Here is a 72,089-nt window from a genome sequence, read left to right on the forward strand (position 1 = left end):
AGGTATGCAGAGCCATTGAACGCCACCTATAGAGGCTGTGCAAAGCTCTCCTCTGTAACAGACCCATAGGGCAGCAGCACAATAGGAGGCCTAATCTCTCAAGAGGGCAATCTTGGTGGAAGAGGCTGATCTGCCCCCAATTTTGTGGCAGAGGGACTGTTCCCCCCATGGACCTGCCACCCTAGTTGACCCGGGCGAGAATACGTTGCTCCCCGATTCTTGACATTGGGTATATGAAGTAGTAGCCCAGCGCGTCATTACTTTATGCCCCTTCACTCTGAGCCGAGAGCCACACGTTCCCTTCACCTTTGGCACACAAAGGGTAACAAACCCGTCACGGAAGATTAAGCCGCGTGCAGAAGAGAAACCTCAGCGGATTAGCGATGAAGCAACGGAGCTGCCTTACGGCCACTAGGCGTGGGGCTCCCCTCCGGCCCCCGGCCCCCGGCCCCCAGCTTAAGCATGCGTGTGCTAGCATGAAGCTGCTTTGGGTGATGCTGGAAGGCAGCCCAACGTTTATGAACAGGAATAAAACGATGTTGTATAGATAGCAGCGTCAGTTTGTTATTTGGATTTGTCAATATACGTTAATATATTCACGGGGGCCCTGGGGCCAAATGTGTGCTGAAAAGTCTCCGGGGGGAGCTCGGGCAGCAGCAGGATTTTAAATCGGTAGATCCACATTTATTTTTTAGACCCAGATATGTAAAGTTTAGGACAATTTTAAGTGCTTTTAATAGGAAAACATCTAAATAAGTGTGGAGCCTTCTGGGAAGCCAAAGTTCTAAATATGGGGCAGTTACTATGGAAACCGATGGAATGTTCCTGCTGAAAGCTCCACAAAATGCATGGAATTGGCTTAATTCAGGACAGTTAAAAAATGCATTTTGCAGGACAGCAGAATTTAGGAAGCCCTGCACAATGCATTTTCCATAAATAAATGTCCCATAAACCAGCTTTCTGCTAATTCACTTGAATTTGGAAATGTAGATTTTTGAAATATTTTTTTATACAGTTATGGGAGGGGGGGCTTTATGTTCCCCAATTTCCTGGATCAATCACAATGTTTCCATTCATGTTACTAATCTGTGCATTGTGTTAACCTGTTCACCATCACACACCTGCAAACCCACGTGACTCCTCCCTGTCCCTGAAAGGAGGTCAATAAAGTTTGTTTGAAGAGATCCCAGCCATGTGCAGGACAGGGAGAGTTTCACAGGGGAAGGGCAGATGTGGGTGAGTGACTTGCCACTCTACGTGGGGCAGTAATATTGTGTCTAATGAAACCAAAATAAACGTGCTGTTCCCTATTCCCCCCTAAAACAAATGTACCTTAATATTAGAAACATTGTGTTTAGTAATGCCGGTACACACCCCATGCATGCTGCGTGCCTCTGCATGTATCTGTATACATGTGTGAAAACAAAATAAAGGCGCTTTATATACACAAACATACACACAAGTAGGGCCAATGCCCCTAGCCATATATATTAAATAAAAAATATCTGTATACATATATGAAAACAAAATAAATATATATCTATATATATCTATCATATCTATCTATCTATCTATCTATCTATCTATCTATCTATCTATCTATCTATCTATCATCTATCTAACTGTACACACACACAGGTATTGTAGGGCCAATGCCCCCTAGCCATGTCTTGTTACAATTACAGCTATAAATTGCACATTATATATATATATATATATATATATATATACACATACATACATACATACATACATACACACACTGGTATTGTATGGCCATTACCCCCTAGCCAATTCTGTTTAAGATATATGTAAGTAAAAAAATAAATGTTACAAACCCCATGCTCTAATTTTATGTGCATCTGAATATATCTGCTTGTATACATGTGTGTACCGCTGCTGGGGTACATGGATGCTGACCCACATTACCCGGTCATATATATATGTCATATTCCCTTGGTATATATATATATATATGTCACATTACCTTGTTATATATATATATATATATATATATATATATATATATTTTTAAATGTCATATTACCCGGTCATATATATATGTCATATTACCCGGTCATATATATATGTCATATTACCCGGTCATATATAAATGTCATATTACCCGGTCATATATATATGTCATATTACCCGGTCATATATATATGTCATATTACCCGGTCATATATATATATGTCATATTACCCGGTCATATATATATATATATGTCATATTACCCGGTCATATATAAATGTCATATTTCCCGGTCATGTATAAGTCATATTACCTGGTGGTTATCAGAGAGGATGTGAGAGCTATTCCTGCTTGTTTTGTGTTTGTGTACTTTGGATAAATATTCATCCATGTATCTGCTGTGGCTGTCACATTGGTCTTGGGTTCTGAATGGATCTCAGACTGGATTTTTTCTGCAACTTGTTTGGTATTTGCTAAAATAAACCAGAGCGGCTAGAGGTTAGCCCAGGAGGCTAAGATAAGCCCCATAGGGGTGCTCTTTCATGCCAGTAGAAAATCAACTTGGGGCAACAACACTCTACAGTTCTCCCACCTCATCCCACTCTTTGTTCCAAGGGCTCTTATCAACATCAGCTGTATATGTCAGAATTGTTACATGTTAATAACAACAATGGTTGTTCTATTTAAACTCCTCTGTACCTGGAGGGAACCCCAATGAACACTATTCTTGTAGAATCCTCTGAGTATCCACGGAGGAAGATTAAAAACAAACCCGAGAAAGATGAAATGATTCTTGTTTTCAGAAAACCTTTAAAAATGTAATACGGAGTCTGGTCTTGCCGGCTAATTCGGATCCAGTTAAATGTGATTCCTGGACGCCGTGGTCTTTCATGTATATCACCGTAGACAGCTCGTAGTGACATGGCTTGGTGTTTTGCAGGCACCAACAATGGTAGCCAGAAATAGCCCTTGGGGCATCAATGCTCAGAAAATCACAAAATCAAACTGCACGGACCCCTCAGGTGGTTTCAGCAGGTAAAAAAATCAGCCTGTCCTTCTAACAATGAACCACCAGGGGGCAGCATCTTACAAAAAGTGACAAGCCAATGTCATGAAGCCAATGTCATCTATCCATCACTCAGGGGCATTCTCTGGACCCCCAAAACACCACGCCTGATGATTAGACATTAGTTTTGGGGGCTGTACGTATAGAACCTCCACAGCATAGGCTCAAAAAGAACCTTTAAACACGCTTTTTTTTGCATTTTTAATTTGATATATACAGTATTTCTGATTTTACTTCCTTGTGGATTATAATCGATTATATCGATTATAATGAAACGGGGTTACAATTACTGTTCACATCGTCATTTGCTTACTCAGAACCCCAGCCACGTGTTCACAAACTAACATCATTATATAGCGCCATCATATTCCACAGTGCTGTACAATGAGTAAACGGGACGTAACAGGTAGAGCATCACATAGCATAGTCTGGTACAAAAGATATTCAGGACCCGGCTCAAAGGAGCTTACACTCTAACCACAATCCTTTCATTGATGGGAAATTTAAATGCTTTTGTTATAGATTTTCTGTTATTTATTATGCATTCTATGCACAGCTCTATTTAAAATATTCACTTTTTATAAAAGAGAGAAAAAAGGTTTTTTTTTTTCTATAATTGTTATAAAAATGGGATTATATCCTTCATTTAAACCAAGGAGAAACAGCCAGGAATAGTGTAAAAAAAAAAAAGCTTGGCTGGTACCCCGTCTCTTCTGGCTGTCGGGCTCCTGGCTGGCATGGCCCAAGGGCTTCTGATCCCCGCAGAGATAACTGCTTCGGAGGAGAAACCCATTATCCAAAGCATGTGACTCCTTTCTCAGGATCTCGCAAATGCCCTTGAAACTTAAGTATACAATTCTCTCCCATCTGTGCTCGCGCGTGGAGTCATTATTTTTTGCAATAGAACTCATGTGTTACAAAGTGCATCAGCCCCTTCCCCGAAACATGTATTTCCTTTGCACCCCCTGTTTGCTTATACCCCTTCTACTGCATGCGCGGAGTGCTCCTAATTTCCCTGTTAGGAAATATACTACGAACATATATATATATATATATATATATTCTTAATACCCCCAAATAATGAAGGATTTTGAAATCCTTAGTGTGCCGTATAATTAGGTACGATTGGGCTGAGGAAAGGGGCAAATACACATGGGGGTTCCCCATCTCCCCAAGCATTTGCAAAGGGGTCCATCATGAAAATTTCAATGGACCACACAGCTATCATTCATTAAGGGGTATATGATGGCTGGAGTGTCCCTTTAAGACCACAGTCAGGGCCGGGCTGATGATGAAGCGGCGGCCCTGGCACTTTAAAGCCGGTGGCCGCCGGATGACATTGGTGGATATGCGCGGCCGAATGTTTTATGCTCACGTAGCGCGTGCGGCCAGGCATCTCCGGCCAGTGGCTGCCACAACAGATCTATGGGGCGCTGTCAGCCTAACCACAACTCTCCTGCAAACTCTCCCTTTAGTGAATAAGCCCCTAAAAAGACTGAGCTTCTTCTACAACCATTAGCACGGGCCTGTTGTAGGCTCTACTCCGCTGCCTTTCATTATAGCCCCAGTTGGGAATCGATACAAAGTCTTTGAAATGGTTTATCTCTTGGCATCTCTTGTGTGAGATATTGCATGTGGCATAACATCTCTCTGCCATGGTCTGTTAGCAGCAGTTACCCCTTTATTGCGCTGCTATGGTGACAGATTGTTTCGACCCATCAGTATTCTTTCTTGTGTCATGTGACTATAGGCTGAAATTGTAATTTATATGTATATATAAAATATACAAATCTGAATAGAATTAATCAGGTTATTTCGTATGATTTTTTTTTTTTGGAGGGGGGGATAAATACATGTTTAAAAAATCCAATTTCTAGACAAAAAAACAAGAATAAAAATACCACCTCCGATTACGGGCGCCTGTGAGATTAATGCTCTAATCCATACTCTTAATAACGTTTAATTATTGAGTAGAAATAATTATCTTCCTGTGTATTGTGTTTCTGGAGATGATGGTTAAACGTCAGGGGGGGTTGCAGAGTATCATCGCTGTCGGGTCCCGCTACGGCGGCAGCGCATAGAACAAGGTTTGCTGCCGTGGAATATTTACTGTTATGGGTCATCCTTGGCCCGAGGGGCAATTGTTTGATAAAATCCAATCTCTTGCGCAGCCTTAAGGCAGCGAGAATCAATACGCACAAATGTGCCCCAAAGCTGCATTTTTTAAAATATATTTAACTAGTCCTTTTGTTCTAAAGTCTTTTGTGAGCCTATTCCGCCCCGGAGCTGTTTGATACCTTCTGTGTGATTTTGTTTGTTATGCAGTCACCATAGACTGCTCGGAAGAAAGAAAGAAAAAAAAGAAAAAAAAAACCCAAACCCTGCTATTTTCATATTCTACAAAACTGTAAAATAGTTGTACAGACAACAATAAATGATACATGACTGTGGGAAGCATAAAGGACACCCTTCTGCCTTGTATACGAACGTTAGAAATTGTGCTTTAACCCCTCAAGGACAATTGGCGGTCCCTAAACCCATTGAAAACAATGCATTTTGAGCCTGTACATGTACAGGCTTTGTCATTAAGGGGTTAACAGCCGGGGAGTGGTTTATTCCTGAGAATAATTCTACACCTGGCTTTTTGGGAGGAAATGCACATTTTGGGGAGCTAATTCTTTGTTTTTAACGAGAGAGAGAGAAACGTTTCCTATTGACGTTTGGAATGGATTTGTTACATTGTATAACGACACAGCACCGTATTTCGGGACGTATCTTTAAGCCTTGGCTTTGTACCTGATGTCGCTGCGGAGAATTTCCGTTTGCTACTAACTCATTAAGAAAAGCAAAGAAATAGTCAATTGCCATGGCGATCTGAAACACAAAGGTGCCAACGTGGTCCCAGTGCATTTTCCCTTTGCTACGGGCTTTGGTCAATGAACCCTTCTGGACAGGCTGTGGCGTCAAAAGCCGCAAGATGGAAAGGGTTAACAGCCCTGCAGAGTATCGCTCACAGAAATGCTCTGCAGGGTCCGGGGAGCTGGTAATAAAGTAAACCAAATAGGATTGTCCCTTCTGTTAATGAGCCAATGCTATTATTTCATTGATTCCAATAGCAACATCATATTCCGCAGCGCTGTACAATGAGGAAGCAGAAGGAAAGAAGTACATCAGATAACAATTTGGAAGTTTAGAGGCGATGGGGGCTCTGCTCAAAAGAGCTTACAATCTAGAAATACATAAACCTCCAGCATTTACTCGTTATTACAAAAAAAAGTATCATCACGTTCTTCAACAAAGCTGTGCCTGGAAACTCGGTGATGCAGAAGGCACGCTGTGCTGTGCGGCCATTTATTACCCTTCTTATATGCCCCGCAAGATCGGCCCCTTTCGGCCCCGTCTAGTCTGCCCGTTTTTCCTGCTGTAAAGACTCAAACCTTAATCAGCCGTTGGTCTCGTCTTAGATTCAGGAGACGTATGTCTGTCCCATGTATGTTTAGTCTTTTTTGTCTGTAGAGAGAACGTGACTTAACGTTTGACCGTAATATCCGGCAGATAAACTTTCTTGGTGGATATGACGTGCGCTGAGGTCGACACACATGGTCTTCTAAGATTTCTATTGCCTACACAACAAAGGCAAATGCCCCCAAGCGTGTATTCTTGCCCACGGGGTGAACAATAATCCCCTTTTGTATCAGTGACAAAGTATGGAAGACCCTCCATGACTCCAGCCTGAGGGCTGATGCTCTGATAGCACCAAAAAGATGGCCCTTTAAATAAAAGGGGCTATAGCTTCAAACACTGTCCTCCATGTGTTAAGTCGCGCCTTAGGAAAGGGTTAAGCGCGATATTGTCGTACGATTGCAGAGCGGCGGCTGAAGGAAACACAGAAGAGATAATTATTGTCGGAAAGATGCTGATTCCAGTAACAGCGTTTGGAGCTGAGGGCTTCTCGCGCTCAACGCGTTACCATTACTAAATTATACCTAACCCCCCCGAGGCGCCAGAAAGCCGAAGGCGCTAATTGATAAATCAATAAATCTTTACCGAGTTCTGTAAATAAACTGTCGAGAGGATTCGCCATTCTTTTGTTCCCCTTGAGAATCTTTTATTTATTTATTTTCTTTTTTTTTTTTTAATATCAGTGCCTTTAATTGTGTTTATTATATTTATTATTAAGCATTGACGACGGGCAGAGACCTTCTCTATGAAGCTGTGAACGTGCGAAGGGACCGTTTGTTATTAGAGGGAGCCGACTGCAAAAGGCTTAGCGACCTTCTTTGGGCTCGGCCGCGCTGGACACGTTGTATCCCTTTTATCCGTTTAGTACATTTGGATGGAAGGTTTAGAATTTGGGGTTTAGGGGAAAAAAACAAAAAACGATCGTAAGGCCTTCGGGGCAGAAGTCAGTGAAAGGTTATCTCCAACTGTTTTTTTTTTTTTTTTGCCCCGGGGCAAATTAGCACCGACGTTGATTGGAAGAGCTCCTTTGCCTTAATCTGCACCCTAATTAGTTCCTGGAATCAGGAATCCACACTTCTCAGTCCTGTCTGCTTGGCGTGACACGTGCGGCAGACGCTGTTTAGTGAATGTGACAATCGGACAGGTTCTGATTCAACGTATTAATTAGTTTGTGGGCTGAATCTCCGGTTTAGTGAATAAACCCCTTCCGTAGGGGCAGCAATTATATAGTTTGGAGGCAACAAGGGGACAATGCCGGTGAGAACCCCACCACAATGGGGTCTAGAATTTGAACATTTCATCTCCCTGATATCCCTGTACATCTTTTTGCATCTCATTTTGGGAATGATGTCATGGTTGTCACCATGTGTGCGCCATTAAGAAGCAGCCCCCCCTCCATGAAGACTTTTTGGAGTGGGTCCTAAAGGATCCCGTCCACCATTTTCTTCAGCCAGGGAGGGAAGGAAAGGGCTGCATATCCCCTGAAGCCCCCAGAAGACGAAGATTGGGGAGCCAGTAATCCGCCGTGGCTTTATGGCTTTGGATCAATGGAGCCCCTGACCTTCACCGACATGGGGCGAGTCACGAGTCTCTCGGACTTCTGGAAAAATATTATGGGATTCCTACCCGGATCTCAATGCCTTTACATCGGAACGGGCCACTAACACGTGTCTACTTAAGCCATAGCAAACCCTGGCCGCATCCCGAGCATTCTGCAAAGCCGCAGAGAATTCTAATTCAGCCACGGCGGGGATCAAAAAGTTTATTTTTATGGCTAGTTGGGGGGGGGTATCTCCACAAATGACTGTGTTGTTTGCATATTTTCTCTTCCACCCCCTAACCTTTCCTAAGGACAAATAGATGTCTGCGTTTGGTGCCCCGGGGCAGAAAGCCGGGAATCGGTATTAATCCTCTGTGTGTGAGAAGAATGTGCGAGTCGCCCCGGGGGGGAACTGGCATCTTAGTCAAAGCAAGAATATTTTCCTTTTGTTCAGAATAACCCTTTAGAAATCCATGTTTCGATGGCACGTTGTCTCATTGTTTGGCTTCCCTTTTATTTCCCTTATTATTTTTTTACGCGATTTGCAAAAATCTTTCAGCGTAAATAGGAAAATTGAGAATTTTTTTTTTTTTTTTTGGCAACGATCTCCAAAAAAAAGTAATACGCCAAAAAAGCAGCAATTTACTCCCCCACCCCCCAATAATCTTAAATATACAAATACCACCATAAAACCCAGAAATTTAGATTGAATTTTGGGTATAATTTGCGTGGAGCCTGTAACTTGCATCCTCTTATGTGACATTGTGGTCTGGCTTTAAAGAATAATAATAAATAATGATAAATAATAATACATGTTATCTACCATGTTTCCCCTATTTTTGGGGGTAGACCCTGTGCTGTTTTTAGATCTCGGCCGAATGTTGCTGGATCCTTCTGCTGTTCCTCCTCTATATGAAGCGAGTCGGGGTAGAACGCCTGTTCCGTTACGTTGTGGCACAAGTAACCTCCGCTACATCATTGCGAAGGCATTATAAGATCTCTTCAGGGGAGGCGATTGTATAGGTTTATAGTATTTCTAGAACCTGGGCTATTGACCGAACACCGGCTCAGTAAGAGTCATTTTATTTCTTATTCCCTTAGTTCACTCCGGAGAACATGTCCCGGAGGCTTATTGATGGCGACATTCTCAGCAGCTTTCATTACCGGTAGAACCCGGCAATACGTCATTAGGGTCCAATTCACCCCTCGAAACCACGGTGCCGTATTTACACGGTTATTTTAGATCATGTCCCGGCGACGGACGTTTAACCGTCGAATGGCACCGGCGGTATATATCTCTTCCCGTTCGCGGGCGGGTAAAAATAAATATATATATATAAAAAAAAGCACCTCGTACGCTTATTGCACGCGATGCGCTCCGTGGTGAGTAATTCGCAGCCGAGGTGTGATTTAATAAGCAGTGTTTGCAGGAACGTTTCTTGAAAGATAACACGATTTGCAGTTGACTCAGATGATTCTGCGATTGTCCTGTTAAAGCGTTTTGCCTTGTTTAGAACGTGAAATGATAACTAGATATCAGACTATATTATCTCGCTGCAAAGTAGTGACTTCAGAATGATGTGAGTATGAAATATCCCGCACCTGTCTGCGCAGGTTCTTATTCATTGAAAGAAAATTCTGAGCGAGCTTCCAGCGTAAAATCTCTCTCTGCATTTATCCATGCAATAAGGGATTTTAAAGGTGCTGTTCCACCAAGACGTAACATTACCCTCTAGCACGTAAACCTTAGCAGATCTCCAATTGTATTCCCATTTTTTATATTACCTGAATACATATACAACAAGTTTAGTAGGGTGGGGGTTCTTTAGTGGGAACAAACATAAATCCAATTATTATTTAGGGGAAAACGAACCAATAGTTTATCTAATTGAGTTCTGCTGCATACAAAATGTGGAATCTAAAGCAGTTCCAAAGCGCCCCTCGGAATTGCTCAGCTTAGTATCGGAAGTTTATGATAATCATTTTATAAAGGAGATCATTTTATCGAGTAGTCTGTGAGTAAACCCTACTTGTACCCTCTTAACACAGATGATGGACACTGTCTCTCAAGTTGATGGGAGTTGTAATGGAATAGCAGTAGGCTGATGGTTGTAGGCCAGGTCGTCTCCTCATCTGGTAGGGCCACATTTCTAAGTTTTTGTCTTCCGCAGGCGGTCCGGACATTTCTTTTTTTGCATTCAGCTCGGTGAGTTGGCTTTGCATGGGACCTGCTGATTGTGGCGCTAATGCTTGTGTCACTAAGACAGAGTTATTTTACTGAAATGTAGAGCGGGGTCAGATTCCTTCCAGCACTTGTGCTCCAGGAAAGGCTTCAGGGCCTTGGTGATAAATCTAGATTACTTTTTTTGGACATTCGTCTTTCAGAAGATTAGCGATGACTTCAAAGAGTTCAGCCTGTAAAGCCTCTTTCCCCTTGGCGAAGCCGGCAGCGATGAACTCACGCGACTCGCAGAGCTCCTGTAACTTATATAGCCTCCTTATTTTAAGGACACCTTCTACTTCCAGTCTATAGCTCAACTTTCAAGCAACCTCCAAGTAGTAAATAGTTGACTCAATGAGTTGGCTCCTTTGTGTTCTGTTGAGTAATTTAGGGTTTAGTGAGTAGAGTTAACCTCGGTGAACCGACCTGCCTCAGACATTGTATAGATGAGAATAGTCCTCTCCCTAGTGTTGCTTGCCGGCTTCTAGAAGAGACATGGCGTAGATGCGATACGTATACGTCTCCCGGAGCTTCTGAACAAAAGTCATTTGACAGCTGGTTCGGAGGAAAGCAATTTGTTTAATGCTGGCGCTCAGTGTCTTGCTTCGCTAATCCAGTGAGGGAATTTAAACACGCATGGGATAGACATACGGCCCCTGAAACTAAGACGAGACCAACGACTGATTAGGGTTTGAATCTTTACAGCAGGAGAAGCAGGCAGACTAGATGGGCCAAATGGGGCCGATTTGCCGGCAAATTCAGTTTTATTATAAATAATAAAAAACGAGGTTCTATAGGAGCATTAGTAGTTGGTAGTTGCCATTCATGCCACTGCGGACGCTGAAGACACTAGATTATTCTGTGTGTGCGCTTTTCAGATGTTTCTCCGAACGTTGTGCTTGTTCTTTATAAAGTTACCAAGTCGTCCTTGGCCCTGCCGTTCATTCAATGCCCACTTGTAGAGCGGAGCTTTCCACTGGCGATCTGAGTGACAGTCACAATTCCTTTTGCCGTTTACAAAGAGTGAGAGCTTCGCCCTCTGACCACTAGGTGCCACCATGTTTCAAACATCTACACGAAGCATTCAAATTCTGTGCGAGGACTTGTGAAACGATCACAGCGCCTGGTTTCTTTGTTACATTTCCTCAACCCTTAATGAAGCCGTCGCTTCGATGGTTTATTTTATATCCTCAGAAGCGAGCCAAATGCTTCAATTAATTCAGCTACTGGAATGAACAGTCTGGAAAATAGAGGACTAGACTTTCCATGCCAGCTGCTTGTACTTTACCGACCATCATTTGTTTCTGCCCACGTGGCTTTGTGGAACACTCAGGCAACGCAGCAGTTAACAGTCCACGCAATTAATGGATTTTTTTGGCATTTTTAGGCATTTGTAGAGACCCCCCAAGTAGAGAGGTTCTTGCGCATTGCATCATTCACTTAATAACATATCCTTGTACACCCTTTGAATCTTAGGACTACCTGCCCTCCATGCCTGGCTCTCCTCTCTGATTTGTACAGGCATTTTGTCATTAGGTCATTTCAGTGTGTCCGACTAGAAGAAGCGTGCAAAAACTTTCAGCCACCTTCAAAAATTCTACTGTTTCGCACTACAATCACAGACGTGGGCAATGTTGATGCTAAAAAGGGCAGAAAATTGTAAGTCTGGGTAAATTTGTTTGCCCTGATTGGTTGGCAGGCATCAGATGCCGCCTGTATCTGCAAACAGAACACTGGCTGAGCAATAGATTCCCGTGTGATGACCTTCTTCAGGCTCAACACCAAGGTGGAACTTGGTGGACCTGAGTCTTCTCCTCAAGCTAAATGACTATGTTAGTATGTCAGATCTTTCATACCCCCCGTTCTTGTATAACTAAGAGGGTCTTAGATCTCTGGCAGAAGAATAGGTCCTTACCTGACTTCCAAGCTTCACAATGTTTGCCGTACAATCACTGCCTCCTGTCTCGTTCCTTCGCTACATTGATCAGTCAACCTGTTCACAGTTTGTGATCACGTCGCATAAAAATCCACAGTGCAATTCACAGTGAGACATTCTGACCTGGTTTTAATCCCCCCCCCTCATGTCCTGGTGAAATGGAATTACGGATATTTATAAAGAAAAAAAAAATACCCCTCTCTTCTAATTCAGTTCCGCCGGTACGTGTTAAATTTGGCTCAGCCATTTTTTTAAAGCTAATAAACTGTTTTAATCAAGTCGTTTCTTTTTTCTATGCCTTAAGAGGAAATCAGTGCAGTGCCCCCTACTGGTGAGTGGCAGCTCGGTGCCGCGGTCCTGGCATTGATTGACTGAGACAAACCAATTGCTGACATTAAGCCAGGGGTGATGCTGAAGACTGCCAGTTCATTTTAAATCACATCATTAAAATAACAGAAGTAAATATCAATATAAAACAGGCGTTCATAGTTCTCCTTGTATTTTTTCGACATATGACGGTTTGCTGCTGTTGAATTTGGCTGCGAAAATGTGATATCTTCGTGAAAAAAATTATGGATTTTTTTTTTCTTGTTGTAATGTTATTTTATTTTATCGTCTGACCTATTTTTCATAGTGTACAAAGTCATATAATTTATTATTAATATTTTTATTATGTATGGGGAAAAAAAATAAGAAAAGAAAATTGCTGGTAATGTAAGAACACAATAAGCCGTTTGAGCCGGGCGCTCCTCACCTGTTGTTTCTGTAGGTCAGCATTGTACAGCGATTCAGAATATGATGGCGCTATATAAAACAATTAATAATAATAAGCCCATGAGATTTATTACCCCATGTTGGACAACACCCTCTACTGCGTTGTATCTACTTATACAAGAATCTACTTATTTTAATTATGAAAGTTTTTATTAGAGAAAGTCATTTAAATATGTGGTGGTGTTTTTTTTTTATATTTCCTGTAGATTATTTTGGGTTGTTTTAAAGAAAAAAAAAAAATGAACAGCATATACGACCACTATGTAGATATATAACATAATTATTAGTAACGTAAAGACACAATGCCACATCACCATGGAAACGACCAAAATATGTTGTTGCTGGTTCTAATAGGCTTGAAGTCGACCTTTTTTTTAAATTTTTCACTCTTTTTCTGATTTCTTTTTTTTCTGTCTCCAAGTGTCTGTTCCGAGGCGTTCCTTGAAGTAACCCCCAAAAATATTCCCACTAATACAAAATGTATCCTTAAAAATATAATTCTTAGTGCAGCTGAACGCCCAATCCCTTCCAGGAAATAATGTAAAGTTTTACCTTATTCCTCATTTTTTTCTGGGTATGCCTAATTGTCATGTGACAACAAAGCGGGCATTGATAGGTCACTGCCATGGAAACCATAAACGCATCGTTCTTACGCGATTAAACAGAGTAATAAGACGGCAAGTCGGCTACGGCTCATTTGTTGAACAGGCTGGAGATCTGTCCAAGTGGAACGGCACCTTTAAAGAAGTCAGTGGCTCTGTGCGGTTTGATTTTCGGATTAGTCTTTGTTCTGTAGCTTGTTAGGCTCCGCCAACTGACTCATCTCATCAGGGTCGGTGTTTAAGTGTGCGTTTGCGACGTGGACGGTAAAGATAATTCCTCCAACCCAAAAAGATCCTCTGAAAGATCTTCAGAATTGTGGTATCCTCCCCGGATCACTCTGTATCTGCTTAGCGCTGCAATCTGTGATTTCAGGTTTAATGAGTCACACTTTTTTCGCGTGATTTTCCTCGTTACAACTGTAATTAAAGTGCATAAGGGCCGTGGGTACGCGTATACACCAAACAAACAAACAATCCTAGTGCGTCGCCGCTAAAAAGTGATCGCGGAAACCGCTAGTGAAACAAAAGAGGCGATAACCGAGAAAAAGGAATACATGCTTATTTCCAATAATAATTAATAATAATAATATGATTCCAATTATGTCTTTAAGTAACATTTAAGTAATACATTGTAACAAATAAATGAAGTTTACAGGTTTTGACGTTGACCATTTTAATCATTTTAAGCCCCAATTGCTCCTTAACAATTAATATACTAACATTCCAATAGAAAGCAGTAGAATTCTGGTGATTGCTCTACAATTACTCCCAATAAATAGGATATTTTTGTCATTTTTTTTGGTTAAGCGACAAAATTCCGATACCTAACACAATAAAGAGCAGGAAAGGGGGGTGACGAGGGGGGCCATGGAGCTTCAAGGCCAGTGGCCGGCAAATGATAGGCTGGATATGCGCGGCCACATGTTAAGTCTTTATGTTCACGTGGCTTGGCATGTCCATTAGATCGAGTGAGCGTGGAGCGTTATCGGCCAGCGGCCCACCGGGCATTTGCCTGATAAACACACTCCCTATGGTAACCATAATTCTCTGAAGGGCTTGTATACCCGGCACACACAGGGTTAATATGCGTCTAGTTACGATGGTTTGGTGGCGTTCATGCTCACACAGCATACTCGTCGTGTCATCGCGTGAGCCAGATCTGGTATATTTTATTTTAAAACCAGAGAGAGGAAAAAAAAAAGAAAGAAATGCGCCCATAAAATGAATAAAACATATACGTGTTTTGGGTGTAACTGTGTTTTCCACACACCCGAGGTGTGGGATGTTTTACAAAGCCTTAAGCTTCGCTCTCAGGGTTTAATTAACGAAAAAAAAACCTCGGGTGTGGATAAAATTCTGGTAGGAACTTTTCACCACCCTTAAATTATGCATCATATTTTTTTTTTTTTTTTTTTGCAATTCATGTTTCTAAAGCCATAATTGTTAAACAAACACGCCGTGCCCCAGTAAGCGCTTGTTGCGTTCGGACGGCACTGGCGTGTAAGCCGGATTGCACCGATTGCGGGCCGGGTCCGGAATAGCATTTCGTTATGCTCGGAAATTAGCAATGGGTAAGAACCATGAAACAATACCATAGAGAAGTCTCAGGAGGAAAAGAGACCCCCGTGGAGGACCCAGGGTTAATCATGACAAGTTTAAGAACCTACAGACCCCCTGCATCCTCTGATGTTACCCGCGGATACTTTGTGTTTCCCTTAGAATCCTCTGTAATAAGGGACCCGTGATTTGTATTTTTGTGGTTACGCGTTGAGCTGACATTTTTTTTATCCCAGTTTTGATTTATCTTCTAAATGATGAGTCTCCGTTCCTAAAAGTCTAAGTGAAGTCCGGATGAAACCCCTCGTCTCTTCATCAGCAAATCAATAACAACAACTCCGGCAATCTGTCTTCCTGATCCGTTCCATAGAACGGGGAAACTTTGTATCCACGCTTTCATTGTGTACAATGTTTCAGATAACTGAGGCAACGGAGGGTAATATAACTAAAAAGGGCTTCAGAAAACGGATGGGCTGTAGGGCGCCGGTGATGGTTTAGAACAACTGCCCACATCCTAGACACAAGAGCGCCAAGGTGGTGGAGGGTGGCCGGCAGGGGTAGCCATCATTTGGTCATCTTTACACCCACAATGACTCGTCTTCAACCCACCGGACCCTTAGTGAATAGGCTTACGAGGCTTGAGTATTGGTATATTTTAAAGGGCTGTGCTGTAGTATTTGGGCCGGGTGATGGAGGTGGATTGAAGTTATACCTGGTGCCACAGACCTGACTGGCACAGAGCGGCCAGACCCACCGTATTCCAATAGTTCTGCCGCTCTTGGTACCAAGAAAGGCTGGAACTCCTTGTATTTACTTTAGAAATCCCCAAAACACAGAAAGCCAGACTCCGCCATTACATTTTTTTTGCTAGCTTTAACTTTTTAGGCACTAAAAGTGTTTGAGATGGGGAAAGAGGCGACCGTACGTTCATCGCTTACATCTGGAAGGTATTTTCATATTTTATAACTCTTCTAGGCCGTTATAATATTGTGCTTGGCTTCCCCCAGCGTTGAGAGAAATCCAAGCGAAATTACATTTCCCGTCGTTATTTAAGAGGCACCGGGCAGTGTTGAAAACTGGAGGCAGTTTAACAAATCGATCAAAGCGAGTGTGCGTGAGTGCGTGAGTGCGTGCGTGAGCCGGGGCTGGGTAACTGCCCCGCTGACTGCCTGCTGGGGGTGCTTCCCGTTAACCCATTCAAATGCCGTATTGAAGCACCACGCCTGGTTTGGGCATCCCGCCTGGGTATACCCGTGTGCCTCTAGCGTGTTCTGTGGTTTTAATGTCCCTGGATACATATTGGGTTGCGGGGTCACGCTTTCAGCTTGAAATGGCGCCTCTGTATAATTTTGAAACATTTCACCCTAAAAAAAATGCTGTTTTCAGCAGCAGACGAGGGTCATTATCCATCTGTTAATCTGCCTTCTCTCTTTTTAATTTCAGCCTCTTATTCCCACATGGATAGATCTGCTCGGGGCTAAAGGACTCCGGGCAAACTGTCTCGAAGCGCGTACCAGAAAAATAAAAGGTAAGCGGACCTGGAGATCGTTACAATTGACATATCAAGGCATTGCACCGATGAATGTTTTATGCCCCTCTTCTTGCAAATCATTAATAGAAAATCCGGCAAAAAACTTTTCAGGATGTATTTGTTGCTCCCGACGTTTTGATCTTAATGTTGACGAACTAATACATTAATACATAGCCGCGGGTGAGAGCATCTGCGTGCGATCCAGATTCTTTTTATCTCCGTTTCAGGTGGCTCCACTACCTCTGAGGCTGTCGATGTCGCTTTAGGTTTTTTATTTTGAAAGAGGAGAGGAGGGACGTTGGAGTAATTGCTTTCCAATAGGGAAGTCCTTTCAACGATAATGTTACTCTCGTATTATCACGGCAGACATCCGGTTGCTTATCGAATGACTAACATTGTAAAAACACTCTGCGTGGATGTGTTTTCTGATCACAGACTAGCTCTTTGTCGTAACGCCTTGACATGTAGACGTGACACCGGGCGGGAGCCACATGCTACACTGTTACCGTGTGCTGCCATGCTATGTGTGGGAAGCACACGTTTATAGGCTTCTAGAAGATGTGATACGCCTCTCAAGTATAAACACTATAAACATACATAGAATGATAGTATTCCCTGCTGACCTTACCCAACATACAAGTTATTCTCATATCCAACCTGATTTCGCCTACTTAGGGGATCAGCCCCTAAACACGCCTAAGGGGTCCTTAATGATAGATGAAGGTTCTTTCACCAGGTGCTGTCTCAAACTGTGACAATCACAAAATTAGAGGCAAGTATGTTTTTATGTTTGTGATAGCGTCGAGCGAAACGATTCCCAACGTGACGAGCCTTTCTTATCTCACCAACAGAGTTGACGTAAGCATAAAGTGCTTTTCAGTAGCCGGCCAGCCGTGCGTTGGAGGCAGAAGGGATCCCGAGCTGGGTACGGCAGAGCCGGTGAGTACACGCCATGCTCAGCATTTCTGAACATCTGTGCAGGGCAGTAAAGTAAATGTGTTGGGCAAGTTAATGGCAGGGAAATTACTTAAAACAAGGCCATCCAAACTGGCCCAACCTGTTCTCATTCCGCCTTCCCATATTCCCTCCCTGGTAATGAACGAGCGTTTGTTTACCGACCTAAAATGATTACCCTGGTGATATTTCTAGCTTTCCAAAAGTATTTTTCCAACGTACTGCAACAACAAGTACAAAGCGCTCCGATTAATGATAAGCCAACGCTCACATTGGTGATCTCCATGATCAAATCCCTATACAAGCTATAAATCTGCGAGGTCCAGCGTTGAAAGAACCTAGAATGGTTTAACCCCTTAACGACAATCCCCGTACATGTACGGGGTTGCCGTGCAACGGGTTAACGACAATGCCCGTACATGTACGGGCTGCCGTTAAATAGCTGCATCGCCGCGATCGCGGCGTTTTCGCCGCGATCGGCGGCTTTGCAGCATCCACGGAAGCCTCACAAATGAGGCTGACCGTGGATCCGGGGAGGGCAGCCCTTGGCAGCCCTCCCCGGAAGAAAAATGGCCGCCGCCGCACCGATCATCAAAGATCGCGGCGGCGCCCGGCTAAAACTGCTTAGGAAGCGATCGGAATCGCTTCCTAAGCATAAACTGTGTTACTGACATGCCTCAGTATCGAGGCATATCAGCAACACAACCCCCCCGACCCCCGATCGCCTTGTGATTGCTCCAAGGAGCAACCACAAGTGCCATCCTGTGAATGACGTTGCCGTCATTCACAGGATGGCATTAACAAGAGATCTTAGTTCACAGAGGGTCTATCCAGACCCTCTTGAGAACTCTCGAGCTCCTCCTGCAGGTTGAATGCAGGTACTGCATCCAACCATGCAAGGTCAATGGAGCCCAGCTCACTATTGAGAGTGATTAGTAATAAAAAAAAAAAAAAAAAAAAAAAAAAATTGGTCAAAAATGTTTACAAAAAATTAAAAAAATATGGTAACATGTAAAAATCCCCACTGTCACCAAAAAAATAAATAAAAAAAAAAAAAAAAGTTTTTAATAAGCAAGTCCTAAAATTCTTTATCTTTACAAAAATTCCAGCATGGAAAGAGTTAAAATATTGGCATTACAAATGCCCATAGGGTGTCTAGTATTAAAAAATATATGATTTGGTGGGGTAAATTGAATTGGCCGGGTTCAAAGATGTCCCAAATATGGGACATGGGGCAGATGTCTAAATGGCAAAAAATACACACCTCACAAAGGCGGCATTTTACTTCCCAAATAACCCTACAAACCCATGCATGGGGGGTATCACTGCGCTCAGGAGATGTTACTGAACACATATTGGGGTGTTGTTTGACACGGACCATAAAGTTTCACTAAGGGTGGTGGTAAAATTAGTGCATGGAAAGGGTTAAAATACCAGCATTTCAGATGCCTTGGGGTGTCTAGTTTTTAAAAATATATGATTTGATGGGGTAAATTGCATTATCCGGCTTCAAAGATACCCGAAATGGCACATGGGGGGAAGAATTACCAGATTTGGAAAAAATGGTTTTGAAATAGCAAAACGCTACCTGTACTTATTGCCCCATAACGTGCAGAAAAAAGCAAAAAAACATAAAAACATTGGGTATTTATAAACTCAGGACAAATAGTAGAATCTATTTAGCAGGTTTTTTCATTCGTTTTTGCAGATAAGTAAAAGTTTTCTGTTTAAAAAGTGAGAAAAAGTAATTTTTTAACAAAAAATCCCCATATTTTATCATTTTTTTTATAGTAAATTAGATGATATGATAAAATGAATGGTATCTAAAGAAAGCCCTGTTTGTCCTGGAAAAAACAATATATAATATGTGTGGGAGCATGAAATGAGAAAGAAGAAAATTACATCTAAACAGTAACACTGAAAAACGTTAAAAGAGCCATTGTCCCGCAATATACCACGAGAAAAAACCCCTATTGTCCTTAAGGGGTTAAAATCAGTGTATCGGTGTTTTCCATGCTCTGCACATTACGTTATGTATCTGTTTTAGAATCTTGGTATATCTTCTCGTTCTTTCCGCTTGAAGTAAACTACAACTGAAAACTAAAATTCCGCAAGCCCATTAACGCGGCTCCATAGGTGTTAGTAATTTATTTATGATTTGTTTTCATAAATAATCATGTTTTAAACCAATATTAGTAATTCTACCTGCACTGTTGTTACTGTATTCTCTCACCTGTGTTCTATAGCATTCAGGATGGAATTCACGGTTGCGAGTGTTGCTTTAAGCCGCCAGTAACCTCGCCAACCCCTCCAGCCACGTAAAAAAAAACCTCACTGTCAGGTTCAGGTATTTCAAATCCGTGTCTCCTTCCACTGATAAAATACACTCAAAACGCCTGCGTATGAGGAGCCACAATGACAGCTCTCCGAGATGTGTCTCGGCCCAAAATAAAAAGGGAAATCAAAAGGATTTTGCGCTCCCGAGATCAGAGAAGACTACGACTTGTTTTATTGTTTTCTCGCATCACGATGGAACGTTGCGCTGGAAAGACTCGCTTTACCCGATGTTGAGTCAAAACAAAACGGATTTGTCTTGGGTAGCCATAGCCAAGATATTTTTTATGTCGATTCATTAAGAAATATTATAGACAAAGGGGTCTTTTTTTTTGTTTGTTTCGGAAACAAAAATAATACAAAAAGAGGAAATCTGTTTCAGGTAGAACAGGCTACTGGTTTCTATAGCAACTGCTCCGTGATACACAGCGAGCTGTTCTGGCGGCTTGGGCCAAATAGTCCTGGGGAGGCAGGTCCTTCGGGGCAATTGTCACCCTGCTGCAAAAATAGGACAGGTCTATTTGGGTGCTGCTCAGTGGGCTGTTACAAGGTGGATCGCTGATCTCCCCAACCAGCCCATTTAGACGATAAGCCACATTCATTACAAGGCGCTGTGTACCTTTAAGACACGGGCTGCCGGGATAGGACGTCATCCCGGCGCTCCGCAGCGAGCATGGCGTCCGTGGCCTGGGTCTGGCCTGGGTCATTGCTGACGCGTCGGTATTTTGTGTCGCCGACATGTTCCGTATCGCTGTACAACAAGCTTTACGGTCAATGTGAAGCCCTGGCAGTTATTATGTAGGTTTATGAATGAAGAAACGTGCCTTGCGAAGGAATGTATTTTGATGTAGAGCGTAGAGGTGAAATACGGCAGATTTGTTTGGCAGGTGTACCTGCGATGTGATATGTCACCAAACCGCAGATGCTTCTATTGACACGCATCGTGCCTTAGTGTTATCAATCTATCAGATGTTACGGAGAGACGCGTACGTACACATCAATTAGGATGCAATTTCCAGACAGCAAATACTAATTACGCTGCGGAAGATTTCTGTATGATTGAAGAATGAAAAATGTTTAGACAGAAATCCACATTAAATTTGATTACCCATATTTTTTTCGCTGTGAATAAATTTATTTATGAATAAATATGCTCCGTCAAATTAACAGCACGGCATCTGGAGCACTAAATGTGACAATTATCGTCATTAGGTTTCCTTAATGACATTTTTCATATCGCTTCCGTTAGCCGATCTATATATTTTCATTCATTCATCCCATTCAACTTCTTAATCTTGATACTTTTTTATTTTTTTTATTAATATGATGGATTTTAGAGAGATTCATAGGGTGACATTGAGTATATAGCGGTGATCCCCCTTGTGCCTCGCTTTCCTTCCCTAAATTCCCTACCCTGGTAGTGCTGCCAGGATGTGTGCGCCAAAGGGGAGGAATAAATGTAATACTAGCAATAATCGGACAAAATATGGGATTTTATGCCGTCTGCGCCATTAGTCTTAGAAACAAAAAGCCTCCATTAAATCTCCAAAGCCCTGATCCTTAAAGGGTTCCCATTGCACATTCTTAATAAAACAAACATTTTGGGCTACATTATTCAATGACTTTATTGCCAAATTCTTAGAAAAATCAGCAAAAAACATATATATATGCTTGAGCCATTCAGGCAACTCAATACATTGTTGCATTCCAGTATTGTGCATTCTCCCGTAGAATGTTCGATGGTCTCAGGCTTCCATGATTCTTTTGGAGCCGTGTATTTCACATTATCCGGCGTCTTCGCTCTCCCTTTATGTTCCTCTTGTTTTTTTTTTCTCCTTTTCTTACCAGATGAAGCCTTTCTCGAGTTTATCCTGAGATTCCCTTTGTTCTCGTCGGTGCTGTAGGACCCGTCACTTAAGGAGTAGAAAGCCTTTGGTGCCGATGTGTTACTTACCTGGGGCATTGGCTTCCCGGTTTTTCGCGCCGCCTTGGCACGGGCTCTCGTAGGGCGATGTATAATTCATAGCCCGCGCACAAAGACCTACGTGTGTGTTGTTTTTTTTTTTGTTTTTACATCTGAATGATCATTGTGAAAAACAATCGTTTGATTAACCCAAGAGTTCTCGATACATTATTTCATCTCCCTGAGTCAGCGGAGAACGCGGCCTCCCCTTTCTGTAGTAAAGTAAGCTTTACTTTCCCTTTTCTCTATGTTTTTCCATTAAACCGGAGCGCCTTCCTTGCAGGACTTTCAGAGACGCGATCTAATTAAATAATGAGGTATTGCACTTGAGAAAGACTCTCCCGGCCCCTCCAGATATATATATATCTAGCGAGTAAACAGCTCCAATATTACCATTCCTAATGTAAACTGCTTGGTCAGTTCCTATCTGTTTGTGTTTTTGTGCGTGCGGAAGGGAGATTTATTTCCTTTAGGCTTTTATTCTAAGTTTTTCTATGATTCTTTTGTATGCGATGCAGTCAGAAGTGTAAATATTAGACCTTTCTTTCCGCTCGCTTTGCTGCATTGGGTCTGAAATAAATGTCAGCGTTCAGAGCAGAAGTTAAACAGGCTGACCTCTCGCTTTAAACTATAGGGGGACGTTTATGATAATCGCCCGCCAAAGGGTAGCGCTGGAAATCGCACGCTCTGTTTTAAACGCCGTCACGATGGGCCGATCATACAGAATGCTCCGATTTTCAAGGATCAGCCCCCTAGTTCTGTCTCTTTACCCCATTATCCCTGAAATTGTTCCCGAAAGACCTCCAAAAACGTATTAATTGATTATTAAAAGATTAAAAATGTGTATTATTTATCTTAATGCCAAGAAATCAGCTTAAAGAAAACTTGAAAAAAAGAGAGTAAAATCATGCCTGTAACTGATATGTCAAGGAATGCCAACCTTTTTAATTATTAATAATATAATTATTATTATTATTATTATTTCTATTATTATTTTAATAATTTAAAATAATTATTTATTTTATTATATTAAATTATTATTAGATTATAATTCATCGTTTTTATTGCATGGGGTTTTATTTCACGGGCGTCACCTTTTTGTGGCTGTAAATCTTAATAAATAAAGTAAATGAAGAAATAAAGTAATGAAGCGCATTAGTAGATACCAGTGCTGGCTATAGGCATCATTAAAGCAATTTAAGTGCAAAGCTCATCTAAAATACTTTTTTTTTTTTAAGTAGCTGGTTAATTATTAAAAACACTTACTTTAAACAATCTATTTTTGTTTGGTTAAGTAAAAGTAACTGGTAAGTTCTATGTTAAAATGCAATAAACATCACTTGGAATCTACATTGCAAATGGGATGCAAAGTTCCATTAACACCTAGCGGTGTAAGGTACACATTATGGTAATTATACGTGTATGTGAGTGGTGGGGGGGAACTTATTCTCCAATCCACGCAGAAGGAAGATATTACGTCCTTTCTGCCCTAGAGCGACGCTCCTTCTAACTAACCCCTATACCACAGCATATAGGGGGGTCAATTGACAATTTTAAGGGGGTCCATCGCTGTCCTCTACGCAGGAGGCTTCTGCTTCTTTCCTTATGGAGGCGCTCGTTTTTATTTCCTAGAAGATACAAAACACTTATTTTGTGCTCAGAATATAATGTTATGATCCTCCAGAAGGAAGACAGTTATGGTGGCCAACATTCTTATTGTAAAACATATTCTGCTGATGGTGGTGTTAGCAGATACCTTTAATCTCTACAGCAGGGGCGTCCAGCTGCTGCAGGACTGCGTCTCCCATCCTCATCAGCCAGCCCCTTAGCTGAAAGAGCATTATGGGAGATGTAGTCCTGCAGCAGCTGGAGGGCCGCAGGTTGGACGCCCCTGCTCTACAGTATCTGGTGGCTCCCCTGCACCTGTATGACCATGTCCACCTGTATGACCATGTCTGATGTCACAGGACGGAGGGTCTTGTACTTTGAGGTCTTTGCACCGTTATTTTATTTGTAACCTGCCTTTCGAAAATCTACGCAGAGCTGTAAGCGCCATCAGTGCAGAATCCTATTTATTCTTCTAAAGGCTCGATGTTCTATTTACCAAAAGTGTTCATGTGTGCATCTCCAGATATCCGAGCAGAACGAAATGCCCCCACAAAATATTCATTTTTAAACATTGGTAAGCAAAAATGTGTTTAACCAGAGAATGTTCTCATTTTCTCTCTTAGCAAGTGTGAATCAAGCGGTTTCTTCTGTTTCCAGAGATTGCCTCTGGTGGTAATTCTATCTATGCTTAAAAAAAAGAGAGAGAAAAATTAAAATGAATGAGTTTCTCAATTTCCCCAGTCTTTCTATACATTTTTTTTCCAGCTCTGAGCTCCCAGTCCAACTGGAGGCGTTTAAATGTAAAGCGCTGTCTCTTTCTGCTTCTTTCGGTAAGCAAATATAGAATAGAATATAACCTTATTTAATACATGGTGCCCTGCTGATGGAGATGTGAGGAACCAGGCATAGTTAAAAAAAATATATATATATATATAATAAATAAAATAACCGGATAAACAAAAGGATCTTTTGTGTGCCCCAGTCACTCCTAAATTTAATATGGGATTTCATACCTCCATACACAAGATACAATGTTATTATATATCGATTTATATGGCAACATCATATTCCGCAGGGCTCTGCGGCGGGTACACAGGACGTAACAGGATTTACAGAAACAGGAGGGGATGCTTACAATACAAATAACACAAAAATCTATTAACTCTTAAAATATTATTATTATTATTATTATTATTATTGTCCCATGAGTGTTAGATCTCAGGGTCCCAAACATTTTGGAACACCCTCCGCAAGGGGCCGTGACTTCATATCGGTCTTTCTGATCCAGCATTTTTTTTAATAAGACTTTTTAAGGGGCATTGACGACCCCGACCCGCGCTTTTATATAGGGACAATCTCTGTATTTTTCATAACAGAACCCTTCATTAACGCTTCTATTACTTTATTGCCCCTATCAGAGGCAAACCTGACCATGTGATGGATACATAGAGGTAATAGCTCACATTCTAGCGCCGTTTGTATTTGTTGTTGATGTTCCATGTGAGCGTCCAAGAACCTTTTTATTTTCTAGCTACTGTCACTTTAATTCTATAGGTTCCTGATTTATAGAATAAGCTTTTTTTCCTACTTCTGCCACAATTTCTAGGTAAAACCTCTGTATAATCCTGACAGCCGTTCATAGACGTCAAAGCGGTTTTTTTGTAGCCTATTCCGGGTGCGTTCTGACTCCCGTTTCCCCCGCCGTGGCCAAAGGTTGGATTCACATGTCAAACCACGTAAACGCTGCTAGGTTTGAAACGGATTAGACGTATCCATCCCGAGAAAGGTGTTCTCAATATCCAGGGAATGTGTCAGACAAGTCAAGTAGGCTTCTACGGAGGTGTCAAAACATACAAAGTGGGAAATTAGGCTGAACACCAATCAGGTGTTAATTGTATTCAGGTATACAGAAGAAAAAAAACCTCAACAACCTTTTAACAGAGTTGGTTTTTTTTTGTTTAAAAAAGAAAAAGAAAAATGTTACCATATCGTTTCCTAATTTCCTGCGTGGACCTCTGTGACCTTTACCTGCACGGCTATAAAGCCTCTATGATTACTGGATTTCTAAATACACATAGAGACAGTTCGAAGAACCTTTACATTAAGTTTAAGAATGCCATCCGGACCCCCTGCGCAGCCACGGAGCCCATCCGCAAACTTTGGTTCATGGACGTGGCTGCCTATGCTAATAGTCCTTTATCACCTTCATAAGACTTTATCACCTTCATCGTTGCTGATAAATACTCAGCTGGCGGCGGCGGCGTGCGCAGACACAGGCACAAAGCAGGGGTGCAAAGCTCGCTCCCTCCAGACATGTGACTTTTTTTTTTATTATTTCTCTAATTAACATGTTTTTATTCCCTTTGCATCCCTAATGATTCTCCACGCCGTCATCATTTTCGGGTCACGTTAAATCCGTCGCGTTAGATGCGGAACGCCTTTAAGTGAAAAGGCACTTTTGGGTGCACAGCGGTTCCGGCGACCGCTCTGAAACCAAAGCAGTCCCATAGGGTCCAATAGTGCCGTCCCTGGTCACATGATTGGTGGGATTAGCCAATCACAGAGGCTTGGCATGTTGGTTATTAAAACCGAGTACCCAAGCCGGGCTTGGTTTATGGAATAGTTCGCAGCCATCAAGCCGCTCACAGACTGCATGTTCCTCCTTTATGTAAAATAAATAATAATAAAATATGTTAATAAGCAGTAAAAGCAGGCAGAAAAAGTTCAAATAGAGATCAGGTGTTTTTCACATATTGCACATTTAATGTTCTGCTCTATGTCTATAGAAGTTGTTTTACACGCAGACAGCCTAATTGCATGTCTAGTAAATGTGATGTCAAATGCTGTCCCCCTGAGCCGCGCATGTGCTGGAGGATTCAGGTTAACACGCTCCGTATCGTCCGAAAGCATAGCTGTTCCCTTATCAACAGCAAAATCTGTAATCATCAGCCATGGAAACCGTCCATAAATATCCAGTATGATCATAATGCAAAGTAACAGAACATTGCAGAACCCTGTAATACCTTTTTTTATTATTATTATTATTATTATTATTATTATTATTATTATTATTATTATTATTATTTCAGGAGTCTTACCTTTATGAAGTCATAAGAGAAATGCTTTCAATAAAGGGAAGCTCTCGAAAGCTTATCGTTACAAAATACTGTAAGTCCAAAAAAGTATTACAAGGTTCTGTGACGTTCTGTTACTTTGTATCTACATTACTACAACTACTGTACAACTACATCGGTATCACCTAAATCCTAGAATGTTTTTAGGCAAGATTAATATTTAACATATATATCTCTTTTTATAAGATTAATTCCAGAGAAAGCGTCTGGAAATCCATCCCTCGGGGTCCTGGGGATTCCCACGCGGCTTCCGTCGCGTTTTATTTATCATTATTCTATGGACTGCTACCCCATAGTGCTCAGCCGGACAATTCTTCTTAGAAGAGAATAATAGTTTGGGACATTGAGCCCAAAATTTCTGAATAAATATATGCATCTAATTTATCTATCTATCTATCTATCTATCTATCTATCTATCTATCTATCTACCTATCATCTATCTATCTATCTATCTATCTATCTATCATTACTATCTATCTATCTATCTATCTATCTATCTATCTATCTATCTACCTATCTATCTATCTATCTATCTATCTATCTATCTATCTATCTATCTATCATCTATCTATCAATCTATCATTTATCTACCTGTCTATCTATCTATCTATCTATCTATCTATCTATCTATCATTTATCTATCTATCTATCTATCTATCTATCTATCATTTATCTATCTATCTATCTATCTATCTATCTATCCACGATCTATCTATCTATCTGTCTATCTATCTATCTATCTGTCTGTCTGTCTGTCTATCTATCTATCTATCTATCTATTGATCGATCTATCTATTATCTATCCATTATCTTTCTATCTATCTATCTATCTATTGATCGATCTATCTATTATCTATCCATTATCTATCTATCCATCTGTCTATCTATATATCTATCTATATATCTATCCATCATCTATCCATCTATCTATCTATCTATCTATCTATCCGTTATCTATCTATCTATAAACCAGAACGCATTCATTTGGGGACAGGCTTCATACAACAGAATAGAAGTCAAATAAAAGGAAATTATTTATATTAGAATTGCCTTCGGGGCAAAGCCGAGGTTTCAGAAGCCCTTTCAGGGGACAGAGCTGCAATATTGTACACACGCGTCTCTAAAAGCACGTTTGGTGTACCGTAAAAAGGTAAATAGGCCCATTCATAACCTTTATTTCTTGTATCCACATCCGCAACCATCCTTAAAAACAAACAAACAAAAACATTTAAAGTTCCTAGCGTGTGATATTTTGCGTTCTATAGAACCCAGTTGAAATAATGTATCCATGGTACAATGGAGTGTGACAGTGTAACAATAACACATGCAGCATTAACAGTGAATATGCTTACCGGGATCAGTAAAAGAAATAATGCTCCACCTTGCCTGATCGGCGTAGCTCTCTGTACAAAAAACACAACAGTTACCACGTAGGATACATTTTTATTTAATTTTTCTCCTGACCGAAAGCGGCACACCGGGGCCGTCTGCTTCCCTTTCCATTGGCTTGTCATGTTCACTAATTAGAGCGCTGCTGCACGGTTCACCTTGTTAATTAGAGGGACTTGCACACAAGCCCCTTCAGGCAGAACGAAAGAACAGCCTCACACTAATGCCCTGAGTAAGCCGCAGCCTGTGAAGTAATCCTTCTCATCTACCTTCTTCTTCTTTTTTTTTTTTTCTTTTTTTTTTATTTGAAATGAATAAATCATTGAGATTTTCCATGTGGAGTGAGAATGCAAGAATTCACATCTTTTGTAAAATGTAAATTATATGTGATCAATAGAATCGGACGACTGCAGTATTGTGCTTACAAGATTCCCTAATTTACTGCCTGTCAGGGAGTTAAAAAAAATAATAAAATAAATTAGAATTTACTTGAATTTTTTTTCTTTTTTTGGTCCCCAGTCTAGCGTTTTGACGCCCTTGATCTGCCCGGGGTAAGGCAGTGTTTGTTCCAACACTTAAATCGGCTTCTTAAACAGATAAGCTATATCCTTTAATTTTTTTTTTTTAAGTAGAATATGGCATTTAAATGAAAACATTTTTTTTTGCAGCCCAGAGGCTTCTGATTATTTTATGCCTTTATTTATAAAAGCATAAGTAGCATCCGACTTTGAATCTTTTGCAGGCATTTTTTTCTAATATTTTTTTTTCCTTTTATTCTTTGCAAAATGATCACTGTACTTCTTCCCTATATTTTTTTTCATTTGTGCCTAAGAATATCATTGCGATTGCCAGGTCTTCAGACGCGAGGCTGAACTGGTGTCCTGGCGCTTTAAGGCCAGTGGCCGAGTGACGACGTAAGTGCGGCTGACTTTTATGCTCACGTAGCACATGGCTGGGGATATCCGGCCGCCGGCCGCACACCGCAGCACCTGATCTACCGCTGGAGCGGCAGATCGGCAGAGTGGGTACTGCTGCTAGCCTGATGTGTGCCAGATGGCCAGATCAGATGTATTTTTCCTGGTTTTATAGAGAATCCCGTGATGTCACCATGACAACAAAGGGGGAACCATCCAGTTTCAAGAAAATTAAAAAAAAAAAAAATACAAAATTCTTCATGTTCTGAGGCTACTGACTCAAAGTAACAACGCCCCACTTTGCATCTTTTTGTTTTTGTTATGGGATTGTTACTACGCAATACACAAAAATACACCATTTATTCATACTGAGTAATGGAGAGATTTTGATACAAATGTTTCAGCTGTGTTGTTCTCCTCTGACGTCTCTGGAGACCCCACCACAGGCTGCTGTACAGGACCAGATGCTTTTGTCTATTTGGGTGCAAAGTCCGCTTTGAGTTCACAACCCAAGTTGTGTCACAGGAGCAATGTGTGAATACGCAGGCCGCGTGGACACATCGTACTCTGGGGACGTAATATGGACTCTGTGAGCACCAGAAGGGTTTCAGGACCTCGACCTCCAAGTGTTACAAATAACGTTCAGGCGCCCACAACCGACTTCATGTACACAAACCGTGCCAAATCCCAAATGTCCTTCAAGACCCCGGCAGGTTGTCATCTCCTGTTGACACCAAATCCGTGTAAGGGTTTTATTCACATCTTTGATGAAAGGATCTTCGTGATCTCTGCACTGTGAGCTTTGTTTCTCTGCTTTTGGTGTCATCCTTAGACACGAGTAGAAAATACTTAGGGTTTTTCTTTGCTGCTGATCTGAGCGGTTGCCCAGTTGTATATCCCTGTGTTAATCAAGCTAGCTTCACTCACAACATCTGATGCCAAATTATCTCTGTCGCTGCCTTATCATCAGAGACCTTTTCTGATGAATAGTGGGTTTCTGTTTGTGACATTTGCTAGCCCGTAGGGACTGATCAAGAGTGATCTCAGTTCATGCCTATAATTTTTCATTCTCAATATGGTTTAAAGCTTAACACGCGGTGTATTCAGGATTTTCCAAGGGAGGGTCCGGCAGCCGGAACGTTAACAATCCCCATAACTTATCTCCGCAGGTTAGTTAATTTGGTCACTTCGGCCACTGAAGACGTTGCTGAGTTTAATGTCTTCTCCGTAGAATGCTGTAATGGAAAAGTAACTGGAGCTCCTTGATACATTTTATCAGGTGAGAAATAGATCATTTCAATATTAATAAGATGTCTAAGCGTCTCTCCTGCTTTATAGAGTGCGCTCATCATTAATCCCTTAAGGACAATGGGAGGTCCCTAAACCCATTGAAAACAATGCATTTTGAGCCCGTACATGTATGGGCTTTGTCATTAAGGGGTTAATCTATGGTCCTTGGGTCATTGATACCCAGGGAAGCTATGGACATCTTACTAAATTCTGGGGCAGAGAAGAAAGTATATCACTACCCCATGGGCTTCTGGCAGTCAGTGTATCCTGTGTTATGCTTTATAGATATCCTAAATATACCGGTCATTTTGCAGGTGTACCATAAAAAGGCCGTGTGCTTTTAAACTATATATATATATATTTTTTTTCCACTTGTCTTTTTTCTGAAGGTGCATGGAATTAAGCTTTTAACACTTTGAATGTCAGGGGAGTATGTGACATCACTCGTCTGCTTCTCAAGGGGTTAATGGATGCCTCTGGGTTTTGGCGGTTTCGGTGCATCCTCGCACCCACAGTGTCATAACGCACGGACCTGTCAGGACCCCTTTCCCGTATACTCCATCCCAGCCACTTTGTTGTCTGCTAAACAAGACCTCATTGTGCCGATAAATCCCTTTGGTATATTTGTCCTTAACTGATCCCAGAATCTAGCATCTGTATGCTTGCTTTCAGGAGATTTGTTATTACAAAGGCTCCTGTTACAATTATCTTATGGGGCTCTGGGCATAAACAGTCTTATCCAATGCTTGGGGTGTCATGCGCCTCGAGGGGTTTCTCTGATTATTCCGTATGCCCTGTGGCAGGACCAAGCATCACATAGTTACATAGTAATTTAGGTTGAAAAAAGACCAGCCCTTCCACCTGCCCTTCCTGCTTTTGATCCAAAAGAAGACAAAACCCCCAAATTTACTTTGCATTGGGGAGGAAGCTTTTGGTTCTGCTCCCCTGAGAAGGTTCTTGAGCACCTGTGAGAGTCCCAGCCGAGACCCTTAGTATGTAGACTTTTATTAATGCCATGAGGACTCTATGACTTTCTGAGCAGATCTAATGACTTGGAAACACTTAGAAGGTTCTTAAGTCTCCATGATCTATCTTGTCAATGAGGTCATCGTGTTAAACCATCATTTATCTGATGTTTTCTGAAGTCTCATGCTTTTGAGTGGCTTTTTCACAGTTTCACGGTCTACTACTTAAAGAAAGTTGGGAATAAGCATACGGCTCCTGAATGTAAGACGAGACCAACGACTGGGTTTGAGTCTTTAGAGCCAGAAAAGCGGGCAGACTAGACGGACCGAATGTTCTTATCAGTTTCTATGAGATGATACGTCCACATCCCATAGGTTTTCATTTCTTCTAGCGTTCTCTGGTTGCATCTTCTAGCTTTTCTTTACTTCTCTGCTCTGACCGGGTTTCTGTCGTGTTTTCAGTGCGTTTTCTTTCCGATTATTCTTAGTTCTAGGGATCACGTTGAGGTTTCTGGCATCATGTAGTGTATATTCCTTCATTAACGTTGTCAAATTAAATAAAAGTCATTTTCAGTCCTACTAATAGTAACACAACCTGCTGTTTTATGCCCCGGGCATGCAGAGGGGTACTGTGTGTGTATAAGGCTTCCACGGAACATTGTTACCAACATAAGGGAGTTCAGCAATGTCGGTTCTGCTAATTTAAACATATATATATATATATACGCTGCGGAATCCAAGAGTTACACGGAACACTGCGCAACCTACATCCTTTGGGTTAAACCAGAGATTGCTCTAGGAAGTTGGAACGATGAAGGCGTCTCAGTCCAGACATGAAGAGGTGTTGGGGTTACCAGATAAACGCAAATGCTGGAGCATAAGGTGGGAGCCGGGGGGGAACGTGGGGGTTCATAGCATTAATACCTGGGTTTATTCCTGCCTGGGTCCTATAAGACCCCATTCAGACCTGCACCACTAGACTGTTGAGTCCTTCTCGCTAAGCCCTGTAGAAGGGGCTGTTGTCTTGTACAGCGCCCCCCGTCTTTGCAGGATAGTCTCTTGTTATTGTGCACATTCCATATGCCAGTTTCTATAACGTTTACCATGTTTAGTATAAATATTACTCATATTCCCTATTGTTCTGTGCCTCCTTTCTGCCGCCATGACCCTAAATAATGTAACTAATAGAAATAACTCATAAAAAGTTGGGGTAGTTCTTATTACCCCAATGACAATCTTTCTCTAGCTTCGAAATCACGTCTCGTAAGACAAATGCCTTTTTCTTTCTTTTCTTTTTTTTTTTTTGTAACTAAACCTTTTTTTTTCTTTTCAACCTTTCAAACTTTCATGTTCGAGCCATAATTCCTTCTCCCGAGGTATTCCCAGTATCAAGATCTGCACACCTATTTACAATTGCCTGCGAGCTCCATAATTACAATATAGCAGAAAATGTCCATTTTCTTTCCCTGACTACAAATAGGGATCAATCGAATTTTAAATGAGCGCTTACGGGCTGGCTTCCGATCGTGACCTTTGTAAATGATTAGCGGTCGCCACCGTTCATATCTGCCTGGAAAGGGTAAGTATACTGGTGAGCCTAAGTGGCATTTAGTCTGGAGCCGAGCCAAAAACACTTGTTCTGTAGACCTTACTTTGACTCGAGAGATCGGAGCTGCGTGCTGCCATCTTTTTTCCTCTCTCCCTTGACTCCTCGCCTTCCGTCTTCCGAGCTACGTGTCTGCAGATAATGCTTCATCCACATCTAATTGAATACAGAACATTCTTCAAAAGAAATCATTCTTCCCCGAAATCTGTGGGTGGAAAGCAGAGGAAAAAAAAAAAATTAAATGGCCACTCCAAAACATTCCCTAGATCTGCTAACTAGCCTTAAACATCACTCGGGATCTGGTTAAAATAACCTCCCTCACATATGGTTTGATTTTATCGAGTCCATTAAAGTAGCGAGCGGTAATAGTTATTTATTATTATAAAAATAACGGTTGGATATAATAAGAAGCACATTCAGATAGCCCCCCCCCCCCCATTTCAGGGCCAATATATAAACCCTGAAAGATATTTTAATCACGGAGGAACAAACAGAGTTTGCCGTACTTGCAATAAATACTTTGGAATGATTTTCGTCCTGCGCACTCATTGTCCCGGCTCCTCTGTGGCGGAGAGTTTAAACCAATAAACATCGGCAACGCCTGCCGAAATCCACTATGATTACAGAGACCCCCGATTCCCCGCTTCTGCCTTTCGGAATAGAAGAGAAATGAAAGAAATAAATGTATCATTGCCTTTTAACCATTCCAGTGTCCTGCGGAGTCGGCAGCTATAGGTGTACCTAAATATCCTATAAGCCTGGTTCTCTCCTCCTAATTTATTTATCTATTTCAGAGTACCATCCACCATAATTTGGACCTTCCTGCACCTCCCCGGCTTGTGGGATAATGTACATAACAAGTGACTGCCCCGTGGCCCCCGTTCTGCGCTCTCCTGCTTACATGGCTGTCAGAGCCAATCAGATTTTGCGAGGACTGGTCATGGAAATTCCGAGAACCGGAAGTAAGATAACTGCTCGCACCGAGCGGGATTCTATGACATCCCCCCTGCATATCTAACGCCCTGTGGTTCTGGATAGTGACACGTCTAGTCAGATTTTAATGCATAAAAGAAATGCTAACGTGTATGTTAAATATTTTAATTGATGCCTCCAATATTTTTGTAATTATTTGTTACAATATACTGTATCACCTGCACTAAGCGAACATTCTATCCCGTGGTTTATAAAGCGGAAAAACTTTAATATTATTATATGGAATGGAAAAGCAAGACGCCTCCTGCTTTCACTCAAACGCCTAGTTTTCTTTCTGTATTATTTTTAATGAATTAATTGTATACGTTTTTAATAATCCAAAGCTTATCGTCCATAAATCAGAATTTGCACGAACCTCCTGCCTTAATAGGCATTTTAAACATCGATAAATGCGTATGCGCCGTTAACCTCCCTGCGATCAGGTAAACCGGCCTCGTTTGCCTTGTGCCTCGATTAACTGCAGGCACTCGTGTCAGAGAAAAGGTTAAACATCTTCTTCAGCCTAAACAATGATTTATTCCGAAGATTATTTACATATTTCACCTAAAGCCATTTTATATTCATTGCCTGCTGGCTGAACATCTCCGTTTTTTTTCTTTTTATCCTTTTTCTTTTTTTCCTCTTTAACCAAATGACTTTTTTTTTAAAGCTTTTTCATTTTTTTTTAACTGCTGCTGCAAAAAAAGGAGAGGAAATGAATTCTTTTTTTTTTTTTCACTTCATTTTCACATCCTCACATTTCCTTATTTCACATGGTTTAAAACAAAAACGCCCGTAGCGTTATTTTTTTTTTTCCTTTCTCAAGAGCAAACTGAATGTGACTTTTCTAAGGGGGTCACAGGATGCCTGGAGGGGAGAGGGTGTTGCTGGACCACTGCCTTCTCTCAGCTTAACTGAAGGGCTTGTCAGGGTTTCCATCGCAGAAGAAATGAGCCTGCAGCTCTGGCCGCCAGCGGGAGAAGGCTGCATTATGAATCCCACGCTGGCTCTTTCCCACTGACATCAAATCCTCGTTTTTTTTTTTAAATTAATCCTTTACAAAGACAGTCCTTCATTTCAGCGCCTACTTGAAATTAGCCCCGGAATAATGACCTTTCCGCGATCTCCGGCGTGGTAGATAACCAAACCCACCCCTGCCGCCCGTTTAAACCCATAGCGGTCACGCCGGCGCTGACGAGACGTGAAAAGGGCCCCGACGCGTTTTAAAGAAGGGGGCCCGGTGTCGGATGCAGCCGCTTGACCCCGTGTGCTAAAACACGCATGAAGCTCGCAGCCAAGAGGCTATTCTGCTGTGCCCACGAGCAGACAAGGGAGCTTTGAAAAGCCAAATTGCTCGCCATCTCCCGAGAAAAATGGCTCTCCTTTCACCTCTGCGGCCGAGCTAATAAGCAGGGTGCGGGCTGATTTTTTACGCCTCCCAATTCGCTTCCAGCTGGAAAAAAAAACAACAAAAAAACAAGAAAGACTAAACATTGCCGTTCGCTCTCGGCGTATACAAAGGCGTGCAAAGTAAAAAAAAATGAAAGAAAAACGACATTTTGGCCAAAAAGGGAGGTCAAAGAAACTTATATTTGATCTTCCTTACTTTTTTTCTTGTGTTCTTTATTTATTGGCGTTAACATGTATGAGGAAAGCTTTTGAGGTTAGGCCCCTAAAATGGTGTTTTTTGTTAAAGCGTGTGTAGGTGGTGAGCGGGGAAACGCATCAGCCCCGCTGGCGTCGTCTTGCTTTCTACGCCCTCTTGTAATACTTGACCTGAAAGCCGATCTGTAGCAGGTTTTCTGTTTCACGCCGAACAATAGGTTCTGACTATCGCTACGTAGTGGGAGTTGCTGATTTGTGATCCCGCGTGAAGAAAAAAAAAAAAGCCGAAAAACACCAATAAACCGAATCCTCCCTTTTTTCCGACTGTGAACTTGTTAGACAGTCTGTAGCTTTGAATGCCTTGTAAAGCCGCAGGCGCTTTCGAGGGCTTAGCACTTTTAGGGGAAATCATGAGCTACGGCGCAAGCCTCTGCTATACGCGAAAACATTTTGTACGTTTTAAAGTTCTGCAGACGCTTGGAACGGCGTAGACTGTACTTGGGGGAAGAGAGCGAGCGGCGGAGGCCTTTTTTGTACCCTTTACTTGGATCTCTCGCGGCAACCTTCTGTTCAGGCAGGTGGAGAGAACATTGAACATTGTAGCCATGTATATATATATATATATATATATATATATATATATATATATATATATATATATATATATATAGTTACATAGTGAACTCTTAAGGTAGTATGGGTTCAAAGTGCTTTCTTGCGGCCACTTGACCCTAGACTTCCAGTCCTTAATGGAGCACAAGGATGCTAATTCTGCTTCTGAAGAAGTAGATGCTCGATGACGCTGGGCCGATGCTTTTATCTACACCTCTGTTGAGATACAAGAACTTTGAGATGCGATCCGAATTCTAGGAGGCATTCCTGGCCCAGCTCTGCGTCTATACCAGGTCCAAGCTCCATGATAGCAGCCCAGGACTGGCCGAAGTCCAGGGGGTCGCTGGCCAACATGGCTCCATACGTCCCTGACCAGGCCCTAAAGTGCCAGTTCCAATTGATGGCCCCCAGTCTGACTCTTCCCGATGGTACCCCTGCCCGTTGTTTAAACACATTAAACACGCCTTGCCCTATTCACGTTCTTGGACATGAAAACTGTATAATCTTTCGGACATCACCAGATTCCAAGCGCGTTGTTCTCTCTCTCTGGAAAGCCGTGTTCCTAAACATCTTAGTTCCGTGACACACGTTCTGTCTGCATTTCTCTCTTTGGCGAGCTTCTCACATATACAATCTCGCTCAATGAAGAATGAAAATAAAGTGCCCCCCCCAAAAAAAAACCCCAACCCTTTCAAGCCCAGTCCTCTTATTTAATATTCCAAAGACGGCTAATTTATAGGTAATACATCGTGGTCACCGTTGGCTTCGGATCCCCCCCCAGTTTATTTCTCTCTGTTGCTGTGTTTAAGATTATAGATCGGAAAGTCGCAGGGAAAACCGATGCCCTTTCCTGCAGCTAAATTAACAAGGATCACGTGGAAAACAATTTAAGCCTTGTATAGGAAGGGGAGCCATTAAAAGGAGCCTCGGGCCATGGACTTCACCCAATATCACTAAGAGCCGCGCTCGCTACAGATGTTGGAGGCTGGCTCTCAGGCAGTCCCGGCCATGTTGTATAGCTACAATTAAAATCAACCCCTCTGCCAAAAAAATACAAGAAACCAGGGTCGGGAGAGAACATCAAAGACGGAGTGAAATGTGTAGTTAGTAATAAGAGTGGGTCTCCTCTTGAACCGAGCCCTGAAGCCATCCGTACCCCCCCCTCGTTAATGAGAAATTCTGACCTCTGGTTTTGTGAGTTAAACTTGTAATCCCGGCTAATGAACGAAATCAATCCCAACTTCACCGCGCGCTTCCCCTCTCTCTCTATCCAAACCTAGAAATACTTGGGTTGTTTTATTTTTTTTTTAGGGGGGAAAAAGATAGATTTATGTTACGGAAAAGTGTTTTTTTTTTTTGCCCTGTTCTGTAATGTGGACGTTGCGTTAACCCCTTTGTCACCGCCGATGAGCGCAGGGAAACCCATGGACTTGGGTGTGTGCTGGAGGACTTTCTGTAAAATATGGCTCGGTTTCATTGGAAAGCGCCGTAAAATGACCAGTTATATCCCAAAAAAAACCCCAAACGTTTTGACACCTTGTTTTCACTTGAAAGGTTTGGTGCGTCTCTGTGTTTGGAACCTGAAACGTTTAATAATAACTAATAATCCAAAGTCTAGTTTGTTGCTGTCTGTATTTTGGGGCGGTGCGGGGGGTCTTGGATCGGAGTGACCCTGGCATGTCGCGTGTTTACCGTGGGGGCTGAGCAGGTACAACATGGCATTGGAAACATATAAGTGAATTACCCCAACTTTCCTAATTACCCCAGGGTCTCACTAGCCATGTAGCCAGCTAATACCTCTCCTAATGTACCCCAAGGGCTTTTGCTCCTGAAATAATCCTTCCCAGATAGGGGGCGATGGCGCTGAGTTCCCCTACGGTGTTTATCCCATACGGAGAAAATTTCCTTATCAAACTACGTAGGACGTTGACAAAGTGAAACACGCCAGTTACATGTGATAAAGGTGTCGGTACGTACCATTAACGGCTGCCAATTCACAGCCCGAACGTGTCTGCTTTCTCCCCAGGATCGGAGACGGCTCACAGCAGAGATGAAATGACATTTTTGGCAAGTGCTAAAGCTTTGTCCCAATTTTAACTTCTTTTTTTTGAGACCCGGGGCGAGCTGCCTAATCCAGGGACCGGGATCTTACGCAAAAAAAGAAAGAACCTTATTTGCAGGTGTGTAATTAACAAGTCCCGAACGTAATGGTTTCCTGCGACATGCCAATCTACATCACACATACATTCAATGTTACGGACGTATTATCACAGCTAATTCTGCCATTAATAAGAATGTTCACACTCTATTGTGAATGACAGGACGTGTTATGTATTATACATCGGCAGCGCCTTCACCTGCCACCTGTTTAAACCGAGAGGATGCTGAGAGTGGTAGTCCAAAAAAAAAAAATAGGGGTAACAAACAGCCCAATGTGTTCCGGGGATCAGATTATCCCCCATATCTGACATGAGACCTGCGGAGCGGACGCTTCTTCTGTTCTTCCCTAACGTACGTTAGGACTTTTAATCATTAGGATTTGTTTTTCTTTTCCGGCTCAATACTTTGTATAATTACGCAGACCCTGTTTTTATCGCAGTCCCAGTGCAATGCATCATAACAAAAAGCATCGGTACAAATATTGTAAACAAATAACCACGATGACCACAAAAAAAACAAACAAACAAACCTATGGGACCATTTTTACCATTTGTGCCCTTCCAGACCCGCTGGGCCACCAGAAACAAATGCAAAGAAATAAAGCAAACGGATCTCCTTGGCTCCTTCCGCTCCCGTCAGTTACATTGTACTCTGCCGCGCGGGACAACTTACAGAAGCCGACGTCTTCCCGCAGACGCAGATGAACTCGCGGTTCTGCTACTTATTGTTTCCTCCATCAGAACCTCCTCCGTTGTCTTTAGCCGGAATCTTTTGTTTTCTAGCCTTCCGGAAACATTTAGCTATTTGAACTCCTTTTTCCTTTCTTTAGAAGAACCTAAAAAGCCGAGCTTTTGGTTCTACAGTTTATATTATTAATGAAGTATTTCCAACAGGCTTGTGGTTGGGGTGGGGGGGGTGTGGATGGTGGGGAGAGGAGATTTATTTTCAAACCCTATCCTCCTGCACAATAAAACATCTTTGAAAATATTCACGGCTCGCTCACCGAAGCCCCGTTCCCTTTGTTTCCGCTCATTTATTTCCGAGCGAAACAACCCAGCATGCAAAACTAAAATTAGCTCCGTGATAAAAAGGTGCAGCCGTACGAGCCGGCAGAGCCATTAGGAGGGATGGGTTATTGGACGCCTTGCCTTTCTTCTGATGGCAGCCTATTAAAAGCGGTAATGTTTGCCCCGGGCCGGGCCGCGGGGAGAAGGCGAGGGCCAGAGCAGGCGCATTTCACATGCATAAGACACAAGAATTAAATAGACCGTGTTCCCCTAAAAGACTGAAGTACATCTCTTTCTGACGTTCATCTCGGGCAAAAACGCATTGATCTCAGTGTACCCCGTGGCAATTATAAAATATTAAATCCCAGTCACACTTTTCTAGTTGGCTTAATTTTTCTCTATTCACAGCTTTCTATTTGATCAATTTTAACAAGTTGGGAGCAGCTTCCTCCGCAATAATAAAAAAGAAAAAAGAAGAAGCAGCCGCCGCAGACTGAAGTTTGTTCCTTCCGCCTGCGACTCGTGCCCCGGTTACATGTTTGTGTGCCGAGGATACGGGGGGCGGGGGGCGTATTTAGTGGGATATTTGAAAATCGCATTTACGAACCGTTTCTTTGGTCTCGGAGGAACAGAGACGTCTTTATCCAAAACCCCAGTGAGCCGGTTATAATGTGTCGATTAAAACATGTTGTGTTTACGGAGCTGTTTTGGGGAGGGAAGAGGCGGTTTTTATACAAGCAAAGCAATAGCCCCTGGCGAGGAAATCGGTATTTTTTTTTGCATAGAGCCGGTGGCCCAGCCCAGAACAAGGGCCATAGAATTCATCCAGGGAACGGCTTGTGTATAACCAGCTGCTATAATACAGAGCGACAAGCACCGCTGAACATGTATACAAAATACTTGAAACCAGTATTGTCCAGTTAAGGGGCCGATGCGCCCATCCCGGTTTCCTGTTGGTCTCTGTCTTGCCTGAAATACTTAGATTTCTCTGTATAACCCCCCAGATTTAATAGAGTCTGCCCCCGAAGTGTGACCTTCTGAAATTCCGCATCAGAATGCTGGACGACACGGACCCTCACGGAGTTCTAAGGTCTAGAGGGTTCATTAACTCTCTAGATTGTAAGCTCTTTGAGCCGGGCCCTGCTATCCTGTTGTTTCTGTAAGTCAATTTGTTATGTGACATACTACTTGTTATGTCCTGTCTGCCCTTTGTACAGCACTACAGAATATGATGGCGCTATATTACATGATAATAATAATAATATATTTATTATTTATAATTTTATAAAATGTATTAATTTTGAGACAGACGAGTTTAGTTGCGGTCCCGGCTGTGATGTTTGTAAATGTCGAGTTATTATTCCTCCGAGGAGGTCGCTGGCGTTTGGCCGCAGACGCTCCGCTAATCTCGATTACATTGTTATTAATGACTGCAATATAACGTTTATTACGCGGCGGTCTACATTCCGACCGGTGCCAAGGTCATCGTATTTACTGACAGCTTCCAAGCAAGTATCCACTTTCACTGATGACCCCGGCGGCCGTGTACACGCCAACTCCTCGCCGCTCTTATTACTTTACACAGAACAAGGAATTCGGGCAAAGCTAACTTTTAACGTGTTTAAGGGAAATCAGGCTGGAGAACACGGAAAATATCGCAGCACTAGACGGCACGGTCTCCGCCAGGTGATACTCGCTGACACACACACGCGCATTCTAACACCAAATACTTACACAAATCTACTCGTACTAACACCATATGTATTTCCACACACATTAACATACTTACACACAGCAACATTATTACACACACACACAGCAACATTATGACATACACACAGCAACATTATTACACACACACTAACATTATTACACACACACACTAACATTATTACATACACACATTAACATACTTACACACAGCAACATTATTACATACACACATTAACATACTTACACACAGCAACATTATTGCATACACACAGCAACATTATTACATACACACAGCAACATTATTACATACACACAGCAACATTATTACACACACACAGCAACATTATTACATACACACAGCAACATTATTACACACACGCAGCAACATTATTACATACACACATTAACATACTTACACACAGCAACATTATTACATACACACATTAAGATACATATACACACACACAAACATACTTACAGATACTAAGACACGCCTGAACTCACATATTTACCCCCCTGATGGCAGGAGAAAGCAGCTTTGGAATCTCTTCCGTACCGGGAATAACTTCTTGTAGATTTTTCTATCTCTCCTATTTTCTGCGAATAAAGCGATTGAACCGTTTTGCCCGTTTCTCTCTCCTCCAACGTCCGGCTCCGCTCTGCGCTTTGCGTTTCACTCTCGTTAATCTGCTAATTTCCCTTTTTTGCCTCTTTTTTATCCTCTTGTACGCCCGCTCTGTGCAGAAGTTTCAGAAACATAATTTATTCACGTCTAAACATCTCAATTACCGGAATTTGCAAGCTTTCTACTAAAAACAATCAATACGGGAGAAAATGACCTTCGTTAAAATATTTCCACTTGTTTACTTTTTTTTTTGTAATATATTTATGCTTTCCGGCTTTCGGGTGGCCAAAGTACCCCTAATACGACAAGAACTCCTCCAGTGGATCCATGCACGGCTCTCTCTAACCCTCCCCTTTAAAAGAGTCCTTAGCACTTAGATGGTCAGCTCTCTGGCCGAGTGGCTTTCATCTCCTGACCTAGGGAGTTTTCGGAATGTAATGCTTTACAAACACACTTCTGGAGACGGGGGTGATGGATGGAAAAAGCCCCCTCCGTCCAGTAAATGCTAAACACAGCAATGTCTTTGTGTCCACGGAGAGTCTTGTTACATTTATATGCAGACCTGAACTCATTACTTCCCGACCCAAGCAGAAAAGCCTTTATTTCCTTCGGTGGACGCGTGGCACGGCCTCTCAGGTGTCCCCCCGCTCGACGTGTTCGGTCGTACGGCGGCGCCGTTTCCTACGGGAACTCGGCTGGGCCCCCATAGATCTGCCATTTGGGACCCCCAAGCATCCAACCAACACAACCCCTTCTAGTAAAAAGTAGAGTTAGGCAAACTTGTTGAATTTCTAAAGGAATTCATCTCCCTCTCCCGACCGTATGCTGATTTAAAGGTCACCGGAGCGAGTTACCATGGCACTGACCTAAATCTAACCTTCCTGCCGTACCTGGATATTACAGTTTGTGGAAATGTTCTTTATTTTTCCTCCTGGAAGTCCAGACTGCAGCGAGGTCCGAGCCTCTCGGCTATATTCATAAAACATGGCTCCCAGACAACAAGCTCTGTTTCTGCTGTAATAACCGAAATTGAATGAAATTGCCGCTGCCGGATGAACTCGTTGTTTCCCGGTTTAGTAGAAGGGGTTTGTCCCCTTGCGTTTGCCCGGAACTCAGGGGTGAATTTATTGCTTTTATAGAAGGAGGCTCTTTTTTTATAAATACAGGAAATGAAAAAGTGATGTCACGTCTACAAACGTGCACCAGATAGTGACATCATATACCCCGGGTAGAAGCATTTGTTCCAACATCCGCCCCGCGTGTTCTCCGCGTGCGATGTTTGCCCGGAGAAGGCGAGCTTAGCGGACTCCCTGGGCTCGCTGCGCAGGGAGAGAGTCTTAGAAACAAAGTAGAAACATTGTGTCTTTCCCTTCCAAGAAGAATGTTTCTGAAAGTGTATCGGTGTCACGAGGCCACAGGTGTTTTATTTATCAGAGGAAAGACTTAACGCAAACTTTACCATGCGCCGGTTCTCTTACTAGTTATCCATAGAGGTTACATTCCCAACGCGCTTTTTGGCTGCGTTTCACCCGTTGAATATGGAGAGATACGCAGGGTTTTAAATGTGTTTCTTTTTCAGCTGCCACGTTTTCTCATTGTGGACTTGATGTGCCAGAATGCAACTATTACGTGGGTGGTAGATACGTGGAACAGCCTCCCGGCAGAAGCGATAGTGGATAATACAGTGAGGGGATTTAAACACGCAGGGGGTAGGCGTATGGGTCCCGAATCATCCGGTATCCGTTAACGTAAATATTCCTCCCCATCTGTTTATTCGAATCCCTTTCTACATGTACCCCTGGATGCGTTTATTCCGTGGGAGATTGAAAGTCCCGGGAGCCGAGCCTCAATCATGCCTTGCTTAATGTGTTCCAGGCGTGCCGGCAGCCAGGGGGTTAAGCAGAAATGGAGTGGGTACGCTCCAGGTCCGTGGCAGCGCAGAACGTAGCAGCGTTCGTGAGAAGGAAAGTCATTTCCCGAAAACACTGCAGACAGATGGCCCCGGGCGCTCTAAAACCTTTGGAGACCAAAATGCCTCGCAGGAGTTACTAGTAATAAGGTGGTTTTTTCCTTTCTTTCTCCTTGACTGAAATTCTGTATTGCCAGGGAAACAATGGCCCCACATACACACATATATATTATATTATATATACGTTATATTATATATATATTATATTATATATACGTTATATATTATATATATATAATCCTTTATTCTGGGATTACATACATTCTCAGTACTGGTTAGAAGGTAGCATGATGTTAAATTACGGTTGTTTGTTGGGAATTTTGTTATTCTGGCAGATGCTAAGCCTTCGAAGCCCTGCGCGGTATTATATTGAAGGGCGGGGGGGGTAGCGTAATAAGAGGATGGCTGTGGTTTTCCGTGCATTGCTGGCTGATTGCAGGAGCGATTGGATTGCAAGCTGCGCGGCCGCATTCCGTGGATACCGTGCAGCATCCGCTCCGGGTTTCTGGGGACGCGGCTACAATGTAGCGGATTCATTGGGAGGCAGACTTCCTCTCGTCTGATCGAGGACCAAATTACCCCCCCGGCCTGAGGAAAGCCACCTGCGGTCGGACTCACCGCATGATGATGATGAATGAGGAGGCTGTGAAGGAGGCACTTGTTAACGTAACATCCATAGCGGGTTTTTAGATTTAACAAATGCCCCGTGTTCCGAAAAACAATGACGGAAATCGCCAACAAACAACCGCTTTAAGACTCCGATCCCGATTCCCGAAACCATGTGTTTGTTGGGGGGGTAGTGGAGATCGTGCAAACTGGGGGTAGGAAGCGCTTTGGTAATAAGACGCTGTCATTAAGAGCCACGTTAATGGCGGAATGGTGTGAATTGACACCGCTTTCCATCAGCGTTACAGCCCGGCCGATGGAGCGTAAAATGTATGCAAGCTGAGATTAACGCCATCAACGCAACTCATTTCTTTCATTCTAGCTGCTCGCTTCTAGATCGCATGCATCGATTTACCCTCAAATACCTTCCGCCCGGTCGCCGTAACAAACATAAGCCAAGAAATAGTAAATAATGAATATTCCAAGATTCTTAGAAAGGTTTGGGGGGGGGGTTGTTACATATAAGGAATTCCAGTAGAAACAGATTGGATTATTTTAAGGGAACCCGTGGATGGATTTTGTTTCGTTTGCTGCCTGTTGTGTTTTATATGCTTATAGATCACAACATATAGAAATAATAACGCCGGGAATCCAAACAGCCGAAGGTTTCATGCGAACCAAGTTGACATTTAGAAGACCAGGCGTCTCGAGAAGTAAAACCTCGCTCTTCTATTCTTTCTGTTTAATATAAGTCGGTGAGAGCGCATACTAACGTAACTCTGAAAGTGTGCGGTTTCCGAGCCGGTCCCGGATAAGGGGAATGTCACGGAACCCAAGGGACGCTCCTCTGCTTGGGGAGGCCATTTTCTTGGTGGTCTAGTGGCTTGGGCGGCTGTAAAACCCCCCCCACACAGTTTGACGCGTTGTCTAGGTTTTGTGCATCGCCTGCAAACATTTTATTTTGTATCGAAAGTGCTTTTGAAAAAGTGAACGGAGGAAGAGCAGAAGGAAGTAGGCTATGGTTGGGCGTTTCTGCCGCCGGCAGGTTCCTCTCTGTATATTGGTTCGCTCGGTGAGGAATATTCCTGACTCCCCAGAGCAGTAACTCTTTATTATTGCCCATGGTGCAAATAGACGCGGGGCTTTACCCTCTTTCCGTTGATCATATAAACCACAAAGTAATACCTCAGCATGATCACGGCGTGTGGAATTACTCATGTTTTGGGTTTTAAATCTTGTTGACTTGTTAGTCCATTCTCTCAACGTCGATGGCACGGAACACTCAGCGATTCTACCTTCCCAACGAGCCAATCAGAAGGCTCGTACAGAACCAGGAACCATACTTACCTTCTCTGAAAGTTCCACACCACGAAAACATACGACTTCTCTCAATGTCCTGTTTAACAGCACAGACAACCCGTACAGCGTCATTAGCGTGGCCTAGCACGGAAAAGGTTAACACGCGTGTCCCGTGCCACGTGACTGTAAGGACATAGGTTTGTTTCCCTGCTGTACCTGTGCCGTGGCGAGAAGCGCGTTTCACAGATGCTGACCTTAACTGCCATTATGTTAAGTAGACAGACAATAGGAGAAGTCTCCAGATGGCATTCAGTATGAAAGGTTAAGGATCATTTCACTGCCCTGCGGGCCGACACGTTCTGCTCGCCTGCCATTAACGTGCTGTCGGCTGGGCATGAAGAAACGGCACCGCAGTCAGGGAAAATATCATGTCCCCTAAAGCACGAGTAGCAGAGACCCAGCAGAACATGAGTCCTCTGAACCCCCCTTTCCACTGTCCACGTCTGTGACAGTTCGTCTGGTGGGTTAAAGAGTTTGAGGGCCATCAGTAGTGAGAATATGGAGTATCGTAAACCTCACGGACACGCTAGAAAGTCGCGGGTCCTCGGAGCGGAATTTGTTGCTGTAACGGAGCACACGGGGTTCGGTTGCTCCGCAGCAAACCGGCCACCTCGGGGCAGTGTTCAGAACGCGGCTTTTGTTTGCTTGTTAAGCCCGGTTTATCCGTCCGTCCGCACGCGTTCAGCAGGCAGGGTTTGTTCTTCACTGACGTTGGGCAACTCCGTACTCCCTGATTATTAGTCATAGCGTGTGATTGTGTAATAAATAAAACATTTTCCTGCACAAATAGAAGGTTCTATACGAACCGTTCGAGATCCCACATCAAAGGGATTTCTGAGGGTGCGCAGGAAGTATCGCTGCTCCGCAGCCACGGCTTACATTCCCAATGAGCGAGGTGCGTTTAAACCATTACTGGTCTTGCGGGTTGAGTATGATGGGGGTTCCCTGGCACCTGCTGTCACATGTAGTTGACCGCCTAGGGGCATCGTCCTCCGTAGGGACCCTGGCGCCATCTTGGCTGTGTCTCGTCTTCATGCAAGGTGACCGGGATTCAGGTTGGGTCAGATAAACAAATTTTTCCAAGATCTGCCCAAGAGTATCCCAACGTTTTGTACCCAGAATCTGAACACAAGGAGAGACCCCTGGGGAGAGGATGTGAGACGTTTAATTCCAGTGAGAGACCTCCATGGTTCCCGTGTTAGCTTGTGGTTTACGTCGCCCCATCTGGGGACAGAGATAGAATGGGGTTCTGTACTGTCCTTCATATGGCCCGTATGATATGTTTTCGTCGTCTCTAGGTTCCCCTAGGGAATGCTATTATGTACTATTCATACAGGGTCCGGGGTGGCGGAATCCACGGCCCTCGGTTTTCCCAATAGATTTGAGCAGCCAGCCAGTAGAGAGGTAAAGTGTCTGTGTTTCTGCGGGTTCATGATCTTATATAACTCTATTGTTCAGTAAACCCCCAAAATACAGAAGAAACATGAAATGGTAGAATATGGTAGAAGCCAACCTGGCGGCGCTCTCTCCCGGCAGGCACTCGCGCAGACACAAGCTTCCCATCGTGTGTTTACGAAGCGGCCCCGTAGTGTGAAATGTTGCAAGTGAGTCGGTATGTAAGATGCCTGTAAATACTCGCGCGCATCGAGTTTTCCTGATGTTTGGCTGCGGGGCAGGGTGTTGGCCAAAAGCGCCCGGGGGGGAAAATGGGATGCATTTACATCCAAAAGGGTGTAGCGAGCGAGGATATTGCCAGAAACGAATGGTTTGAAGCGCTTTCTTTAACTCGTCGGGGCCAAGAATTCCTGACAATGAAAGAACAAAACAGGAGGCGGAAAAAAAATGCAGATTTCCATTCAATGCATTTTATCTCTTTTTTCATTCGTTTGTTTGTTTACTTGAACCCCTGAAAGTGCGCGGCGTCCGAATCCTGACATGTATGCAGAAAATGATCATTATTCCCATGGTTTTTTTGGGGAATTGTCAGTTTAACCGCTTGAGCGCCGCGCTGGCACTCGACCCCTTGTTTATTTTTAAAACATCTTAAATATAATCCGAGCGAAGCATTCTTCGCTCTTCGTTCGGCATTTTTCAAGTTTCTGAATTTTAATAATAATAATTATTCCCACATGCAGGAGCCGGTTAGTCACGGGAGGAGGATGATCGGAGGGGTTTTCTTCTCTCTGGTGTTGGTTTTTATCATCGTGTCGCTGGGTCGCGGTGTTTGAGAGATGTTTGCGTTGCATGCGTGTATCGCAGGTATCCTGGATGCGGTTGTGCCACGGGACATGGGACGATTGGCACCCAGGGGGTTAATTAATAACTCCACATCGCACGATCCCTGTAACCCACACTCTTGTTCGGACGTGACATCACATGTGACATCACATTCACGCTCCTGCTTTCCATGCTGGGCTCTATTGGCTGAGCCTCGTTATACCCCTCGCTGCACTGCGTACTGCTTTGTATCAGTGGGGCAGACGAGGTGGGATATGACATCATAATATGGATCATGCATGAATGTATGACCCATGCAGGAGAAGGTATGTCCGGTGGAGGCACAAATCTCATGTCTGGCCCCCCCACCCTGTTAGAGTCGGGTACCTCTTTATGCCCACCGACAGATAAAGGGACTAGGGGCCCTAGTTATATCACCGGTACGCACTCGCTAATCTCTTTTCCTAATGACCGCCTCGGCTCTCCCAGCGGGGCCGGAGCTCCCGGGTGAAACTTGTGTTTCCTGTTTTGTTTGAGGCTGATACTCGCTCACCGTCTCGTCATGCGAATCTGGGATTTAAATAACATTATCCAGAAACGTTTACAATACGTCCCACACTATAAAATATTGTCTGCGAGCCCCTGCCGTGGATAGGGGTATTCCAGGTCAGAGAATATCAATGGATTTTATTTGTCCTCCTCCGTGAGATCTGTGATGCGCCCGTCCACCACTTCGCTTTGGTAGAAGCTGTCCTTCCGCTTCATCCTTTTTCGCCTGGTCTCTGGGTGAGCGTGGAGGAATCACCTCAGCTCTACCTCGTGTTCAAAGCCAATGTCAACCACGATAAGGAGACCGGTCAAAGGCGCTAACCCGTTCCCTCCTGGCGCGCGTCAGTCCCGCGTTCACTGCCTTCATTCATGGCTGAAACACAATGCACATTCATAGCACCTCGGAGACGTTTCTGCCTCGTATTATATGTGTAGACACGGGTCACGGTGGTATTTATTTCATGTTTACGGATTATTATTTATTGTTTTATATAGCGCTATCAGATTCCGCAGCGCTGCACTGTGATTAGACTGCGATTTTTACACCATAGCTGTATTTAGAATGAATTATGACAGCCCCGAAAGGAGTCTGTGGACAGTTTAGTTCTTTACATGAATCCGTGGGGTATGGAGATTGCCTATATATTGTTCATGGTAAAGTATTCGTAGTGACACATTAGTACATTGCCTGCATCCCAGCACGCACCTGGCTGCCTTTATCCAAATGGCTTCATTATTTTATTTTGTATCTCATTCATTTACTTTGTAACTTTTTTTTTAACAGGTGCAAGAATCAGTAGAGCAGAGTGTGTTGTAGCATGAATGAATTAAAAAAATAATACAATACAATTACAGTGTGTGTGTGTGTAAATATATGTGTGTATGTGTGTGTATATATATATATATGTGTGTTTGTGTATATATATGTCTGTCTATATATAGTTTGTGTTTAGATGTGTGTGTATTAATATATATATGTGTGTGAGTGTATATATATGTGTGTATATATATATATATGTGTGTGTGTGTTTATATATGTCTGTCTATATATAGTGTGTGTTTAGATGTGTGTGTGTATTAATATATATATATGTGTGAGTGTATATATTTATACATGTATATTATATATGTATGTATGTATATATACGGTATATAGGTGAGGGTGAATGAGTAGTAGCTTGACTTGGAAAACGTAGCCACAAATGTTAATAATTTGCCCCCAGGCCTTCTCACGATACACAAAAGGCAGGGGCAGCCTACAGCTCGTCTTTTCTTAGAAAATGTCTGGCCACGGGTCAAACCCCGCCGCGGGCTCCAGCCACCTTTTATGTCCCTGTTGCCAAAGGGCGAAAAAGTAGAGATTGGCCTCCCAAATATTCGAGAGCAAACCTTTTCTCTTATTGTGCGAGAGGAGCCGGGGAAAGCGTTTATCACGCATGTCTTTCTGCGTGTGCAGAGACTAAAGGTCACGCTGCGTGTACGCGGCCGGCTACAGACGTGTGTCTTTCGGGGAGGGAAAGGTATCTGGAATAGGACTTGGCTCTTTGTTGGAATTGTATCCGTCCCTAAGACATGGTTCCGTCTCTCAGCGGGTGCCCCTAATAGTTCCCTGGACCCCCGGTTCGGGGCGTTCACGTGCAGCACCTACCCCCTTCCAATAAGGGTTCTTTTCCCCAGTGATGTTCTAACGTTTTGGTCACCAGGCCAAGGAATTCATGCAGAAAAATTCTTTGCAAGACATTCCATCTGCTTCCTAACACTCCAGTGCCTTTCTCCGGCCTGTATGTGTTCGCTCCCCAGGGCTGACTCTGCTGCTTTGTCCAAGTGGGACAGAAACTAGGACTATTTTTAACGTGCGTGTAGTATGCGGGGGTTATTTTTTTCTATTATTTATTTAGCATTTTTTTAGTTGCTGGAAGGACGCCCCGATAAATGTCGGTATCGCTTCTGCAGCTGTTTGAATCAGTCTGAAATTACATTCAATTACATTTGCAAAATATTGTGTTTTTAGATTTTATTTGGGGGGGGTATTTTCTGCCGTGCTTTATACTTCCTGTGGTGCTGCACATTGATCACCCTCCTTGAGTGCCGCCCGAGCCCCGGAAAATCGTGTGCCCCGGGCTCCTGCGAAATGTGTTTGTCAGGGTATTAAGACATTTTTTATGTGTTTTTCACCCAAATACTCCGTGGATTTTGGGCTCCGGCCGCATTGACGTGACGCACCGTATACCTTGCGTCTGCGGCTTGGAAGTCTTTATTGGCACCGTACTCGTGACAGTATGTCATCTTAAGAGTCAAGAAAACCTTGCTGTCAAACTTAAACCCCCAGCCATTATCTTACTTTAATCTATCGGGCAATTAGGCTGCGATATCCAGAAAATGGAGGGGGGTGGAGTGCATTAATACGGCACCCGGAATATGCCGTCAATCACAGGGGATAATCGTTCCAGTCTGGATTCTTGTGCAGGGTGTGAGCAGACAGAAGAGCCCCGGCTAAAAAACCTTGAAGAGACTCTGTTCAGCATCACGGAGAGCGGATCCCGCTCTCCCCGCTCGCCCCGCTCGCCCGCTCGCCCGCTCGCCCGCTCCGTTACAGAACGGGGCCGGAGACGTCTTCTCTCCCGCGGAGGAGCCCTCGTGTTCCGGAAGGTTTGCTCCGGCGGGTTCCGTAGCAATCAGACACGTTCTAACCTGAGAGCTGAAACGTTGTATCTCATCGCGCAGGAGAAATACTTATTGTGAACGCGAGGTCCTTCCGCTCGCCAGACAGACCCCAGAGCTTGGGGGATAAGATCGTTTGTTACTAGGGTGACACCGATTCGAAAACATTCCCTGTCTTCCTATCTAACCAAAAAGAAACATCTGGAAAGTAGTTCTTGCTAATTCCTTTATAAATATTTGCCTTACCGACTCATCCCCCCGGCGGGTAACCTCTGCGTGGGTCGGCCAATGAATATTAAATGTCTCTTTGGGTGACGAGATGTGGATTTTTACTTGATTTAACATGAAAATGGTTTTTTTGCAACATCCGATAATCTGCTTTTTCGCATCAGAACAAACAGAAGAGCCGAACCTCCAGCATTCATTGGTCTGGGTGACGCAGGGAGGAGAGGCGGCTCGGTGCCCCGGCTGATATGTCGTGGTGTAAATACATGCCGTTAGATGAATAAGTCGCTGAGCTTAAGAAAGGGTTTAATATGAAGACGGATATGAGGGAGGACGGGGGAGACCTGGGGTGGATGCTGGATAACGGTTACCTTCCTTATGAATGTTTTGTTGCGTGGAGCGCTGCGTAGGAGACATTGCGTCCTCTTCTCGGGTGAATATGCCCATCAGACGGTTGGGCGTAAAGGACGAGGCGACGTACTGGGAAGGCTTCCTCTCGCTCACATTGAATAGGAGAAGCTGGTTGCTGGCGCCGCGGCGTATTCAGCGTGTGCTGAGCGTAACCAGTGACATTCTGCTCTCAGCCGCCACACACATACCCAGCCTTTCATACAAATAACATGCAAATCCTGCAACACGTAACACGGACAGACTTTCAACACGCACTGACTCCAAAAACCAAGAAAAAACCCTCAATCTGTGGCTTTGCCTTTTATCGTTTACTATACAGAAATGTTTATGGCAGGAAATATGCACAAGTACATGACAAGTAATTTTTTTGTGTTTTGGATTTTTTATACAATAATGTATAATATACAATTCTACATATAGTTTCTGTACAGATCTGAACGCCGGGGCAACTGCACCGCAACTGGCTCTGCATCGCTTACATTGTGCTTGGATGGCAGTCGCACGGCGCTGCCTTTCGGTCCACGCGGTACTTAACAGATTCAGGGCTCGTCGGCGTCCGGAGAGTTTGCCGAGCTGTGCGCGGCTTGGGCTCCCGGAGCTGGAAGGGTTAAGGAGTTAATGTTTGTGTATGGCCGCTGTTTGTGAAATGTGCGTATGTGCGCGTGACTCGCGTGTCGTGATTAACACCGAGATCAGGGACCTAAAACACGTTCAAGCAGACAGGATTTAGCAGGAAGCTATTTATACCCTGACACCTGCAACGAAACCTGCCGCAGCGTCTCGGGCCGACAGCCGCGTTCAGCTGCACCGAAAACCAGCTCACTGATCGCAGCATAGCTCCTCAGGACACCAAGGCCCGAACACGGACTTCTTCTTGCTTATTTTACTGCGAGTGGGTCTGGTAGCCAGACGTTACAAACTAAAATAATACACATTAACACGTGCCGCACCTTAAAGATGCAGTTCCACTTGGACACGACGTTAGCTCTTTTCTCCGTAACGCTCGGCAGATTTTATCTTATTTTATCGCATAAAACCCGCGTAGAAAGGAAGGCGAGGAATGCCGTTTCTCACGCTCCGTTTAGTTACATTGTCACATTCAGCAAAACAAGTGGAACGGCATCTTTAAAGCGCCCCGTTGGCCAGCGGGAGATTCCATGTTCTGTTATATTTGTAAGGTGGGCATCGCGTTAACGTACAGATGGTAACCGCGGTTATTTAGGGATGTATTCTGCCCTCGGGGGCAGACACTTTGCGGGGGTTATAACTTCACCCGTTCTCTGAAGGACGGGGATACGATGTACAGTTTGGGGTGCAGTACGTGTACCTCTCGCTCTCTCTCTAGAAAGAGTCCTTGAAGCTTTAGCGCGGTGATGGGACACGTTTACTACACGCTTCCACAGACCACGTCCATACTTTCCTTAGCTTTCAACGCCCAATGAAACGAGGGAAACAATCGGGGGGGTAACAAAGTAGCGACATTCAATATGTTCACAATTATCTGTGCTGCTGCTTGTGCTGCGTTGGGTCCCCCGGCTACTTCAGCAACAAACTAGCCGAAAAAGCCGCCGAGATATTTCAAACCGCCGCGCCGGCAGTGATAAGAGACACTGGAGTCATGTCTGGGATGCCGATAAGGTTGTCACGGGTCAGTTCCCTGGTACTCGGGACCATTCGCCCGGCCGCCATTATTATGTCTTCGCTGTCCTCACTGCCGTGCATGATGGGGAAAAAGCTTTGTATGCCTAATACCAAATCCCTGCAGGAAAGTCCTGAAGTCCTAAAAAGTCCTAAAAAAGTCCGCGGAATTGGCTGTAAATCTTGCGCAGGTCCCCGGGGGGCCGTCACTGGTTGTGATCCGACGCGGGACGGGACGGCCGCGGCAGTGGGAATGTCAGTGCTCGCCGGGAGAGGCTGGTCCTCCTGCGCGGCGCCGGAAAGTCTTAATACTGGTTAGCGGATGTTGGCGGTGTTACGTCGCGGACTCCCCCGTCTGGTTAGAGTCGGCGCGCGCCGCGTCAGTCCAGGGGCTCCTGTTTTATCCTCATCATGTTGGGCTGGACTCGCCTGTCCTCTCTGCACAGAACATATTCACTAAACTGCGAGGAGTCGACTCCGCCGCCGCACGAAGCAGCCACGTGAAACCCCTTCTGGAACAGTCTCTCGAGGACCTGTCAGCGGGAAGAGAATGCGATGAGTTAATCCAGACTGGTAATCCGGGGAGGAATAAAATGCCATGTATACATTGAGAGAGCCAGATCACTAGCCGGCATATAGATAACACTATTAGTACTAATAGTAATACTCCGACTGACAGGGGGGGCACCGAAATTATTATTATTGATTTCCTGCCGTACCTGAGCAGGAACGGGAATTTACAATTTAACCCCGCGAACGCCACCCAACTAAGTCATTTCTACAGACCTTTTCTTTTTCTAATAGATCATTTTTTAGTCCTCCCGGCAGGCAGCATCATTTAATTATGAGAAACACATAAATTATGCATTTCTACATTGTTGCGTTCTTAGAAGATTTTTATGGTGTTTTCGGAGCTCTGCGTTACGCGCCGGAGGCGTCCATTCCAAGCACCTTAGGGTCCGAGCATTGATTAGAAGACCCCATTGTGGTGAGGAATGAACCCAATAAATGTTCTTGTGATGTCATCGGGCACGCAGCTGCTTAACGGCAATAAGGGCCTCGCAAAAACAAGCGTTTACTAAACAAGCAGCGCAGAAACAGATTACAACCAAGTATTTCCCGTCTGTGATCGTAGGCGACCCCAAAAGGGACCCGCGCCGGGCCACGGGAGAAAACCGCACCGGGCCACGGGGGAAAACCGCACCGGGCCACGGGGGAAAACCGCGCCGGGCCACGGGAGAAAACCGCTTTGTGCTCTCTGGACTCTTTGGCGTAATGTAAAAAAAGACCTTTTAGAGCAAATGTTCATCTCACCATAGCAACTGAATGGAGCATTGGATTGGGTGATAATTGCAGGAGATTGTGCGCATGAATGAGCAGTAACGTCGCGTCTCTTACCTGGACGGAGTTTAACCTGCAGTAGCCGTTGAGTGGAAACCGAATGACGTGGGTAGGGTCCTGGTTCCATCCGGCGTTTACGGAGTTACACATGACATCTCCGGTTTCCGGAAAGATCTCTTCTATTAACGCCTTCTCCCCGCTCAGCGCGATCCGCTCTCCGAGGTCGGGGGTCACTCGCACAACCAGACAGTCGCACGGCTGGAAGTGCTTCCGGTGCTCCTTGTCCTGCTTCCACCGCTCCAGCTCCTTGACCATGGGATGGAGCTGGTAATACTTGGCTTCTTCATATAAGAGGCTGAACTCCTAGAAGGTGAAAGAAGCCGTTACTCTATATATATATATATATATGGGCTGTTAGAAGAGGGTACGGGAGTGAACGTGCGCGCGCTTCCCACCGTTCGGGCTGTAGAGAGGGTGATGTGATTGTAATTATAAGACGCGGGTGATAATTGGCGCCGTACATTTAAGTCAGACAATTCTAAGGCAGTGTTTTCTATTATGTTCCCGGACGGAGTGTATCGGCGTTTCCCTTCAGGACCTCAGAGGGGATGATCTGTTTTCTAGGAGTGTATACAGCGCTGTACATGTAACGGCATCACAATATATAACCGTCTGGCCAAGGATACAATTATCTGACTGATCGGATTTGTTGTTTCTCTGTTCTTTCAGGTCCATCATCATCCGGTACGGGGTAGCCCTGGCTGCGTCCCGCTCGCTGTGACCGCTCACGCGGAGATCTGACTCCGCACGTACTTTCTATCTATAGCCGGTGTGGGATTTTACGAGCAACATTGTATCAGAAAACTCTCATCTCTCGCACGGCGGATAAGGTAGGGTTTCCACGCATTGATGTCGCTGGTGGAGGGAGGAGATCACTGTGGGGTTCATAGGCAACAAATCTCTTTTTTATAACTTAATAATAATTACAACAACAACAACGCCTGATTCGCTGCCCCAAAACCCGTAGCTTTCACAGCATTCCGCAGTAAAGCGACAGAGAGTTCTATCAGGTTTCATGCCCGTTTACATCCCCGTTTACTGCAGACTGTTCAAGAACATAATGTGCATGCAGATAACCGGAGGGACTTAGAACGTATGGGCTACAGTGACCGGAGGGACCAGTGCTGATTCTCCGTATTGTTGCATAGTTTGTAGATTATTTTGGGGTTTGCTGGGGTGATGTTTGGTTCATGTGTGTGATGTGCCAGGGAATCAATCAAAATGCAAAAATACTGCTGTGACGTCCCGATTCTGCCCGATGTCTAACTGACTAATCTGACTAATGAGAGAGTTTTCAGCAAAAGACTTTCCTGAAGTCCTGGCTGTTGATGCGGATCAGCCTGGAAAGAGATAGGCGGCCGCCGCTGAGGCTCTGGGGACCCACCGAACCAAAGATCAAGGGGCAAAATTATCCCCACAGGACCAGAGAACGTCAGCCAGGCAATCGCAGGCGTCCATCATCTAAAGCCAGTGTCCATGACGCAACCATCAGAAGGACACCGGGAAAACGATTAATGACGGAAATCACAGCTCTCTAAGACATAAATGGCACTTGGCAATCTCTACGCAGAGACGGGTAACACTGGGAGACGTTGGCCCCGTAAAGCTTAGTGAAGAGCAAATACTGCATTTCACATTCATAACATCATATCTACAGTCAAGCAGGGTGGTGGCAGTGTCTGCGGCATCAGGACCTGGACAACTCAACAGCCATGAAGATTCTACAAGAGAATGCTAGCCGGAGGGCAACTGGGTCACGCAGAAGACCAAAATCATCGCGCACAAACAGGACTACATCTGGATGAACGGCAAGACTTGTAAAGTTTTAAAACGGACTGAGCGATTAAAGGGAAAAGGTCCCTTTTTTGGTAATGGCCGATTGTGGCACCTATTCCATACTGTTATCTCGTGGCGCCAGCCGTCGGCGGGAGGGTAAATATCTGTTCTCGCAGTGGAAGGGTTTGGTTGGTTTTTGGGGTGATGCTTGTGACGGGCGTTTTAATGAAAGCCTCACGTGAAGTTGTCGCAGACGTCTTACGGAATAAAGGAGGCTGAATGATATCACTGTCTCGGGACACGGCGGAAACATTAACATGCACGGTGTTTCCATAGTTCTGAGAGGCACGTAATGTTCCCTGACACTCATTATTAAACATTTAAGAAGCAGCGCTTACGTGCCTAAATTTCCACTCTCAGTATAAAACTTTTTTATGAATATATAAAACTGAAATCGCCTCACCTGGAAATGAAACCACAAATAAGAAAATTAGACACGGTTCAAATATGAAATGGAGGAATCCAGACGCGATTATCCGCCTTCCCAGCCCTGCCTCCGGGAAACCGAATTACTCTCTTCCCAAAACCTCTCCAGAACTCCAGACTGGGTAATACTCTACTGATGACATCACAACTCCTTATACAGACAAACAGCACATTATGCTACTGAAAGACATAACACAGGCACCGGTTTGTGTCGCCCCGGGCGGCTCTCTCCATAGAGGGAATGGACGGCACGCATCTGGAGGAGCAGCGCTGTTGTAGTGAATATGGATCTCCGTCTAACCAGCCCAAATTGAGTGCCGGCGATTGATGCTGAGAGCTAGGATATGACATCATATCTCTGCCCTCAACACTCAAGATGTGCTCACCGCGAGGGAGCATGTGAGAGAAAGAGAAGAGATAATGAGATGAAAAGAAGAAAAGAGGAGAATGGAGAGAGTTTGTGTTTTGAAGGTGTTTGTATGCAAATGTGAGGGTAAGGGTACTGTATATGTGTGTATATGGGGGTATGTGTATATGGGGGTATATGTGTGTATATGGGGGTATATGTGTGTATATGGGGGTATATGTGTGTATATGGGGGTATATGTGGGTATATGTGTGTATTAAGGGGTATATGTGTATATATGGGGGTATGTGTGTGTATTACAGGGTAGATGTGTGTATATGGGGGTATATGTGTGTGTATTAAGAGGTATATGTGTGTATAGGGGTATATGTGTGTATATGGGGGTATGTGTGTGTGTATATGGAGGTATATGTGTATATTAAGGGGTATATGTGTGTATATGGGGGTATATGTGTATATATGGGGGTATGTGTGTGTATTACAGGGAAGATGTGTGTATATGGGGGTATATGTGTGTATATGGAGGTATATGTGTATATGGGGGTATATATGTATATGGGGTATATGTGTGTATATAATGCACAGTACATTACAAGCACTGTATCCGCTGTAAGATCAGAGTCGTGCTAAATACATTTTCCATTATGTAGGAATTTGCAGTTGTTTCCCAAACACCTGTCAGCCCTCTGCTAAACCCGCGTGCCGCCCGCGTGCATCACGGCTCCATCCTCCATTTCTTTCAGGTTTTGGGTATGCCTGAGTGTGTTTCTATTAAAATGAATAACCCCCAGGCGCCATCTTGATGGTAACCAATTTCAGGCGGTGTCTTTATATTTTATTTTGCCAGCCCTGCTCCACGTGACACATCAAAGGTTAAGAAAGGCCCTGGGTTATTACGAGAGATCACAGGAAAATCCCGCCGTAATGCTGACTCTTGGCCGTGAAAATGCTCAGCCGTCTGCGGGGTGGAGGGGGGACGTTTTTCCCAGACGGACAGGGATGGAGCCCTATATACGGGGCTGGGCAGTGAATGGGGTTCAGCCTTGATCTGGATTTATTCATTCATGTGCCCCTAGGCCATGGCTTTACCTGAATCACAGCACGAGACGGTCACAACGTAGGAAAATAGCCTGAAATCTGTATCTGTAAATAAAGACGGGCGGCTGGTGCTGATTAGGCAGCAAATCAGACCCTTAAGGGCAAACTATAGCTGAGAGCCCCAGCGTCCCGGGCATGAAAGAGCATTCTGTGACGCTGCGGAACCGGGATGGAAACGTTTCCACGGATTCTAATATTGGAAATGATGTCAGTTTTTTGAACCAGGTGGGGAACATTTGCCTCTCCGCTCTCTCTCCGCTCTCTCCTGATCCGTATCCCAGAACATGCGCTGAAAGAGACAATGGCTTCCCCCGGCCCCCCGGGAACCCCACGTGGGAACCCCAAGATGAGAGCGTTTCTCATAACTAGTTGTTGCATTTTGAGTTACTTTATCATATGTAAAAACATATATAATCATTTAAATAAAGAAGAAGAAGAGCTGACACTTTAATTATCCAACGGGATACTTTATAGTAACCGGTTAATAGAGCCGAATGGGGCCGATGTTTCTATAGAGGGGCGGAAATGTTTCACGTGAGGTTTTTGGGGACCCGTCAGTAACTTTAATCTGTAACGACGGCAAACTTTCTGCAACATTCACAACGCGAGCGAAATCCAAGTCATTAAACCCCCCAAAGGCTGCGATCCCGTGAGATTAAACAAAAGGTGAAATCTAATGAATATTCACCAACCCTCTCTAATGATTTCTGGAACGTGGAGCGCGGGGCGTGAAGAGTCGGCCCGGCCCGCCGTTTACACTCTCTGCCGCGTTTGCTAATTAGAAAAACCATAAACACTATATTTATCTTCTCTGCACAATTCTGTAGCTTCCTCTGACTGACGTTACGATGGAAACATTCAGCGTATTCGTCCTCTATAGCATAACTAAGGAGAGTCCGGAGCTGTGCTGTACCGCTAGGACCGCTAGATTCCCGGAGAATGTTTCCTGCTGCGTTGGGGGACGGGGTTTCTGTCTGCACATTGAGCCATTGCTGAGCAGGAAGTGATGAGCACAGAGAAGAAACGCTTCCCCCTTTTGTTATGAAACGCGCACGCTTATGTTGGATAACGTACTCAACGGGGTAAAGCTAGGGTATTACCCCACGTCTCTGGCACGGGTTCTGGAGAGCACCGGCAGCATCCCAGACGTCTCAGACAATAGACGGAACTTATCAAAGACGTATCCAGAGTCCTGCGTGACGCCCTAACAGACTAAACCTGAATAACGGTCGCGGTGACTGCCACCAAATAATCCCCCAACACGAGTGACCACCGGTTCCACAAATCCCCCGCGTAAAGCACGTCGGTCGTTAAGTGGTACAAGTGGAGCGAGTTGGCGGGAACATTGTGTTAGACGGCACGGCGGCTGCAACAATTTCACCGCGTTGCACAAGGGTTGCTCCCTATAGGCGGGGAGGAATAAGTCAACATGCGATTTTGCCCCTGGGGGGGCACGCGCTGCCTTTCACCCTCTTACCTTGAAGTCCTCGGGGAGAAGCAGCTTGGAAGTCCGTAGAAAGCTTAAAATGTACCGGAAAATCTCCCCGTCTCGATCGATGAAATAATGTTGTTTCAAACTGTCCAAGACGATGGGTTCCGTGCCGTTAAACAGCCGGCTTATTCTGAAAAGAAGAAAAGAGAGAGAACGCGCCGGGTTGTTGTTGTTATTATTATTATTTATTATAATGTATGTATTATTATTTATATTTATTATTATTATTATTATTATTTTTATTATTATTATGCTAAAACTATACCCGCAATAAACGCATCTCCTGCAGGTGACGAGACTTTGTAGCATTTACAGAATGCAGCCGATATCTCTCCATTATTATCATTATTATCATTATTTATTATTATTATTATTACAGTGTGTACGTTTAAAGGGTCTGACTCGACACATCAGGTAACGGGGGTCCCGCTGGCGAGCTTATCCCTGTGAATGTATTAATTTTAACATGTATGAAGTAATGTCATGTAATTCTATACGGGTTTTAACCGTCAGTGTTCCTTTGCACATGCTAAACACACGGCAATGTTGAAGATTAGGCTCCAGCGCATGGGGTCGGCCTCCTGTCCTTGACCCCTATGGCACTCCAATGGGTTAATCGGACACGGTGCCAAACACATGCGCTCGTATGCAGTAAGAGTCCCTCCAGACGTGACTGAGACAGACCCCCCCCTTAAACGAAACATTCTAAAGGCAACAAACAGGGAACACAGAACATGAAACCGAGAAACTCTGATGTACAATTTAACATCACGTTTAACCTCCTAATGGCCAAGGGGCAAGCAACACGTTAACCCCCCTCTGGCCTCTAAAGGGTTATTGCATTGTGTAGATGCCTCCCCCTCCTTCTCGCACACGGCTTCTTCCCCAGCCAACGTGCACAAGCTGCAGCTGCAGCGCTAGGTCAACGGCCCCCGGCCCTCAATCTCATGGAGCCCCCGGCGGAGCTTCTGCCGCCGTCTATGCAATCCACAGAGCTCCGTGTGACGCTTCCAGAACATCTCGTGCACCGTTCACAAGGACGGACGCCCGCCCCGCGCGTGCATAACCCAGAAATGTGTATATGTAATAATAATATAATAATAATAATTATAATATAATAATACACAGTATATACACAGTATATACGGTGTATATATATATACACACACACACTCAGTTTATACAGCGTGTATATATACAGTATATTTATATATATATATATACACAAATGCAGTATATACAGTGTATGTATACAGTATATATATATATATATACACACACACAGTATATACAGCGTGTATATATATATATATATGATCATTGAAACGTCAGAGCCCCCCACCACTAAAGTGCCCTCCCCCTCCACTCCCCCCTCTTCACTAATAATAAAAGACATTTACACGGAACTGGGGAGGAAAGTGATGCTGATGCAAAGTTTGAAATGTGATCTTGTTGCCTAGCAACCGATGAAATATTCCTGATGATTGGACCACTTTTCATACTTTCTGTGCATAACCTCGGAATGTTTAAACATTCCTGCCCCGAACATGCGCTGCCCTCGCTGACCGCAGGAGGAACGCGCACGACAGACCATTAGAGACCCCGGTGGTCTCTGCGACCTTTTCTTGGGCTTTTCGTGGCGGTCTTTGGTCGTTCTGCCTTTTTTGCACAATGAGTTGTTAACTGGCTAGAAACGTTCATTTCTCATACTTTTTCCCCTCTAATATATGTCCTCTGAAATTAATATTTAACTCTACAAGGAGGCAGGCTGGGGGATCCAGGGGAGGAATAATTACCTCTTAGCATGAATGCCTCCAGGTTTCTATAGAGAAGACAGGATTTGAAAAGGTTGTGAGATGTCAGCGGTAGGAACGTTCATTACCAGACATACCAGGAGCTTTGTACGGGAAGGACCCGAACTCCATTGTACAGCGCTGCGGAATATGTTTGCGCTACTTAGATCAATAAGCATGGGGGCTGTCACTTATACCAGGACCCTAAAGGGAACGCTTTGTTTTGGCGCTATTCATTAAAGCTGTGGCAGGTAGGGATACGGCAGGGTAGTTTGGGGGCTGATTCACTGCAGAGTGAGTTGGGTTTAGATGGGACTTGCTATTCACGTAGAGCGCTGCTGTGACTGTCCCTTCATAATGACGATTGAATGCAAACAGCTCACCATTTAGTGGATCAGACCCAACAGTCTTTGAATAAGCGGCAACAAAAACACCGAAAATGAGTATAAGCCGTACAAAGCGATTTTGGGTTAATCGTGGGATTTGGGCTGATAAAGTAAGGGGGTCCGGAGACTGATCTGCCGGAGGGTCACCCCAGGTCGATGGCTGTAAACAGGTAGCCACGGCTCCTCAAATGTTCCGTCGTGCTGATCCCTAACTTCACCTAAAGACGTCCGATCGCGGAGTTGGGGGGATGCCGCGGTCCTCCTAAACCCATTTGGGGACATTTAAAAATATATAGGCGAAGACCCCTATGTAAAACCCCCACTATATATATATATATCAGGAACGGAGTCTGCAGGCTACAGAAAGAAAGCTATTCCGGCACAAAGTTTTTAAAAGTGTTCTTATCACCATGGCAACCAATGGACTGGTCCAATTGACCGCTCGCAAATATATTCACTTGCGTCACTGTCTGTTCTTTAGCTAGTGGACCCGATACAGAGCAAAGTAACAAAGTAATAATTATACAATATACATGACCCGGGGCCCACCAAAACTACACCTCTCCAAAATCATTCATATTAGTTTTAAACTATGCTAAGTTTAACAATAAAGCAGGAAATCGGTGCCAAATATGTTAACCCCCCCCCCCCAAACTAGAACACTGCGAGCATTTAAATAGTTAATGAGAAACGTGCGGAAGCCTCTGCCAAGCACCCGCCGAGCAGAACAGCGATGGATTCACAGAATATTTTGGGGTTCATAAAATACTCGTTTCCACAAAAGGTTACAAGAAAAACAAACAAACCTAGAAATGCTACAAATTAGCAGACTCAGTAAAAAAGGCAAGAATGTGTTTTTGGGACAACAAATGACCTCGCAGGACGACAGACCGGTTCTGTTAAAGTTTAACTTGAGCGACTGCGGACTCCAGCAGCCCTTCTACCCCCCGGCACTCTGGATTTATTATAAGCGTGTGTATAGGTGTGTCAGCGGCATGTCGCCATAATACAGACGGCTTCTAATTAGGGGACGAAATGACGAGGCTTAACCCTTCGGGGACCATGAGAGGCACACGCTTAATAATCATGCCTGGCGTAATAAACGAAGTCAGGGGACGGGCGATCAGCTGCCCTGTAACAAGTCACCGAGCGTCTCTATCCCTCCCGATACTCCGGCTCCTCTCTATATATAAATATACGGTATAAATATATATATAAATATATGGTATAAATATATATATATAAATATATGGTACAATATTTATATGTAAATATACGGTACAAATATATAAATATACGGTATAAATAAATATAAATATACGGTATAAATATATATAAATATATGGTATAAATATATACATATAAATATATATATATATAAATATAAATATACGGTACGATATATATATATATATATATATATATAAATATACGGTATAAATATATGGCACAATATATATAAATATACGGTACAATATATATAAATAAACGGTATAAATATATATAAATATACGGTATAAATATATATAAATATACGGTATAAATATATATATAAATATACGGTACAATATATATATAAATATACGGTATAAATATATATATATATATACAGGATATATTCTATGCAATCACTTCCCAATATCACTCGTATCAGGGAAGGAGGCAAACGAGTCCAAACTCTGCCAGAGTTAAGTCCCTGCCGGATCTTCGGCCGGTGAATGGGATATGTATATATTAATTGTGACATCATCGGTTCCCTTCCGGTAGAAGAATTCAGCCGGCTGCCGGCCGCTTGGACTCTGCGCGAACGAGAAATACTTTAAACCGGATCGGGTAAAGTCGTTATGGTCCCGCGAAAGGCTTCGGTTGATCCCAAATCCCTGCGTTTTCAATGCAAATATTCTTTCGATATCGATAAACCAAACACGCGGCAAGTCAAGCGAGGGGTTTCTTACCTGGAGTCGGGGTATTTGGTGAGGGTGGCCAAGCTGCTCGTGTACATGTGGCCCCCCACATCGATGTGCACCGGCGCGTTGGACTTGGTGAGCTGCGCCGGGAGAGGTATTCCTTGGGAAGCCAGCGGAGAGACGGGCGAGCGAGTCAGCGACAGCCGAGACATGCTGCTTGCCTGCTGGAGGTGAAAGACAAGAAGAAGAGGCTTGGTTTAGCGCGGAGGCTGATTATCCGATGGTGAGACGATCATACATCTCATCAGATCGTTCCCGCGTCTGCCTGATCATATATTCAGCAACAAATTATTGCCTCCGCCGCAATTAAGGCTATTCGCGGGATTCTGCGGAGAAGACCAGAGGGTAGGAGGGAGATGCTTATTAGCAATAAGGAACCCAGAACAGGTTTTTTTTCTCTCTTCTTCTCAAGGTGTCAGCCTCAAGGGGCACGGAACAAACTGCGACGACGTTCTAATTAAAGGTCGTGGGCTTACGTGTTGGAAGTGAAATATCCCCCCCGACAAACGAATAACCAATTTGTGAATTGGGATTCGGGGGCTTTTGCAAGTTTGTCTCAATAACGAGACACCTCTAAATTAGTGACTTCCTCGCTACCCGGGGCTTTCACATCAATCCGTTTACAGTAATGTCTTCCCGCTACCTTCACTCACCTGCGGGAAGACATAACACGCGGCTCCACGCGCGCCCCTCGCACCACCGGCCCCCGCCGCCACGTACCCGGCCGCTGCCACCGCTACCGTCTGCCCATCTCTAGCAGGACTTTGCTTCTGATGCTAATCGAGCCCCGAACGACCCTCCTCTACAGACGAGGAAAACTTTTAAAAACTCTGCTTAGTGCGCGGAACGCGGCGGGGGGACATTAAATCCGGTACGCCCGGCATAATATTCATTATTCACCCCGCCGCGTTACACAGCTTCACGGCCAATTAGTTAGGGGTAATTTTCCTGAAGCGCCTCGCCTAGCGGAATACGTGGACGCCCCGCGTTATGAGACACGCGAAAGCGTAGCCCAGTTTGGCGGCGGCAGGGGGGGCCATGCGTCTACCTGTTGCCTGCGATTCCATCTTACATTGAAGTATCCGGAAGTATCCGGACGCGCGTCTCGCTGATGTGTATTTCACTGATCGCGACAATCAAATCACCGCAAAATGCAAAAAAGAAATCTCACCTTACGTGACGTGTAATAGATACACGGATTATTCTAAAACATGTAGACCCCAAATCACTGCACGCGTGTAATGCACACGCCAACATACTAACACATGCAGCGCGTGTAGCTTGCGGCTGCACCTGCGGGGTTCTAAGACCGGATACAGACCCCAGAAGCCCCCCTTGGGGTCGCCCCTTTTTGGTATTACGTTGCTTTATCTCTTTTATCGCATGCTGGCCGGAGAGAGAAAAAGAGAAGATTCCCAAAACACGACATCTTTACCGGCGGACTGAAGAGTAACAGGTGACACGACTACCCCAAGTCTCTTCAATGATGCCTGAACAAGAGACCCAAGTGGTCTCAAAGCCGTAGCCATAGTAACAGCATCATCGAACTTCTGTCCGGTGCTTTTTACGCTAGTTGGGGGTCTTTGAGTAAAATGAAAAAATTCTGGATTCCTAGAAAGATTCAGACGCCGCTCAGAGACGGATTAAACGCGGGCGCTGATCGGGCCGCGGGGCGCTGCGGGGTCTGGCGGCACACGCGGGGTTAAACCCAATAAACCGAATGCATTCTACGGAAGAGAATCCCCATCTGTAACTGCGTAAAAGGAAAGCGTTTGCGGCAGGAGCCCCGAATTACACAGGAACCCCGCTTCTTCTTTTTTTTGCCCCCCTCTCCCCGGCGCACGGCGTTCTTTCGGAGCCGCATTACCTCCCCTGCCTCTGCGGAGTAAAAGCCGTTTGCCCGTGTAACGGGAAGCGATCAGAGCGGCACGCTCATTTACACACACAATGACTCCGCGCCCCATCGTGATCGCAGCCGCTCTCCTCTCCGGGGTGATTAAAGCAGCGATTGCGGCTGCCGCTCGAGGTGACTCGGGAAATGACTCCTGCGTGAAGCCGCCTCTGCGAGGAGCTGGTAATTTACCCATAAAAGGTAAACGGGAGGCAGTTGGAAGAAGTCCATTGAGCGCTCGCTCCGGGGCATTTGCCTTAAAGCAAAGAATGTTGAAAGTCTGGGGTTCTTCACCAGGGTGGTGCCTTTTTTTTTTTTTGTTTTCTGCACAAAGGAATAGGAGTTTAAGTCACGAGCGGAGCGGCAAAACCTTCAGATCCCGCAAAAACAACAAAAAGAAACTTCAAAAAAGCCCGAGAAGTTCGGGGAGGAATAATGCCTCTCCACCTCCGCTCACGGCTCCGGGGCCTGGTAACCGATACTGCTGTTTATGGAGCCAACCCAAGAACGCGCTGTACGCAGGGCCGGGACAGCGGGGGTTAAAGGTTGTTAGGATCACGCAGGAAAGGCAGATTTTGGGACCGACAAAAGATTTAAAAAAGAATCCGGGGGCGAGACGTCGCAGCGAGACGGGCAGATCGGGGGCTTCACCCGGTACACGGACCCCGCAAAACATGTAAAATAAGAGAGAAATGGGACTTTAACCGTCGCAGTGCCTGCACGGCGCAGGTTTGATATAGTAGAACTTTGCTATGCAGGGCTGTTAACCCTCCGAGATCCACAGGGTGGGCAGCACACGGCAAAGGGGTACAAGAGGATCAGATCACTGGTTATTGTGTGTAGAGTTGGGGTCCCCGTGTAAAGTCTATTATAGCTAGCTGTGTGTGTATATACACACACAAACACATACATACATACACACACATACACACACATACATACATACATAAATAAACAGGCACATGCGATCATAAGATGAGCTTTGAGCATAAAGCTAGCTGCTCTTGGGCTTGGGTATATATTATATATGTGTATATTATATATATGTGTGTATATATTACATATGTGTATATATTATGTGTGTGTATATATATATATATATATATATATATATTATGTGTATGTATTATATATGTGTATATATTATGTGTGTGTGTATTATATATGTGTATATGTTATATGTGTGTATATATATATATATATATATATATAATATGTGTATATGTGTATATAGATAATATATATATATTATATGTGTGTTTATATTATAGGTATATATATATTTATACACACACACACACACACACACATCTGTTATACACATATATACATACATACATTGTATATGACAGACACATCATTTTACCTACGGGGGCATCTTCCTGGATCAGACCCGCTATTGCCCCGGCATGGGGCTGCATTGCTTGCTATGGGTGACAGATGTAACCCAGGAGCTGCCCCGGGCAGGGGACGAACACAAAGTTTTGTCCGAGCGCAGCGTAGGGGGTCTGGGGGTAATAAAGAGTCCGCTCCCTGCCACTGCCCCCCTAACCAGCAGCCACAGAACCCCGGGGAACTGCATTTACCCCCCGATCTAACACAGCGCCCGCACCCCCCTCTGCACATGATGCCAGGACACCCCCGGGGCGCTACAGCATGCAACTGCCCCTGAGCCCCCTCACCCGGCAGCCTCCTGCTCCTACTAATAACCCCGCTGCCCCTTCTCCATCAGATCTGCCGCCCCTACAAGTCCCCCAGCAGAGGCAGCCCGGACCGGGCACCGAGTCTCACCTGGGTCCGGGGCAGATGTCCCCTGTGTCCCCCGAGCTGAGCGGCAGGCTCCGTAGCCGGTATCCGGGGGTGTGCAGCCCGCACTCGGCTCTGCTCGGCTCTCGCCCGCGGGGCTCCGATCAGCTGCAGTTAAATGTCCCGGAGCCGCCACATGACATCCTCCGCTTTCAATTACAACAGGAGGGGGCAAATCCCAGAGCCCCGGCCGCCCCCCGCTCTCTCCTTAAAGCCCCTACCGGAGCAGCTGCAGGATAGCGGCTCGGATATCGCCGGGGCTTGTGGCTGCAGCCGGGGAGAGACAGGGGGAAGAGGAAAGGAGAGCAGATTGGAATCATTGTCATTGGGTCTGATGTAATACCCCCCGGGGCACTCTCAGCCATCCTCTTACCCGTATCTGCCACACAGGAACTTGCTGGGAAAAGTTACAATGTGGCAGCTCCTCTCTATACCCCCTCCCCAATGCCCCTCAGTGCAGCTTATTGCCCCTCTACCCCCAAAATACCCTGCCCCCCCCAAACAAAATGCACTGCCCTCCCCTAAAATATACTGCCTTCCCCCCCAAAATACACTGCCCCCTAAAAACAATACAATGCCCTCCCCCAAAATACACTGCCCTCCCCCAGCCCCCCTTCTCATAGAATCCCAGCCCTCCCAGTGTTTTTTTTATCTCTCTGATTTTGCCCCAAGTGCCCCAGCACCCCCTGGAATGAGCATGCACTCACCCTTCTCCCACTCTCCCCAGCTCCTTCTTCCCTCACACCCCTCTCTCCCTTCATCATACCCTCCCTCATACCCCTCTCTCATACCCCTCTCTCATACCCCTCTCTCTCTCCCTCACCCCCTCCCTCATACCCCTTTCTCTCTCTCTCCCTCACCCCCTCCTTCATACCCCTCTCTCCCTCCCTCATGCCCCTCTCACCCTCTCTCATACCCCTCTCCCCCTCCCTCATACCCCGTCTCCCTCCCCCGAGTTCCCTTTTCACCCCCTTTGCTAATGTCTGGCAGTAGATTTCCTGGAGGTCATTAATACTAAGTGACGTCTATGGACATGCTCTCTGCTGTTGCAAAATGCGCCCTCTCCACATGCCCCCGGCTAAACGCGCCATTTCAATTATAGAGCACTGCTTGCCGAGCTGTCTGCCATGAAGAGATCTCCCGTGCAGACACACAGCGGCCCCCCTACCTCCAAGCCCCCCGCCGCAATCTTCCCGGCTTTTCTGCCTCCGTGACAATCCAGCGAACAAAAATAACAACAAAAACACAATATCAAAAAGGTGGAGAATGGCTGGAAGTGATTTGCCCCCCCCAGGGGAATTCGCCTTCCCGGGTAAACAGTAACGCACTCCTCCCTCCCCACTGTTTCTGTATGTGCGCATGAATGTATGTATATGGCCGGCAGGACATGCCAGCCCAGTTGGTCCGGGTGCCGCGGAACCTCTTTAGACGCGCGGGTCAGCAGAGTTGGAGAGCTGGCCCATGACCAAATCTCTTTCGCTCTGCCGGGCCACCCCCAGGGGATAGCAGGGTGTCAGGAGAGGGGGCGCGGGGTGTCAGGAGAGGGGACGTGGGGTGTCAGCAGACGGGGCGCGGGGTGTCATCAGAGGGCACGGGGTGTCAGGAGAGGGGGCGCGGGGTATAAAGCAGAGGGGGCACGGGGTGTCAGGAGAGGGGGTGCGGGGTGTCATCAGAGGGCACGGGGTGTCATCAGAGGGGGCGCGGGGTGTCAGCAAAGGGAGAGCGGGGTATCAGCAGAGGGGGTGGCGCGGGGTGTCAGCAGAGGGGGCGCGGGGTGTCAGCAGAGGTGGCGCGGGGTGTCAGCAGAGGGGGCTCAGGGTGACAGCAGAGGGGGAGAGGGGTGTCAGCAGAGAAGCGCGTCGTGTCAGCAGAGGGGGCGCGGGGTGTCAGCAAAGGGAGAGAAGGGTATCAGCGCCGGGTGTCAGCAGAGGGGGCATGGGGTGTCAGCAAAGGGAGAGCGGGGTATCAGCAGAGGGGGCGCGGGGTGTCAGCAGAGGGGGCGCGGGGTGTTAGCAGAGGGGGCGCGGGGTGTCAGCAGAGGGGGAGCGGGGTGTCAGCAGAGGGGGAGCGGGGTGTCAGCAGAGGGGGCGCGGGGTGTCAGCAGAGGGGGAGCGGGGTGTCAGCAGAGGGGGCGCGGGGTGTCAGCAGAGGGGGAGCGGGGTGTCAGCAGAGGGGGAGCGGGGTGTCAGCAGAGGGGGCGCGGGGTGTCAGCAGAGGGGGAGCGGGGTGTCAGCAGAGAAGCACGGCGTGTCAGCAGAGAAGCGCGTCGTGTCAGCAGAGGGGGCGCGGGGTGTCAGCAAAGGGAGAGAAGGGTATCAGCGCCGGGTGTCAGCAGAGGGGGCATGGGGTGTCAGCAGAGGGGGCGCGCTTTTGCCCCCGACTGACCAAAGGCTAGTGTGAATAAGGAGCACAGACAGGAGGGAGACGCGTCTCGCAGACACCTCCGCTCGCCCATTCGTAGCTCTTTAGCGCCTGCTACTGTAAAGCCGCTGCAAGTGCAACCCTGTCGCTCTCCTCACCTCTCCTGCGAAAGGTCAGGTTAAGGCGAGGGGGCAGAAATGTACCCCGTCCTGCAGTACCCCCCCCCCATCCGCCTAATCTGCCATTTGTATTCCGCCAGACGCCTTCTGTGCTTCGGTATCAGAGAAGCTTCATAAAGTCTGGTGCGGCCCCCGCGGCGGGGGAATAAACAACTTTTTTTTCCCTTTTTTTTTTGGTTCTTCCTTTAGGCAAATCCTTTTTTGTTTTGGACTACGAACTTTAGCAGAAAAGGGAAATTTTCTCATTAAAGTTCCATCCCCGCAGTTAGTTCAATTACTTGATATATGCAGAAGATGTTGTAAATTTAAAGATTTAAATAGCTTACAAAGATGCCGGGGGCTCCATCAGTTAATTTCCTTAATTTATGGATTTTTAGCTGAGCTTTTGAAATGAAAGAGGGAATGGGAATTAGGTCACCCTAATGATACGCGTCCCAGGCACCGGCGCGTCTCCCCGCAGCCATGCGCCGGGGCAGGTGAGGCAGGTACCGGCTGCAGGTGAGTCACCTGCGAGCCCCGCGATTACTCCATGAAGCAGATATGTCCCCGGCTTACATCGCTTACATCGCTTACATCGCGGCGCATCTCCTCGTCAAGAATTCTCTTTGAGATTTACAGAGAAAGCTCATTACAAGAATTCCGTATTAATGATAAAAAAAAGAGCTGCCCCCCCCCAGTCCGTCATTAAAAGGGATTTTATCACCTGGAAAAAAATATCTGCACATCAAAAAAAAAAAAAAGAACCTTCTGTAGGTGGAAGAATATTTCTACATTTCCTCCATCGCTGGAAAGTTTCATACATTGATTATCCATATCACCCCCCCCAGCGCAATAAATGATCATATAATATAATCAGAGGAAGCCACCCAGCGATAGCAACACTTGCCTCATGCCTATCCCAGACAGGCATTACTTACTAACCTTTACCACTTCTGCTGGGAGGTTATTCCACTTATCCACATACAGTGAGCTTGGCCAAACGTCCCCGGACAATAACCACAACCGGCTTTTTGGGGCAAACTCAATGAGGTTCCAAAAAAGGGGCCAATGCTAGAATGCTTTGATCATTGGAAGCACCGAAAGGCTCGGTCTCATGTAACTAGAATGCATACAATCCCCCCCATTAAAACATACATACATACTTTACATACACGCATACACACACGTATACATACACACACATACATATATATACACACATACATACATACACACATACACATATACACACACACATATACATACATGCACACTGACATGCATACACACATACATACATACCGACGGACCGCACCGGAGGAGTCGCCCGGATCACTTTGCTGAAGAAGTGTTTCAAGTGTAAATATGAAAGCCTTATTATAACACGTGCGGAAAAAGCGCATATCAAAAAAACGCTAAGACTTTTTGGGATTGATGTTCATTATTTAAGATTTTCATCCGCCAGATGAAAGTTCCCTGATTTGCAAGGTACGTGTCAAGGACGGCCGTATGAAAAGGATTTCTTATTTATTCACAACTCCAAGACTAATTGCTTCACTTTGCCCGAGGGCCGGGAGATTGGTTTTAATATGTTACTTCAAAAGTCTTCATAGAACTACAGAGATACGGAGCGTTATTGTCTAAGAAGAGAAAAAAATCTATCAATATGAGATTCCTGAAATGAAATCTGTTTCACGGACTGAAACGTTTAGCAGGACTGTTTATCGGCAGCTATGGATTGAAGGTGAAAGGCAATTTGGTTAAAAAATTAGCGTTGCCGGGCAGTATTGTGGCCTCTGTGCTGCCAGCGGTGATGTGATTATGATGTCACAGCTTTGTTAGTGAATATTATATTTTAAACGTATGGAATGGTTTGATGGTTGTAGGACGGTTGGTTTGTAGGTTGTTCTGTTTATTTTTGGTTTATGGGATACTTTGTTGCCGCGCCTCCTTTGGAA

General features: G+C 44.7%; 1 protein-coding gene and 1 long non-coding RNA gene across 3 annotated transcripts; one reads left to right on the forward strand and one right to left on the reverse strand.

The window, feature by feature from the left end:
* The first annotated feature begins 1,192 nt into the window (after window positions 1–1,192).
* Window positions 1,193–17,604, forward strand: LOC128467922 (uncharacterized). Its single transcript, XR_008345771.1, has 3 exons — window positions 1,193–1,236; window positions 16,576–16,660; window positions 17,515–17,604. It is a non-coding gene; the product is annotated as an uncharacterized LOC128467922 (long non-coding RNA).
* A 35,519-nt stretch (window positions 17,605–53,123) lies between these two features.
* Window positions 53,124–68,027, reverse strand: KCTD15 (potassium channel tetramerization domain containing 15). 2 transcript variants are annotated; one of them, XM_053449661.1, is made up of 5 exons: window positions 67,598–68,027; window positions 63,904–64,076; window positions 59,755–59,899; window positions 54,548–54,853; window positions 53,124–53,682 (listed from the first exon to the last, which is right to left on the reverse strand). In XM_053449661.1, the coding sequence occupies exons 2-5, from the start codon at window positions 64,065–64,067 to the stop codon at window positions 53,530–53,532; spliced, it is 768 nt and encodes a 255-aa protein (XP_053305636.1). In that variant the 5' UTR covers window positions 64,068–64,076; window positions 67,598–68,027; the 3' UTR covers window positions 53,124–53,529. The 2 variants fall into 2 exon arrangements, with proteins under 2 accessions (XP_053305636.1, XP_053305635.1); XM_053449660.1 differs by having other exon boundaries at window positions 63,904–64,079.
* Window positions 68,028–72,089: the final 4,062 nt, after the last annotated feature.

This window comes from Spea bombifrons, chromosome 10, assembly GCF_027358695.1.
Source record: "Spea bombifrons isolate aSpeBom1 chromosome 10, aSpeBom1.2.pri, whole genome shotgun sequence".
In the NCBI taxonomy this organism is placed as follows: Eukaryota; Metazoa; Chordata; class Amphibia; order Anura; family Pelobatidae; genus Spea; species Spea bombifrons.

What these genes read in the sequence shown, in the direction of transcription:
- KCTD15 (XM_053449661.1), bottom strand. Translation starts at nt 64,067, where the DNA reads ATGTCTCGGCTGTCGCTGACTCGCTCGCCCGTCTCTCCGCTGGCTTCC. An exon ending in ACCAAATACCCCGACTCCAG is followed by an intron (nt 59,900 to 63,903) that starts GTAAGAAACCCC and finishes TCTTCTTTTCAG; the next exon opens with AATAAGCCGGCTGTTTAACG. An exon ending in GCAGGTTAAACTCCGTCCAG is followed by an intron (nt 53,683 to 54,547) that starts GTAAGAGACGCG and finishes TCCCGCTGACAG; the next exon opens with GTCCTCGAGAGACTGTTCCA.